This window comes from Poromitra crassiceps, assembly GCF_964638095.1.
Source record: "Poromitra crassiceps genome assembly, chromosome: 18".
NCBI lineage: Eukaryota > Metazoa > Chordata > Actinopteri > Beryciformes > Melamphaidae > Poromitra > Poromitra crassiceps.
In genome coordinates, this window is record NC_139636.1 from 1,175,089 (window position 1) to 1,247,177 (window position 72,089).

General features: G+C 43.7%; 2 protein-coding genes across 2 annotated transcripts; one reads left to right on the forward strand and one right to left on the reverse strand.

Annotated features, from left to right (window-relative positions):
* The first annotated feature begins 7,031 nt into the window (after positions 1-7,031).
* Positions 7,032-21,885, forward strand: hapln3 (hyaluronan and proteoglycan link protein 3). The gene is made up of 4 exons (XM_083655091.1): positions 7,032-7,176; positions 13,232-13,630; positions 15,098-15,400; positions 21,318-21,885. The coding sequence occupies exons 1-4, from the start codon at positions 7,047-7,049 to the stop codon at positions 21,605-21,607; spliced, it is 1,122 nt and encodes a 373-aa protein (XP_083511217.1). The 5' UTR covers positions 7,032-7,046; the 3' UTR covers positions 21,608-21,885.
* A 3,192-nt stretch (positions 21,886-25,077) lies between these two features.
* On the reverse strand, positions 25,078-44,747 carry acanb (aggrecan b; the record flags this gene model as incomplete). The annotated part of the gene is made up of 18 exons (XM_083654132.1): positions 25,078-27,133; positions 28,756-28,938; positions 29,044-29,188; positions 29,834-29,916; positions 30,871-31,029; positions 33,015-33,128; positions 33,776-34,948; positions 35,156-35,266; positions 35,424-35,534; positions 35,916-36,209; positions 37,208-37,335; positions 39,281-39,455; positions 39,780-39,974; positions 42,026-42,319; positions 43,126-43,253; positions 43,514-43,688; positions 44,028-44,411; positions 44,663-44,747. 18 exons carry the CDS (start codon positions 44,745-44,747, stop codon positions 27,042-27,044), a joined length of 4,029 nt encoding a protein of 1,342 aa, XP_083510258.1. The 3' UTR covers positions 25,078-27,041.
* Between the last annotated feature and the right edge of the window lie 27,342 nt (positions 44,748-72,089).

Here is a 72,089-nt window from a genome sequence, read left to right on the forward strand (position 1 = left end):
CAGAAGCAGAGCTGAAGCTGCGCTGAACAGAAGCTGAGTGTCAGGCTAAACCAGTCACACAAGAAGCACTCTCTTTTCCTCAGCGCCTTGCTTGCCACTGCCTTGCCCCGCCCACAACTTGTATTGACTTCATGCCTGGTAGCTTCACGCTTCACTCTTGGAAAATAATGTAGGACAGAATTTTGAACGATCGCTACAGCGCAGCTTCAGCGGGGCTTGAGTGTGGCGCGCGTGCGGCTGGTGTGAACGGTCTCGCCTGTTAACAAGGACGCCGAAATGAAACTGCGTAGCTTCTGCGTGGCTTGAGCGTTGCTTCGTTGTATGTGTGTGTGTGTGTGTGTGTGTGTGTGTGTGTGTGTGTGTGTGTGTGTGTGTGAATTGTGTGTGCGTGCAACTATGATCTTATAGAGAGCTCCAGGGATGACGTATTTTTGTAGGCTGAATGCGGAAGTCCCGAACTTCCTGGTTCTTCACTGTTTCTGTCTATGGGATTTTTGAATGGGTTTTCGGCGCGATGCTTCAAATAAGGTCTGTGGGCAACGCAAGTTTAATCAAACGCGAACCAAGGTTCAGCGGGATAATCTTCACACATGAGGACCACTTTCATGAGTTTTGTAGCGTAAATGCGAGCCCTAGAAGTAAAAAGCTCGTGCTAAACTAATCCAGAACTACACACAGTGTCGCATAAGCGTCCACGCGAAGGCGCGAGAGAAAAAATTTCCGCGTTCACTCGTGATGACGTATAATATCCGCGTCGACATTGTAGTCTCATTTAGCCGTTTGCTAGCTAGCCACCCTTTTAACGGCACATAAAAGCTTCAAAACTCATAAAAGTGGTCTTCATGTGTGAAGATGATGTTACTAAACACTGGTTCGCGTTTGATTAAGCCAGCGTTGCCCAGAGAGATTATTAGAAGCATCGCGCCAAAAACCCATTCAAAACTCCCATAGGCGAAAATTGTGAAGAACCAGGGCTGTTAGCATCGATGATTTCCGGACTCGTTCCTGGACCTCTCTATTATCTTCTCTTAGTTAAAATTGGCATGTCAAGGGGGCATGGTGGTGCAGTGGTAAGCGCTGTCGCCTCACAGCTAGAAGGTCCTGGGTTCGATTCCCACCTGGGACGCTGTGAGCGCTGAAGGAGTGCGTGCCCGTCCGCATGTCCTCGAGTGCCCCCCGCCCGGGTGGGGTCGTCAAAAGGGTCTTTCTGTGGAGTTTGCATGTTCTCCCCGTGACCCCTGGGGGTTTCCTTCATATAGGAATGTGGTGCCTCCTCTGGTCGTTAGGGGCGCCTGTTCAGAGGGAGGGGAACTCGTTGGAATAGCGTGATCCTCCCACGTGCTATGTCCTACCGGTGAAGCTTCCCGTGTCAGGTGAAAAGAAGCGGCTGGCTACTGCCCATGTCTCGGAGGAAGCATGGAGCCAGTTTCAGCTCTCCCCAGATTGGCAGAGGGTGGAGCAGCAACCAGGATAAATAAATAAAACATTAGCACTAACGGGGGATAAAAATGGATTAAAAAAATCTGGCATAAAATATATATATATATTTAAAACATATATATATATATATATATATATATATATATATATATTTAAATAATAGTAGTTGTTTTTTAATGGTTTGGCAAGAAAATGGGGGGGAAATTGGCATGTCAGTCATGATTTGTGATGGAAGTGATGTCACTTGTGCAATTGTGATGTCATCAGTGGTCATCAGTGATGTCACTTGAGCAATTGTGATGTCATTAGTGATGTCATCCCAGCAGTTGTGATGTCATCAGTGATGTAATAAATATTTCCTGGCTGAAGCTAGTGGCTCTGCCTGAAGCTATTCACCTTATGTAGCCCCGCCCACTTGACCCAGTTGCGTTACGGCTTCCTGTTCAAAACGCTGTCTATTTTACCTGGTCAAACCAAGAGCTCTTAATGTAGGGGTCTACTCTCCACACCTTAATTCCCCTCAGCAGTGTTGGCCACAGTTAACACAATGAACACAACATAAGTACTCTACTGTCACAGTAAGTGTAAACACAATAGGAAGTAATTGGCTGACCCCTGCGTTGGAACATAAGGTGAAGTGGTGAGTGGATGTATAAGGAAAGGGTAGTCTCTCCAGTCTCCTCAACCCTAGAAATCGAGCGAGCGTAGTGCATGAGATTTCTAGTTAAAAAAAAGTTAACAAATATAATTCAACTTAAACTGTAGCAGCATATTGTTTTTAGTCATGCTCAATCTTCTGATAACACAAAAATGTGCTTAGTAGTATGTGGTAAGGGCAGCTGATCCAAGTTTGATCAAGATCTATTTTGGCTTTCCTGTCAAATCTACAACAACGAAAACGTTCCAAGCCCTCAATATTGACTGTTCATTGTGTTGATCACTTTCCCACATTGACCGTAACAGCCTGCTGGAATGAAAGCGCTGACATTGTCTTCCGGGGGCTTGGGGCAGCTTTTTCCTCAGCCCCCTCCACCCCCCCCCCTCCACCACCCCACCCCCCATATCCCCACTCCCTCCACCCCAAAGTGGTGGTGGTCTAGAGTTTCTATTATGTCTGCTGGATGTCAGTCAGTCACAGTGGGAAAACACAGGGCCAGCCACAGAGGAAACCATAGCGTGCAGGGCTCAGAGAGCGGCTCCTGCATTCTGGGACCGTTTGACTGTTGTGGCTCTTCAGAGGGATGGGAGAGGTGTGCGTGTGTGTTGTGTTGTGTGTGTGTGTGTGTGTGTGTGTGTGTGTGTGTGTGTGTGTGTGTGTGTGTGTGTGCGCGCGCGTGTGTGTGTGTGTGTGTGTGTGTGTGTGTGTGTGTGTGTGTGTGCGTGCGTGTGTGTGTGTGTCCTCTCTTTGGTCAGGAGGGCTCTCTGCAGGCAGTGTGATAGCAGCCCTCACTCAGCTTACTGAGCGGCACATTCTCCGGGCCCCAATGGAGAACTGGAATTGCTTTTGTTTTCCACCAGGCTGCTGTTCTTCTTCCAGCTTAGACTGACAAAGACCAGCTCATGTGGCGATATCGTGCAGTGTTATTTGAGGCCGCAATATGTCCAGTGTTATTTGAGGCTGTGGCAAAACACGGGCATGGATCTGCTTAATCAGCCTCAACATAGCAGAAATACAGGAGTTGGCAGATTTAAGGCGGAGTTTGACACTGCTGTTGTTTCCAAAGCCATGATCTGAATATATCAGTTGGTATCAAATGTTTTCACCTTTAAAGGATGGCTTTACCGGTAATCAGCCCACTTTGTATCATTAATAATCTCGGTAATATAAGCACATGCGCAGTGTTGACCTCTCTCTGTGTTTTCCTCACGGAGATCTCCTATTTCCTCCTCTGCCAAAGCGCTCTGTTCTGACGCGTTTTACGTCACAACGTGTTAGAACGGAGCTGCGGAAGTTCTGTAGGAGAGGCAGAATCTGCGGCTGTTATTGTTTATTTTGTATTTTTTAAGTATGCGCACATCCATTGAGAATCATGGAGAGCCTTAATGAGCCTTAATGACTTGCAGCTGGTGGGGGCGGAGTTTCTGCAGACAGCAGCAGTGAGCATTTTCTCCCTGAGGTAAACAGAGAGAGAAGGCAAAACACATGCCCATGTGCATATTACCGAGATTTTAAGGACACCTAAATTGACACAAATTAGACCATGGACCCCCATTTAATACGATTTTTTAACAGGATCCCCCATCTTATAAGATTTTTTTTGCTTTTAGATGTTTCATTAGGCTACAGATGAAACCCATGACCAAAATAGACACACATGCTGTCATTGTGGATGGAATTAGAGTGAAAATAAACCCTTACCCTTTTTGCTGGGGCCCCCCCTGGAACCCCCCTCAAGCACCCCACTTTGAGAACCACTGGAATGAGTAACTTTGAATATTTGTCAGTGTTTCTATTGGATTAAACACAATGTGCAGAATAATTACTGGGTTTTCTTGTTTACAAGATTTCTCTGACATACCACATTCCAAATTTTACATTTTTTCCATATTTCAGTGACATTTCCAGGGCAACTTACAACCACAGATTGTAGATTAGATATTCAAGCCCTGATTCATATTCTGAAATGTCTTCCCATCTGAGCTTAGAGCCGGAGCACACTGGGTTGCATCATGCAGAAAAAAGGCTGTAAACATACACCTGCGTCTTAAACTGTTGATTTTTTTGTGTGTCTCTGCCTTTGAACAGAACAAACTAATAAAAATGTCACTGCATTACTGCTGCCTTGAAAGAATGTTGACATGAAACTGTTTAACTGCTGTACAGTTATGGGTGTTATCAAGTATTACACGGCCAACTTGTCCCATTCGAGTTGAAAAAAGAGAGAGAAATGGGCCTTGGCTGAGGGGCCAAACTCCACCAACATGACCCCTGTTAACTTGAGCCCACACAGTCAGGATACATCTGGGTGCAAGATGTTATCAGTACGAGTATTGCTAGTTGTACTGTGTTGGTATTGCCAGGGGCGGACTGCATAATCAGACACATCGGGCAAATGCCCGGTGGCCTGGCCTGGCCTGGCCTGGCCTGCAATTATTATTATTATTATTATTTTTTTGCAGGCCAGGCCAGGCCACTCACTGAACAGCAGGCCAGGCGCCGCCTACTGGTTTACTAGTGGTTGTATTACTTTATTCAGGGTTAAAGTGGGTGCATCTCATTGTAAAATTGGACTTGGCCCAAATCGGGCTTCAAACGGCCCAAATCTGGCTTTAAACGACCCAAATTGGGCTTCAAACGGCCCAAATCTGGCTTCAAACGGCCCAAATTGAGCTTCAAACGGCCCAAATTTTTCACAGGCGCCCTTCGGACGCCGGCACGCACGTCGGCCCGTATCGGCCTGGCCTGCTTGGTATCTAATGCCCGGCCTGAATTGTGATCCTAGTCCGCCCCTGGGTATTGCTATTATCTTTATACACCGGGTTCTATGGGTGCTGTGCTGGAAATCCTTGAAAACACTTGAATTTTAATATGATGTTTTCAATGTTTGAAAAGTGCTTGGATTTTGAATAAGATGCTTGAAACATTTTGAAATTGTAATTGCATTACTTTCATAATGAATCGCTATGACTGAATAGTTAGATTTTTAGACTAAGAAATAAAATACCGGTAAGTCAGAGAGAGAAAGAGGCAATTTCTTTTTTCAAAGGCGTCCCTGGACCTCTCACCTCAAGATATCTGAATGAGACTGGGTTCTATGGGTATGCTGATACCTATTTGAATCTGCATATACTAGGGCCCTAAACAGTCTTTGAATGGCATACAGTGGATATGACTGGAAAGCCAAGACTCTTGTGGATTCAAGGAGCCCAGTTGTTTTAATGTGGGGTGATGTTAGTCACTCATTGCAGTGAGACAATTTTTTTGAAAGTTGACCTCACTGTATAAAATGACCTATTGTGACCTCTAGGATACTCACAACAGCTTCATGAAACTTTACAATCACAAACGAGAGACCTAGGGCATTCAGTGGATGTAAGGCTTCCTTAAGGTTATTATATATATATTATAAATAATAAATACATAATATTATTCTATACATTATAGAATGCATGGGGACATGTCAAAATGATGTGAGAGAAAAAAGAAAACATGGTCATGTTTAGTTCTACCTCGGGTAGGGGTATCTAACTGAAGCCCTTTTTAGGATTTGGTCCTGTCCTTCTAATTGTGCCCCCCCCCCCCCCCCCCCCCCCCCCCCCACACACACACACACACACACACACCTTTGAAATCAAAATTCCATCCCTGATATAGCCTATAGCTGTTTATTTTGTTATTAACTACTAGTATAATAGTAATAGTATTTGCACCTATCACAATTAGTGTTTCTTTTTCATTAGCCTATAATAATGTTATTAGTAATTATTATGACTATGACTGTTATGTCCTATCATAGCATATTGGATGAAAGGATTACATCACTTTTACAAGCTGCCTCTATTGATTTCAGAGTGGTGTGTAAAGCTGTTAGTTGGTATTAGTAGTAGTAGCCTACTGCTAATAGTTACATACATAGGCTGTAATTAGATGAGGATGACGTCACTTTTACGAGCGCCACTCACTTCAAAGGGGATGCCTCGTCGCGTGACGTCATCCCGCGCTCTGTTGAATGGCAGGACTGTCCGCTCAGAGCAGACTTCAGAGAATACTACACTGAGAAGATGAACTGAAGCCACGCTGGGCGGAGAGCAGCTTATCTGTGAGTCAGGTCGTTTTTTACGACGATTTTAACTGATCCCCCCCCCCCCCCCCCCATAGGCGTTAACTTATTTAGGGGAATGCATGAAATAGTTAATTTAGCATGTTTCAACTTTCAACCAGGCTCTGGGCTTGAATTTTAGTCGATGCAACTGAGATGGTAAAGGGAGGCTACACGACTTTATAAGGCATCATAACCGCATCATAGCACAGTGAGTGCATGGTTGTTAATATATCAGATTTAAGTCTATAAAGATGTAAGGGTTGAATAGCCTATGGGGAAACCATAGACTGTAAATGGGGGAAACAGTAAATGTAAAGTGTAGCCCACAAGGGGATTTCTATAGACATGGAGGACCTAAAAAGAAAACGTGTATAAATCAAGGCAGCAGCAGCTCGTTTTTCCCCCTCCCGATTTGCATTATTGAAGATCAAAGAAAACGATCGAGTTCAATGTGTAATTTGATTGATTTAAAAAGCAAACTGTCAATCATCAGACATGGCCATAGCCATTTGACCTAGCCTAATTATTAAACATAGTGTAGCCTAGGCTATTCAATTGCATTAGGCCTATTAGATAGCTTAACTTTGGAAAGCTAGGCTATTTGTTCCTTTTGTTTATTGATTTGAACTCATGTGAATGAAAGTGCATAAAGGCTATATCTGTCATGCAGAAACGTTTTATTGGACCGTTTGATGTCTAAATAAGGAGTCTGTAGGCTATAGTAGGCTATTATTTTGTTACTTCCCCAACAGAAGGAGAAAAAAAAAAAAAAAAAAATTAAGGTTATTTTATTTATCTATTCTCTCCAGTGTCAGTCAGCCCCAGCCCAGACAGCCAGCCACCATGCTCAGTGCCCTGCGCCCCCTGCTGGCCGCCTGGCTGTACCTGCTGGTCCCCGGCGGCCAGGCGACCCGCCGCTACAACAACGGCTTCTACTACCAGGACATCACTAACGGCAACGGCAACGGAGAGAGTAGGTCCCCCCCCCCCCCCCCCCCCCCCCCGCGCGCGCGTGTGTGTGTGTGTGTGTGTGTGTGTGTGTGTGTGTGTGTGTGTGTGTGTGTGTGTGTGTGTGTGTGTGTGTGTGTGTGTGTGTGTGTGTGAGTGTGTGACCCTGCTTTACCCTGTGGTGCAGCTACCCTGTCAAGTACTCCCCCAGTTACATGTAGCTGTAGCATACAACTATTTCAGGTATAGGCTGTTACCCTAGATACAGTTGGGATGTACAGAAGTATCTCAGGGTGATTGGCGGTACAGGGTGTTGGTAATCCAGACATTGTGTGTGTGTGTGTGTGTGTGCAGAGATGGGCAGTATTTTAAATACATGTATTTAAAATACGTATTTCAAATACATTTGTGTATTTTGTCATTTGTATTTGGCTGGACCGAGAAAAATAAGATGTAATTTGTATCAAGATACTTTCAGACCTTGTATTTTGTGTATTTTAAATACATAAAATACTTTTTTCTTTAATTCTATGTTATTTGATTCTCAAATTGACACATTCTTACCATTGACACAGGTTTAAACTGTGGAGGAAAGAAATGTGACATGTCACTTCTACTCTACCTCTGATTGGCTTACCCTCAGAACAAACTCAACCACAAATCAGAGGCAGAGTAGGGTGGGTCTTGAGTCAGACTTCACATCACTTCTTCGTCTAGTATGAAGCCTTGTGTTGGTGGAAATTCCCCCAGAGATAGATATTGCATGCACTGGCCTATCTGCAAATGAAACGGTTTATGCATATTCAAACCAGTGTATTGTATGTATCAAGACACAACTAATTCTCTTCTTAATTAAAATTGGCAAAGTGGGTGGCAGTGTGTGTGGCGGCAGTGTGGGTCATGATTGTGATGTCATCAGTGATGTCATCAGTGATGTCACTCGATCAATTGTGATGTCATCAGTGATGTCACTCGAGCCACTGATTGCCCAACTGTGATGTTACTCAGGCAGTTGCGATGTCATCAGTGATTTCACCCGAGCAACTCTGATGTACATAGTATGAGCCGATGGCGCACGATGGCACCAAGGTGGGTGGGCGGTGTCTGTCTGTCTGTCAGTCATGATTTTGGGAGCCCATGGAGCCGGTGATTTCCATAACTGCAGCCATGGCGCATCATCTCCAGGGATACTGTTATGATGTCAGATATCTAGGGCTAACATGGTCAAAGTTCCAAAGCTTGAGGTTAACATGTAGAAATGCTGCCTGTAAGTCAAAAGCCCTCACAGAAGGTGATTAACAGCTGAAGTGAGGGAGAAATTAGCTGTGCTGAAAAACAGCTAAAACTGAAATGAAAGAACTGTACGCTGGCTTTACACGGTGAAACTTGCACGCAACTTTAGTTGCATGAAACTTAGGTGAAACCAAGTTGCAAATGAATTGCATGGTATAAATCCTTCTGCAACTTACTTGAAACTTCTGTGAAACTCAGCCGCAACAGTTGCAAAGCGCTCAACTTTGTGGAACTAGTTTCATGCAACAGCCAATCAAAATGCTGAGAACCAGTCAGCTGATCACATAGGCTCTGGCTGTCTGAATCAGTGCGCAGTCTCAGAAGACATCTATATGTCAATATCCATTTATAGTCATAGCGCCCCCTACTGGCAACACAGAAAGTGGTTTGTAACTCGGCCGGACATGGTCCCACGCGCACCAAAATCCACATGTTTGATGAGCATCCCAGCCTGAAGACATCTAGTTGACCATTTGGAGTTATCGGCAGAGCGCCCCCTACTGGCCACACAGGAAGTTGGAGTAACTCCATTGTAGATTGTCCAATCTGCTCCAAACTTGTCATGCATGATAAGTGTCCATGCCTCAAGCCATCTATGTGTCAATATCCATTTATAGTCATAGCGCCCCCTACTGGCAACACAGAAAGTGGTTTGTAACTTGGCCCTACATGCTCACACGTGCACCAAACTTCACATGTTTGATGAGCATCCCAGCCTGAAGACATCTAGATGACCATTTAGAGTTATAGGCAGAGCGCCCCCTACTGGCAACACAGAAAGTGGTTTGTAACTTGGCCTTACATGCTCACACGTGCACCAAACTTCACATGTTTGATGAGCATCCCAGCCTGAAGACATCTAGATTACCATTTGGAGTTATAGGCAGAGCGCCCCCTACTGGCCACACAGGAAGTTGGAGTAACTTTATTGTAGATTGTCCAATCTGCTCCAAACGTGTCATGCATAACTGTCCATGCCTGTAGACATCTATATGTCAATATCCATTTATAGTCATAGCGCCCCCTACTGGCAACACAGAAAGTGGTTTGTAACTCGCCCCTACATGCTCACACGCGCACCAAACTTCACATGTTTGATGACCATCCCAGCCGGAACACATCTACATGACAATTTGGAGTGATAGGCAGATCGCCCCCTATTGGCCAGACAGAAAGCGGTTTGTAACTCGGCCGTACATGGTCACACCCGCAACGAACTTCAGATGTTTGATGAGCATCCCAGAGCATTGAATGTATTCTGATCCATGCGGAGCCAGGATCTACATGGGTTAAAAATAATAATATTAACATGTTGTGAAGTATAGTGATCACATAACTGTTCAATGCTATGCTATATATGTTTTAATGATAATCAGTTATCTATATATGAAGCTACAATTTCATACTGTTGTCACAAGGTGGCAACAACGAGCTATTTATTTATTTATTTTCCTTGAATCAATCAATACATTTGAGAAAAATAATAACAATGCACTCACCGGAGGCTCATTGGATCAAGCTCCTTGAAAAGAGTGTGAAATGATCCACTGGTATGTCTTTTAAGTAGCCAGTCCTTCACCCACATACGTTTAACTTTTTTTTCATGTTGTGTTTTTTCCTCCTCCTCCTCCAACATATCCATGAGTATTAATGCACTAATAGCTCTCTTCCTATTCTCGGGGCCCGGGACAGCCATATTTTATCTAACAAAGTAGCTAGCTAGCTAGCCAACCAGCCAGCCAGTGCCAGAAGAGAAACCGATACAACACCTCCGAGTCCGAATTGATATTTTCCAGCGAGAAAACGATATGAAATACGATACAAAGATGCAGAATGACAATTCTCACTTGAAAAAAGAAGAAAACCATACAATAGATGAAAAATGACCAATCTAGCTAGCTAGTTTTGCTGGAAGAAACTGCCAAGTTGCATGAGACTTGATTATTTTTTAATTGCTTTGTGTAACTGTGAAGTTGCATGGAAATTGGGTTGCATGCAACTTGCAACCTGCAACTAGTTGCGTGCAAGTTTCACCGTGTAAAGCCAGCCTAATGTGTTAGAGGGTACACAATAGGCTTGTGCGATGTCACCTAAATAACCATTGCAATGGTTCCACAGTGAAACATTGCGATGGACGATGGCATCGTCGTTGACGGGGGGTGGGGTTAATTAATGATTTATGAAGTCCATGCAGTGCCGTTTGGCTGCACCACTGCAATGTACGTTCACGTTTACAACAGGACAGCTGAGCTCTACATGTCATGAGAGACCAGCGGGCTTGGATAGGTTACTACTACAGCACAGAGCCAGGCGATTCAAACAGTAGGCTATCACTACCAGCAATATTGAAAGGCGCAAAACAATCAAACGTTAACGTTACAGATCGTGACCAACAACGTGTGTGTGTTTAATTTAACTAGCTGGCAGAAAAGGGGCAGAATTACTGGCGGCTAACGTTAGATTTGTGTGGGCTCAGTTTAGGTTACGTTAAGGAGAGAGAGAAACACAGCAGCAGGCAGCCTACACAGTATGTAATGGAGAGAGTTCCTGGAAACAGACGAGTTGAATTCACAGTTGAAGACAACATTACTCACATTGGGTTGCAAACAGGAAAGAACGTGAAGTTTCTTCTTAACATTTTCACAACACAACCGACTTCTGCTTATCTTCTCTTCCTCTCCGCTTTACCACTTCTCTCTTCTCTGAACTGGGGATAAGGTACGCTTTGCCACTTGTTTAATGTCGCCCGTGCGTCCCCCGTGTGTCGTGGTTGAGTGGAGTTGAGCCTTTTTTATTATTAAATCTGCCAAATTTTTAATTCGAACAGATAATCACGATGGTCCGATGTAGAAGTGTCAGAGGTCGATGGGGGTCGGCCCATCGATGATAGTCGATGCCATTGTCCATGGTGCCAACCCTAGTACACAAAGGAGAATACTGTCACAGAGGACTAAGAGATGATTTACCATCTAAGGAAACCAGAAAATTTCACATTTGATAAGCTGGAACCAGAGAATTAGGACATTTTCCTTACAGAAATGGCTCAAAATGATGAACAGATGATCAAAATAGGCAATTAATGTAATATTTGGCAATGAATTGATGGATTGACTAATTGTTGCAGCTCTTTATCAGTTTTTATAAAATGTATTTTTATGTATTTTCAAAATACAAAATACGTATTTGTATCTCAAATACATTTTTCAGATGAGTATTTTGTATTTGTATTGTGATACATTTTTTGAGCAAGTATTTGTAATTTGTATCAAAATACTTTATGATGTATTTTCGCCCATCTCTGTGTGTGTGTGTGTGTGTGTGTGTGTGTGTGTGTGTGTGTGTGTGTGTGTGTGTGTGTGTCTGTCTGTCTGTCTGTCTGTCCGTCTGTCTGTCTGTGTGTGTGTGTGTGTGTGTGTGTGTGTGTGTGTGTCTGTGTGTGTGTGTGTGTGTGTGTGTGTGTGTGTGTGTGTGTGTGTGTGTGTGTGTGTGTGTGTGTGTGTGTGTGTGTGTACTGCATGACCTGTATACATCATAACACAGCTGACTGGCAAGGTGCCCTAACCTACATGGGGAGAAGACAGCATGTAATTTATGGAGCCTGGTCATCAAAACAAACTCTGCTGTGATAGATGTGGGTTTCTGTTCCACTAGGTCTAGTCCTGTGTGTGTGTGTGTGTGTGTGTGTGTGTGTGTGTGTGTGTGTGTGTGTGTGTGTGTGTGTGTGTGTGTGTGTGTGTGTGTGTGTGTGTGTGTGTGTGTGTGTGTGTGTGTGTGTGTGTGTGTGTGTGTGTGTGTGTGTGCGTGCGCGTGCGCGTGTGCCTTGTGCGTGTGCGTGTGCGCGTGTGCATGCGCATGTGCGTGTATGTGTTGGCTATTGGATACGGGGTTAACCAAATAAGTCTTAAAGGAATAGTTCACCCCAAAATGAAAATTCACTCATCTACCTTTCATCTTTTTACAACTACAAAAAAAGCATAAAATGCAGCACACAATTCAAAGGTTTTGTAACCAAACGTTAATCATCGTTATACAGTTGGGAATTTTGAGTTATTAGGCAATGTATCTAACCAAAAGGTAATCGAGATGAAACATGGTGAAAAATTAACTGATAGTACCCGACGGAGAACACAATCACTAATTGTGCTCAGATTTGGCATGCAGGCTCTCCTCTCTGTTATTTCGGTATGCTGACGATTCCGCCTTGTTAGTAACCGGAGAGTGCTTAGAATCAGTCACATTATCACTTAGTAAATGTCAGCACATGGTTATGCAACAATAAGCTATCCTTGCACTAGGAACATCTGAATGTATTGTTTTTGGAACAAAGCATTAAGGGATTAAATTAAGGGACCAAACAACCCAGTTGTTTAATTGAATGTAATAGTATTAAGTTACAGGAAAAGTGTTGTGTAACGTATCGGGGATCTCAATTGGATCAGTGTATGACGAGTGAAGCTATGGCCCTCTCTGTCATTGGGAAAATTCACTCAAGGACAAAGTATTTGATAAGAAGTTCCTTGACAAGAAGAACACGAGGACATTAGCTACATGTTTAATTCAATGTCACTATGACCACACCTGTATATCCTGGTACAGTGGTTTAATTAAAAGATCAAAGGGGCTTGGGGCCCCTGCCAGTACCCGTGCCAAATATGAATGCTGTCAGGCCGATGGTGTCCGAGGAAATGGAAACAGAGTTACAGAGACGCATACGTAGGTTTGCTCATTTTGTGTAAGATATTTTTATTCCCTAACACATTTTGTATTCATCTCTGGTCCCCCTCTAGTCTACTTTAACGGGGTGCGTCTCCATGTGGAGTCCCCGCAGCCTTCGGTGTCGGCCTCCAGGGGGAGCAGCGTTACGCTTCCTTGTCACTACCGCTATGAGCCTGAACTCCACGCGCCCCGCAGGACCCGCGTCAAGTGGTCCTGGCTGCCCGCCAACGCCGTCGACGCTCCCGCCTCCCCCGCGGCCGTCGTCAGGGAAACCGAGGTGATGGTCGCCATGGGCAACCGCCACCGCAGCTACGGCAGCTTCCGGGGTCGTGTGCGGCTGCGGCGCGCGGCGCCGGGGGACATGTCTCTGGTCATCAACGAGCTGCACCTCAACGACACGGGACGGTACCGCTGTGAGGTCATCGATGGCCTGGAGGACGAGAGCATCACGGTGGATCTGGAGCTGCGGGGTGAGGCATGGGGGGGTGTCCTAACCTAACCTTAACCTTAACCACTGATCCCAAAATCTGCTTTTTACCAACTGGGGACACAGCTTTTTTCTCATCCAATCACCTGGTCGACACTCACCCGACTTAAGACCAGGTGATTGACAGCCGTCTCCATCCAATCACCTGGTCTTAAGTCGACACACCCCCAGACTTAAGACCAGGTGATTGGGGATAACTTGTGCATTTGGGGGCACATGTCGTGTTCCTAGTTGGTAAAAAGCAAGTGGAAGCAACAAGGAAGAATTGAGGTGTGTTGTGGTGTGCTCGATTCAGTGTACAATGTCATTAGAAAGAGGTTTCTCTTCATACTCATCTGAAATGTGCATACATGCTGTTTCTACATTTCACCAGAGGGGTCAGAGGTCAAAGGCAGGCAGAAGCGTATCCTGAACTGACTCATGATGTCACTGCAACTTATTTACAAATCACTTGTGGCAGGAAGCAGCTGGTGGAAGACGGCATGTGAGAGTATAGTTAGTATATAAAACAGATGTATGTGGAAAAACAGGCACTCACAGATGGCCTATGTGAAAAGACATGGAAAATTCCATGTCCCAAGTCGAACATTCACCTTCCTCCACAAGCACCGCTCTCCGCATCCATGGCGCACGTGCCAGCACTGCCTGCAGCACTGAATATTAACGTTACACACGTAATAGAGACAGTCCGCATGTCTGGGAACGCCCACAAAATGTTAAACGGCTGGCGCGCGAGTGGGGTAAAACCGCCCATATATCTCATGGGCTGACTCACCAAAGGACGGTGCTGCGGCTCTAAACTACAGGTTTGGGGGTTCTAGAGCAGAACACAAGAAGTCTGCTCAGATGTGCGTTTCCTGCGGTGGTTAAATCCCCGATCGTGTCTGCCTGGGCTGGGCTATCAGCTAAATTCTAACTTTGCTGAATGGATATAACGGGGTTTTTTACCCCACCCTGACCGTGCCCCCAGCCAGGCTGAGCCAGCTAAACCAGCGTCTATGACGAGACGTGGCCTCAACCTATAGAGTCTAATGACTGTATAGTGTTCCCATCTTGCAAGTGAGAGAGCGCATGTTCGACTCCAAAGTGAGGCATGCTGTGTTTGTACTTTTGGGTTATGGTTTAAACCCAACCCAAACCAGAACCCTAACCTTAACCAATTTGCTTTAGTTGCTTAAACCTAAGTGCTTTTACTTGCCTGAACATAACCAAAGTTATTTTATTTGTGTTTAATGTTGAAGAGGCAGCGAGGTTTTCAAATAAACAGCATTTTGTTTCAAATTGACATTGAGATTGTATCCCTGCTGTTCAGACATGTCAAATGCCAACGTTTTATTGTGGCGATTGGGTCTGTAATCATGGTGACCCTGCCTCCATCTGTGAATGTGTTTGAGAGTGTGTTGCTGTGTATGGACATACGTGTCATTACGAACCCTCTTCCCCCATACAGGAGTGGTGTTCCCCTACTTCTCACAGGAAGGACGTTACCGTTTCAACTTCCTTGCGGCCCAGCAGGCGTGTGAGGAGCAGGACGCCACTCTGGCCACGTTTGAGCAGCTGTTCACAGCTTGGGACGAGGGGCTGGACTGGTGTAACGCCGGCTGGTTGGCTGATGGCACAGTGCAGTATCCAATCACCGTGCCGCGGGAGGGCTGCGGGGGCGTGGCCTTAGCTCCTGGACTGCGCAGCTACGGACAACGCCATCGACTCCTCCACCACTTTGATGCTTTCTGCTTCTCCGCCTCTGTCAAGGGTCAGTGTGTGTGTGTGTGTGTGTGTGTGTGTGTGTGTGTGTGTGTGTGTGTGTGTGTCTGCCCAAATCCAGTTTGCGCTGTCATTTTGTGGGAGCAGATGACTTCGTTTCCGCATCCCTGCCGAGAATTGCATCCCAGCCATATTTCGGGGCTGTTTTAACTTAGAAAACAGGGAGGTCACGTCTACCCAGACAATTATATCATTTTTAAATAGTTACGTTTCTGTATAAATCATTACAATATGCTCCCGTGAGGTGGGGATGCGTTTAGCGGTGGCCAGGCCAGGGTGCAAAACTCGGCATAACACCTGGACACTTGTGGCAGACTGCTATCGTTAAAGGAACACTCCGCCCATTTTCAACCAGCTTTGTATCATTAGAACATCAGTAGTATATCAGAAAACTGTAAACGGTTTTGAAGTCTGTCATTTAATTTGACAGTTATTGAGTGTTAAAGTGTGGACCAGTGACATCACTGGTCCACACTAACTCAAAATAATAACTCATTAACTCAAATCAACTCTCAATAACTGTCAAACTAGATGAATGATGAATAGTTTGACAGTTATTGAGAGTTGATTTGAGTTAATGAGTTATTAATTTGAGTTAGTGTGGACCAGTGATGTCACTGGTCCACACTTTAACACTCAATAACTGTCAAATTAAATGACAGACTTCAAAACCGTTTACAGTTTTCTGATATACTACTGATGTTCTAATAATACAAAGCTGGTTGAAAATGGGCGGAGTGTTCCTTTAAGGCACGCAAACAGGTGCGCAAGCACAAATAGGGGATATCGCCTGTACCAAGATAGGGCCCCAATTGGTCTGATAATAGATGCCTGCCCCATGTATTAGGCATGGTGCAGGTGTACATTAAGAAGTGGAATTGCTTGGTTTAAACTGACTTTAGCTGGATGGAGCACATTTTCAAAACCCATAGGCCCACATACGTCCAGGTGCTTTGTGGGGGTTGAATCCGAGAGAGGCAGGTGCCAACCTCCTCCACAGACAGCTGGATTGTGAGGGTCCTGGGTATGTTGGTACAGATAGATTGTGAGGGTCCTGGGTATGTTGGTACAGATATATTGTGAGGGTCCTGGGTATGTTGGTACAGATGGATTGTGAGGGTCCTGGGTATGTTGGTACAGATATATTGTGAGGGTCCTGGGTATGTTGGTACAGATGGATTGTGAGGGTCCTGGGTATGTTGGTACATATGGATTGTGAGGGTCCTGGGTATGTTGGTACATATGGATTGTGAGGGTCCTGGATTGTGAGGGTCCTGGGTATGTTGGTACAGATGGATTGTGAGGGTCCTGGATTGTGAGGGTCCTGGGTATGTTGGTACAGATAGATTGTGAGGGTCCTGGGTATGTTGGTACAGATATATTGTGAGGGTCCTGGGTATGTTGGTACAGATGGATTGTGAGGGTCCTGGGTATGTTGGTACATATGGATTGTGAGGGTCCTGGGTATGTTGGTACATATGGATTGTGAGGGTCCTGGATTGTGAGGGTCCTGGGTATGTTGGTACAGATGGATTGTGAGGGTCCTGGATTGTGAGGGTCCTGGGTATGTTGGTACAGATAGATTGTGAGGGTCCTGGGTATGTTGGTACAGATATATTGTGAGGGTCCTGGGTATGTTGGTACAGATGGATTGTGAGGGTCCTGGGTATGTTGGTACATATGGATTGTGAGGGTCCTGGGTATGTTGGTACATATGGATTGTGAGGGTCCTGGGTATGTTGGTACAGATGGATTGTGAGGGTCCTGGGTATATTGGTACGGTCCTGGGTATGTTGGTACAGATAGATTATGAGGGTCCTGGGTATGTTGGTACAGATGGATTGTGAGGGTCCTGGGTATGTTGGTACAGATGGATTGTGAGGGTCCTGGGTATGTTGGTACATATAGATTGTGAGGGTCCTGGGTATGTTGGGACAGATGGATTGTGAGGGTCCTGGGTATGTTGGGACAGATGGATTGTGAGGGTCCTGGGTATGTTGGTACAGATAGATTGTGAGGGTCCTGGGTATGTTGGTACAGATAGATTATGAGGGTCCTGGGTATGTTGGTACAGATAGATTGTGAGGGTCCTGGGTATGTTGGTACAGATAGATTGTGAGGGTCCTGGGTATGTTGGTATACAGATGGATTGTGAGGGTCCTGGGTATGTTGGGACAGATGGATTGTGAGGGTCCTGGGTATGTTGGTACAGATAGATTATGAGGGTCCTGGGTATGTTGGTACAGATAGATTGTGAGGGTCCTGGGTATGTTGGTACAGATAGATTATGAGGGTCCTGGGTATGTTGGTACAGATAGATTGTGAGGGTCCTGGGTATGTTGGTACAGATAGATTGTGAGGGTCCTGGGTATGCTGGTACAGATAGATTGTGAGGGTCCTGGGTATGTTGGTACAGATGGATTGTGAGGGTCCTGGGTATGTTGGTACAGATAGATTGTGAGGATCCTGGGTATGTTGGTACAGATAGATTATGAGGGTCCTGGGTATGTTGGTACAGATAGATTGTGAGGGTCCTGGGTATGTTGGTACATATAGATTGTGAGGGTCCTGGGTATGTTGGTACATATGGATTGTGAGGGTCCTGGGTATGTTGGTACAGATAGATTGTGAGGGTCCTGGGTATGTTGGTACAGATAGATTGTGAGGGTCCTGGGTATGTTGGGACAGATGGATTGTGAGGGTCCTGGGTATGTTGGTACAGATAGATTGTGAGGGTCCTGGGTATGTTGGTACATATGGATTGTGAGGGTCCTGGGTATGTTGGTACAGATAGATTGTGAGGGTCCTGGGTATGTTGGTACAGATAGATTGTGAGGGTCCTGGGTATGTTGGTACAGATAGATTGTGAGGGTCCTGGGTATGCTGGTACAGATAGATTGTGAGGGTCCTGGGTATGTTGGTACAGATGGATTGTGAGGGTCCTGGGTATGTTGGTACAGATAGATTGTGAGGATCCTGGGTATGTTGGTACAGATAGATTATGAGGGTCCTGGGTATGTTGGTACAGATAGATTGTGAGGGTCCTGGGTATGTTGGTACATATAGATTGTGAGGGTCCTGGGTATGTTGGTACATATGGATTGTGAGGGTCCTGGGTATGTTGGTACAGATAGATTGTGAGGGTCCTGGGTATGTTGGTACAGATAGATTGTGAGGGTCCTGGGTATGTTGGTACAGATAGATTGTGAGGGTCCTGGGTATGTTGGTACAGATAGATTGTGAGGGTCCTGGGTATGTTGGTACATATGGATTGTGAGGGTCCTGGGTATGTTGGTACAGATAGATTGTGAGGGTCCTGGGTATGTTGGTACAGATAGATTGTGAGGGTCCTGGGTATGTTGGTACAGATAGATTGTGAGGGTCCTGGGTATGTTGGTACAGATAGATTGTGAGGGTCCTGGGTATGTTGGTATACAGATGGATTGTGAGGGTCCTGGGTATGTTGGGACAGATGAATTGTGAGGGTCCTGGCTATGTTGGTATACAGATGGATTGTGAGGGTCCTGGGTATGTTGGGACAGATGGATTGTGAGGGTCCTGGGTATGTTGGGACAGATGGATTGTGAGGGTCCTGGGTATGTTGGTACAGATAGATTGTGAGGGTCCTGGGTATGTTGGTACAGATAGATTGTGAGGGTCCTGGGTATGTTGGTACAGATAGATTGTGAGGGTCCTGGGTATGTTGGTACAGATAGATTGTGAGGGTCCTGGCTATGTTGGTATACAGATGGATTGTGAGGGTCCTGGGTATGTTGGTACAGATATATTGTGAGGGTCCTGGGTATGTTGGTATACAGATGGATTGTGAGGGTCCTGGGTATGTTGGTACAGATGGTGTTGCTCCTGTCTTTATAGCCTGGGGTGTCAAATCTTCCATAAAAACGGTTAAGTTAATTCACAAAGGAGAAGCATTGTGTTTATGCTTGTATCACAAAGCAGCAGTTGGCCATGGCAAGGTGTGGCACTTACCTCACTTACAATACCTTTGTGTGGCTGAAATTTGATCTTGTAGTTTTTATCATCGTAAAGGAGAGCAAAGATCAGATGGAAACTGCCAGGAATTTATTTGGATGGAAAAACAAAAACAAACACACACAAAACAAACATCAAATGAGCATTTTAAGACCGATGTTCCCTTTGAGTTTGGTAACCCACATTTATGAATAATTTCTACTGCATATTTCTCATTTCTAAATCATTACATTGATCCAGTCATCAGTCAGAAATGTAGTCAATATACCGGTAATAAGCAGGTTTGGATGTTTTACGGTGAAATTCTTTTTCGATGCAGAGACCTCTCCAAACTTGAGTTGTATTCATAATTGGATGGCTTGATCTTGATAAGGCTTGATAAGGCTTGATAAGGCTTGATCTTGATAAGGCTCCACATAGATTAGGTGATGTTCCGTAAAAAAACAATACTCAAACAAATGTTTCACTCTTTTCAATAAGCAAAATTGGCCTAAAAAAATATATATAAAAAAGTACCACTGAAACCAAATGAAATAGCACAACATGGTTTTGTCCACTTGGAGTGTGATGCATGATGTGCATTTATTCTTATGAGCTTCTTAAAGGAAAGGAAACACAGCGTTTACATCATGGTTTACATGGACTAGACTGTATCCTGGTTATGAGGCTTATCCTAGTTTTGATCATATTCGGGATATGGCGTTTACATGGAACACAGAGAAAGCAGGTTATTCATATTGTTGTGTACATGATAAGTACTAGTATCCCGGTTACTGATTACTGCATGCTATTTGGGCAGGCGCCTGTGATCTTTACAACACAAACCGGCCTCATTATTATTTATTTATTATATTATTATTATTCTCTCTTGTATTGTATTGTATTGTGTGTGTGTGTGTGTGTGTGTGTGTGTGTGTGTGTGTGTGTGTGTGTGTGTGTGTGCGTGTGCGTGTGCGTGTGCGTGTGCGTGTGCGTGTGCGTGTGCGTGTGTGTGTGTGAGACTTGGCTGAAGCTGAAGTTAGTCTGCTGCAATCAGAAACCAGGATAAGGTGTATACATGCAACAGTATCCCAGGTTCTTTCGGAGTACTCCAGATAGCATAACAGGGTTTCTCAAACCCAGGATAAGGGCTTATCCAGGGTTTCTGAAATCGGGATAGGATGTTTACATGCACAAACACAAAAACGAGATACTCTAAAACCTCGACATAACCAGGATACTCATGTCCATGTGAACGCAGTCTATGTTTCAGGTTGGACTGACATCTGCTAGTTAAAAGCATGCTACTGCAAGTGCAGTCTTGGTTGCTATTAGCTTATCCACGACAAAATAACCTACATCACAGGTAACCAAGATCCGCCTATAGCAGATTGCAACTGCAATACCATCCTTTTAGCCACTGGATGGCAATCCAACCTGAAAAGTCATCTCTGTTTGGTTTCCCTTTCATAGAGACACTGCGTAACGCGTCATCATTCAGAAACCACACCCAAGACAGGGGAAAACACAAACTCCTGTCCAATCCTGGCGTTCTCCTATGTCACGTGCATGGTTGCGTGTTGCACAAAAAGATTGTATATACGGAAGATGAACACTCCAACTTACTTCTTGACAGCTAGATCCACATTTTTCTTCTCGCCAATTCTCAATGGCTTCCTTGTTTTGCTCAGGAGTACAAAAAAAACTTTAACTGGTGATTTTTTACATTTGTTTTCTGCACAGCCCCACCACACAACAGCTTTTAGCTATGTTTAATTCAAGGATAATGACGCTGGTGTGTGGAAATGAATGGAGCTCTTCCCCCGTGATGGGCGTGGCCTATTACATGCAGTGTCTCTATGGTTTAATAAGACACCCTGTCACAAAGTATTGGTTGCTAACATGTTGTGATGCATCCGTCTCTCTTTCTATAGGCACTGTGTACTTCTTAAAACACGGAGTGCGGCTGAACTTCACAGAGGCGGTCGAGGCTTGTGACAGTGACGGCGGGGAAATTGCCAGAGTGGGTCATCTCTACGCCGCCTGGAGGCTGACGGGATTGGACCGCTGTGACGCCGGCTGGTTGGCTGACGGCAGCGTCCGCTACCCCATCGCTAAGGCCCGGGCTAACTGCGGGCCGGCAGAACCGGGGGTGCGCAGTTTCGGTTTCCCCCCTCTGCACCAGAAGTTTAACGTCTACTGCTATCGGAAGAGCTTGGTTTGATTCGGCGGAAACAAGATATGAAAACAAACCGAGCCAACCATTGTCACAACGCACTGATGTAAAGCTCTACATGGGAGGCTAGCATTAGCTTTAGCCTGGATGCAAGTTAGTAGCTTTAGCCAGTTCGGTCGTCTCCGAGCCAACTAACTTTGAAATCAGTTCATTTGGATTAATCACTTTCCACCTTCATGAGGCTGCATCTTATCTCTTATCTTTGTGTTGAACTTTATTACCAGTCACCATGTTTTGAATAATGTATCTGTTACGATGTTGCCAGATTGGGCGGTTCTCTGACAATTGGGATGTTTTTTGGGGTCCATTGTGCGGGTGGTGTGTGTGTGTGTGGGAGGGGGGGGGGGCTTCCAGGTTTAGCTGCTTGTTTCCATGGACCTGAATTTGTTTGGGTGGTTTTCTGTGCATTTTGGCTGTTTTTGAACCGTCTTTGGGCTGGAAACCATTAGCTGTATCTGGCAACACTGCCCAAACACACAAAATGTAAGTCATTTCTGCAGAAAAGTAGAATGTCTTTCCAACGTTGGTTAGATTTGATCTTGTTGACAGCAAACCTTCCTCCTCAAGCAAGTTTCCCCTTAAGGTGGCAGTGGCAGATTCTGATTTTTTTTTTTTTTTTTTTTTCCCCCCCCGATTTTTTTATCCCATTTTAGTGCTAATTCTATATTTATCCTGGTTGCTACTTCATCCTATGCCGATCAGGGAGAGCCGAGACTGATTCCATGCTTCCTCCGAGACATGGGCAGTCGGTCAGCCACTTCTTTTCACCTGACAGGGGAAGCTTCACCGGTAGGACATAGCACGTGGAAGGATCACGCTATTTCAACCAGTTCCCCTCCCCCTGAACAGGCGCCCTTCAACGTTGAGAGGAGGAACCACACTAGCAACCAGCACTAGCAACCAGGACAATGCATGTTTTTAGTGAAGGGGGTTCCTATATGAAGGAAACCCCCGGGAGGCACGGGGAGAACATGCAAACTCCACACAGAAAGGCCGTGGGGCCTAGTCGACCCCCACCCGGGCGATAGGGGTGGCACTCGGGGATATACGGACGGGCACGCATTCCTTCAGCGCTCACCTCGTCCCCAGATGGGAATCGAACCCACGACCTTCTAGCTGTGAGACGATAGTGCTTACCACTACACCACCGTACCTCCTGATTCTGAATTTGAGTAGACAACTCATTGACTACTTATTGATGCACCAGCACTGAGACACACACCACCTGTTCAGTAACACACACCGTCCGCTTTAGTTCACAGGCGATTCATGTCAAGCTCAGGGAAGATGTCCAGACAGCAAAGTCTTCATATTCCAAATAATCCATCCCATAATCCTTCATCTACAGCAGGGATACTCAACTTGCTTTGCCCGGGGGCCACTTTCATGAAATGATAGAAGGCCAGGGGCCAGTTAATAAACAAACAATATACATTTCTCTGTAGCGGATTGTAGGTTTTTGCGGTGTCAGCCGGAGTTTAGTCTGACAATATTGTGCACACCGGATAGTTAGTTAGGTTAAGTACATACATAAGTGCCTGGGTAGCGAGCATTCAATAATCATAGATTATTGAAAGATATTCCATATTCTAGACTGAAATGCTATAACAGAAGTGGAGTATTGGCCAGAATGACATGAACATTTGGACACTTATTCAGCGAGTATCTTGCATGTTGCGTTCAGGTGCACTGGGTTTTTTTTTTTTGCAATTCCATCGCGGGCCGGCCCACGGGCCGCAAGTTGAGTATCACTGATCTACAGTATACCTATATTTATTCAGGGGAGGTTTCCTCTCTACTGGAGCTGTTGTGTGAGTTAGATGCCTTGCTCAAGGGCACGTCGTCGACGGTAGTTGTTGAAAGATGGGAGAGTGCTTCTCAGTGTTTCCCTGCCAGGTTTTCCCAGCTGGTCCAAGGATTTGAGCCTCCCGATCGTAAACCCACTGCTCTTACCTTGGGGCTGCTGCTGCTGCTGCCGCCACAGATATGTCTTCCTAACAGGAGTGCCACTGTTAAACATACTAGAGTCTTTGTCCATCTCCTGAAACGTCTGTGTATCCCGCTGTGTCAAGTATAACGTTTCTCTTTTTCATATTTCCCAAGGGGGATTTGGGAGTCGTCTGTGATGGAGAATGCAGAAGTTGTGAGTGCAGTCTCTAATTCGCTGTGTTGTCATGTTGTTTTATTAAACTACCTTGTAAAACCCCTTGTGGAAGAAGAGACAGTGCTTAGTTACGTACCCTTTCCCTTTTTTATCATTATATATGGCTGCATATTTTGTACTATTTTCGACAAATTAATAAAAAACGACTTTAAACATGCTATTTTTTTCTTAATGAGAGGTACATTTGTTGACAGAATGTAGGGGATTTGGAAAATATTGAATTCAAAATTCCATATAATTTCAACTTTTTTCTCTTTTCTTTTCTGTTGCAGCAGCTGTAATTTAACATCTTAAGGCGTGAGTGTCATACAGTACACATTCACTCTCAACTGCTTTTTAGCTGTGAAAGTACACAACTCTCACATAGCCTTTGGATACGGACATGGAAACATACACCATCTACAAAAATTAAGCTTAATTTGTACACCCACTACTACCCAGTGAATTTCTTCTATTTGCTGTAGTTGTTGCAAATCCTAGCAGCACCACTGGTCGGCGTGCTCATGAATTGGCAATAGTTCTTCACTAGCTCTCCAAATGGGAATGCCAGGGTAGAGAGGTGAGAGGGGTTCCTGACACGTACAAAACAGCCACTGTATGTAAAAGGTAGTACAGTAGATCCTCAACACGCGCCACTCAGTCTGCGCACGATGCTGCGCTGTTCGGGCGAGCCCAGCACGTCTGCATACAGTACATACAGTACTCACAAACTTCACCACACAGATGCACGCTTACGTACATGCTTGCACACGTATTCACTTGTGCACACATGGGTACTTACTCTGTGTGTGTGTGTGTGTGTGTGTGTGTGTGTGTGTGTGTGTGTGTCAGTGTCTCACACACACACACAGGCGCGTGCACACACACACTGGCACACATGCAAACAGAGCAGACCTGTTTGTGGTGCCTGTAGTGATGAAGGTAGCCGCTGTCCAGGCTGAAGAGAGAACTATTTACTGTGTGTTTTTTCACCCTTGGGTTGCAGAGGAAAGCATAAACAAACTAAACGCTGAGTTTGATCCTCTGGCTTAGAGGTTTGACTTGATTTAACCGCTCCAGGGAAAGACATTTCTGGGAAAAAGTCACAGAAATCACAGAAAATGAAACAGTGTTTTCTGTGTCTTCCGGCCGTTTGGAGTGAGAAACAGTGTTTTCTGCATTTTCAGAATGTTTGGAGGTGCTGGGGATGCCGAAACGCAATTCGGGCAGCAACTGATAATTGCCTGATTGACTGATGATGCACTCACTATCTGTCTGTTATTTTGACGATAGTAAAGTCACAGAGGCAGAGGATTCCACATTTTATTGAAGTTCACATCAGGGATTTGGGGTCAGAACAAAGTCACATCCATGTGTATGTACAACATTACACATCTTTTGGTTTATTTGTTAAAAGATCATTCAGCACTACAGTTTGCTGTAGAATCACAAACACCCCCCCCCCCCACACACACACACACACACACACACATATCTGCGAACATATGATGCATATTGTCTAGTGTGTTTGTTGAAATGTGTGTGTATGTGTCAATATGATCATATCTGTGTGTGTGTGTGTGTGTGTGTGTGTGTGTGTGTGTGTGTGTGTGTGTGTGTGTGTGTGTGTGTGTGTGTGTGTGTGTGTGTGTGTGTGTGTGTTGTGTCAGTGTTTGCGTTGTTCAGATGTGGACACAGGAGTATCCGCTCTCACACTTAAAGCACATCTTGACCTAAAAAGGTCATGGTCAATATTTGATAACCTCCTCCTCCTCCTCTGCCTCCTCCTCCTCCTATCTGGTCATCTTGACTGCTTTCACAGCTTTTTCCTAAAATGGCGTCATTTCTCAAGTTTTACAAAGTAGGCTACATTTCCGTTGTCAGGACCCTGTCAGGCTGTCACATGAACCCCCAGACACAAACCTTTGCAAGATGCCCGAGGGTCGTCTGGGAAAAAACACCCTTTTCTGTGTTCTCGCATGCAGCTCACTCTCAATAATAGTTATTTGATATGTAGCTAACAATTTAGCAATTAATTAAATTAACCAATCAGCAAACAAACTGGTCAATTGATCAATCAATCAATCAATCAATCAATCAATCAATCAATCAATCAATCAATCAGTCAAATAGTTGTGCTGCTCCATGTAAATTAGTCACAGATCCTGCTGTTCTGAGTGTGTTGATCATATTTACAGTGAGAAACTCATCATACAGCAAACATTGAATCATGATTCTCACGTCTGACTGTACCAAAAGTCACAAACATGAGGTCACAAAAAGAGCCCAGCCTGCACAAATGGGTGTGCATCTTTTGCAACATCGGATGACCCAGAGGGGTGGAGTTATCCACTGTCCCAAGGCCGGGCAAGGCTCGGCTTGCCTGCATAGCCAATTTATTGTCATGCTATAGACCTGTGAAGGCCTCACTGTTAAGGTCACCTGGCCGCATGCTGGCTGCAGACGTGGGTTGACGTAGTGTTTGTTTGTTTTTATACTTAAGGTGCGCTGAATTTAAATGCTTAGCACAGAAGAAGTGTCTGAAGACTCCCAAAAGTGCATGAGTGCTAACTATTTCAACCCAGGTCTGTTGCAATGACTTTAATCACGCCTTGAAGTTGGACTTCTATTCATCATCAGATGGAACAGCACCATCTAACACTGTGTTGGTGTCTTTGCATACAAAGTAAGAGACAGTCAGTTTCACCAGTCAGAAACACAGAGATGTAGTCATTAGAGTCTAAAAAAAAAAAGATAAAAAAAAACACACTAAGAAAACACACAGATCTAGAAAAATAGCCTAAAAATATAGTAAAAATCTACAGTATGTAACAATGTGCTTGACTTCAGAGAATCCAGCAATCCAAAACACTATCTTTTGGGCTGTTTCGGACTTTCAGTGTCACTAAGGCCTTCCCACTCCCCATGGGTACATTGTTGTTCAATAATGAATCTTCTCTTTCAAGGAACCTGCAGTGCTGGCAGCTGATTGGCTGGAAAAATATGGCTTGCGCATTGAGACAAAACTTCCAAATACCGGATCTATAAATTAAAAGCTATAAATTAAAAATGCATACAAACTGGCCCCTCAGAAGGCACAGGGTGACACTCAAAGATCCAAAATGTCAGTCAGTCAGACTATCGCTGTCTAAATGTGCTTTAGTGTTTGTATATACACGGAAGGGAACGCTATCGTTTTGGTCGGGCATTGGCATTGGTGTCCATGTTTCTTTACAAGAGGGGTCCTTTGTGGCTCTCTGTATGTCCTTTCAGTCCCACTCAGAGCAGCTTCCTCTGTGACTGTCGACTGCTTACCCCTTTAGTTCGGCTCCTGATGGACCTTTTGTGTAGCCTGTTACTGGTGGCGCCGGCTGATGGGAGAAGAGACACAAATTGATGACATCATCTCTCCATGAATGGCCGAAAGACATATGAATTACACTAGCAGTGAGTGGAGGGGGGAGGGGTCAAAAGCTGCAATGGGTTCTTATTGAAGTGTCCGCTCTAGTATACTGTGTGTGTGTGTGTGTGTGTGTGTGTGTGTGTGTGTGTGTGTGTGTGTGTGTGTGTGTGTGTGTGTGTGTGTGTGTGTGTGTGTGTGTGTACCAATTAGGACTGACTCACTAGTACTAATACTCATACACTATACAACATTAATACTAACACTAATACACTAATACTAATTGTTTTGCTTTCTTTTCTTCCTCCCTTTCATAGTTAGAGTGCATTAAAAATGCAATAATGGATCAAAGTGTAATCTAGATTCACCTGATTGATTTCATGGAGAGAGTAGATGTTCCCAATATTTAGTTATTTATTAGTTATTTATATTCTTTGTATGTGACACGTTGAAAAGAAGACAGTAATATACCAATACGTTTTAAAAACAGTAAGAATTCATATCCTGTTATCAGGGGTAAAACTGCTAAAAGGTGTTCAATTCATTTGTTGTTTATTTCATCATTTATTTGTTAAAAGTTGAGCTAAAAAGAGTAGCCTACTATCAGTGATCTGCAATGTACCCTTAATCAGCTTGAGATCGATTGCTTTTGTCTCCGCCCACATATCTAGAATGAATTATGGTCACCTACCTTCCTTAGCATAGTAATAATAATAATAAGCATAATAATTGTAATCTACACAATGTACACAATCTACAAAAACATGCAATAATATAAACGGTGTTGTGTTCACGTTCATAGCTCATATATTATAATGTATCATATCGTTAATTTCAAGCTCAATTCTTACCCAGAGAAAAGGTACAGCACTGAAAATGTAACAATAGTTTTTTAAACATCTTTATTTTAAAAGATGAAAACCCCCAGGTGCTTTAGTCCCAAGCTTCAATGCTCCTGGCCAATCCCGGGGCCACAGGGCGTGGTTATTGCTTATCCTATGTGGGGTTAGAAATCACGCTTCAGGCCCTGGTTTACAGAGTTCAACCCGTGGCTGCGCCCAGTACTGCCGCCCTGTGGCGGATTTGCGCATGTTACGAGAGTGAATGGGCTATTTTGCGCAGTTGTTGTATTTGTTTATTTAGTGAATTTTATGCAGCTGTGTGGATGCATTTTCCACGGTGGATTGTTTATTGTTGTTTTGTGACTTTTGTATGTTTTCTGAGAGTTTGTTTGACACATTTGTGCACATCTGGTGTACCAGTAACAGTGGGGGAAAATGAGAATTATGTCTGATAAATACATGCTGTAACTGGAACATGATACTGATATGGCAACTAATTTGTTGGATGTATATTTGTAAAAATGTGTATATGTTTTATGATTTTCATTCAGTAAAACGCTGTCACAGAGGAGAAACACTCAAATCACTTGCGTGATTATTCTCCTCTTTACAGGGGTACAACATGTACACTTGGCCAAATGTGTTGATTGTTCTACTAGAATGAGCTTTCTTACATGTTTTTTTCTTCTTACAATATAAACATTTAAAAAAATATGAATATACAAACATCAAACTAAACTCTTCAACGCACCTTCTATACACTCTACTTGCGGCTCCTCCCACTGGCCATTTGGCATGCAGCGTATGACAGGTAGATGGCGCTGCGTGTAGCCCGCGTCACACTGGTAGCGGACGATCGAGTTGGCAGGGTAGAGCTCTCTGCTGCCGCCCATCGGCCTAGCGTGTTCCACATCAGGAGGCATTTTGCACATGACTGACGGAGAGGACAGGGAACAGATAGAAACGGAACTAATAAATAAACAATCCAACCATTTCGGTGATCCACGTTCACTCTATGAAGCCTGACGCTTGACCCTACCGGGTCCACTCTTGCAGGTGAAGGGCAGGTGGTAGTTGCAAGGCACGTCGTTCCACTGTCCGCCCTCATGCCAGATCATCACCACGCAGTCCTCCCCGGAGTTGAAGTAGTTGTCTGGCTGGTTGGGCCTCCAGTTCTCAAAGGCCTGAGCAGATCACAATTGATGTTAGAGGAAGAATGAAGACTATCAATGATATCAATGATGAGCGCGATCGATTTGAGGTGATGTAAAGGCTGTAAAGGTTTGTCATACAGTCAGTAGCCGGTAGCCATTGTAGAGGCACCACTTAATGCATTCATCTAGCAACTACCATAAATCCTCTAATATTGACCGAGGCCTTTGTTGAAGGCAGGCTTATATTATTTCTTAAAATTAAACTCTCATGGACATAATCCCTTCATTTCCTGACTTTTATTGCAAAACATTGCACAAACCAAACATTTCCATTTAAAGTTTCAAGCAAATAAATTAACTTCACAGTTAAGTTATTGTAAAAACAATTAGATTAACCTGGAAGGGCAGGGAGCTCCCAGAAGCTGCTGCTGCTCTGCCTGCCTCAGGCTTTCCATGTAACACATGGAAGAGCAGGAAGCTCCCAGAACAGAGCCATACCGCCAAATGTAAATATTGCATGATAGCTATTAAAGTTGATTTTTGACTATAGTGGTCCTCACAGAAGTAGATAGTTGTTAAGCAAGTATGTACATTAAAAAGGGGCAATTCTACAGTGACGGCATCTGCAGAGCCAGAAAAATCCAAAAACAGTAGGTTTAGTTTAGTTGACTTTACCAGTGGGCTGCCATCTGTCCAGCGGAACTGATTCTGCATTTCTCTGTCGCTGAGTCCGATCCACTGGTAGTCCTGAGCATTTGCTGCAAAGAGAAGGAGACTGGATCAAACGTCATCCCCTGTTGACCCCATAGGCAAGTCAGCAACAAGATGTCAAATCCTTTCATCTTTATCTTGGAGCATCTCCATCAGGCCAATCAGTATAGATTAGTTTAGTTTAGTTTATTTTATTGATAAAGGACATTGTGCACAGACATTAATCATTTGCAATAAACAATAAGATGGGTGCACCAGATTTAGTAAAAAGCTAATTTCCATCTGTAGTCCTGTGTACATAAAACATTGACACAATATGAAAAACAAAATAGAAACATTTGCCATTTTGCACAGGACATGGACAGTGCAAAAAGCATGTTATAGTATGGAGAAAGAAGCAAAATAAAATACAGTACCCGTATGATTCGATCTGCATGTTTCACTAGTGCATATGATTTCTTATCTAGTAAAAGTGGAAACAGTGCGCAAATTTTGGGTCACTCAGGTTTATGGTGTTAAGAGTTAGAGCCTTTCAAAATTGGAATTAGATTTATTTAATTATCATCCTCAATAAGCCAATTAGTGTCAAGTGCCAATTAGTGGTGTCTTTAAACACCAGTCAGAACACAGTGACAAAATGCATTGTCCCTCTAAGTCTCGTCAAAATCAGACCGGTGATGTAGCAGTTATGGCCTTTCAAAGTTAGAAAAATTGCCCTTTTATAGCACCCCCACCAGGGGGGCACCAATCAGTGTATTTCTTTTAACAACAACAGTACCCCGTGCACGCATGCACACACACTCAAACACCTTTGCCTTCGATCACACACACACACACACACACACACACACACACACACACACACACACACACACACACACACACACACACACACACACACACACACACACACACACACACACACACACACACACACACACACACACACACACACACACACACACACACACACACACACACACACAGAGCAGGCTACTCACAGTTGACAAACTGCTGTTCATCCTGTGAGGTGATGCTGACCAGGTGGGCGTTGAGCTGGCGGCAGCGATCCTCGGCCTCAGCCCAGGTGTCCCGCTCGGCAAAGTGGAAGTAACAGCTGCCCATGAACTCCAACCAGCCCTCTGCACAGCCCTCCACAGCTGAACACACACACACACACACACACACACACACACACACACACACACACACACACACACACACACACACACACACACACACACACACACACACACACACACACACAGTCAAGTCAGCACAGCCCTCCACTGCTGAACACATAGTCAAATGGACAATGGTGAGAGACCAAAACACAACTTCTGGTGACACATTATATATAGGTAACCTGACGCTGCCAGATGGACGGTATAGCTCCACATAGGTTTCACTAAACCAGTCGATCTGGGAATGAAGTAACCAGACCCGCTGACGGAGGCGGGCACTTTTTCCAAGCTACTTGGCAGGTGATTGGATGACCCATCTGTCTATCACCGCTGGTGGGTGTTAACTTCAACCAATCAGATCGCCGAAGGTGCCTGTGGATGATCTCCGTGGTATTCATTGATTGAGTCCTCACGGTCGTAAAGTCACCTTCGAAGCATTTAGTTAGATTATAACGAACTAGTTGTGTGGCTTAGCCTTCCCAAATGTTGAGGGTCGTTTTTTAGAATTTAATACATAGAATTGGGAACGTTACATTCAATTTCATTCAGACTGCCTGTCACTTCCGCGGCGGCAGCCATGTTGACGAGTGAAAATAACTACAAAGACCATGCGTCACACAGAAAGCCCGCCTAAGGCTGCCGCTGATTCGTCGAGCCGGCATGGCTCGACCAATCATCTTAACTGCCTGTGCGGGTCCAGACCGTCACGGAGAACCAAATGAAATGTGAGTTCACGTGACGGGCTGTTTACCAGGCTAATATATAGGCTGCACACTACAAAATGAAATGGATGAAAGGTGGATTCCCCCCCAAACTCAAATACTGTAATTACATGTAGTGTTGAATTGATTTATATTCTACCTTCCTAGCCAGATTGGCAAATTTTCCGCCCAATTGGGCTGGTTTGGGTTGCATTGTGCGGGGAAAAATGGGCTTGGGCAGGTTTACAGAGCCTCTTGTTTCCATAGACCTCCATTTGTTTGGGTAGTTTTGTGTGTGTTTTGTCACTTTTTGAACAGTCTTTGGGCTGGAAACCATTAGCTGTATCTGGCAACACGGCCTATGTACTTTGGTAGAAAAAAGTGAGGTTACAGTCATTTCCAAAAGCTATCCAAACATTACCTCAAGCTCATCATTACATTTCTCTAGAAATATCCAGTCTGTTAAGGTGACATCATTTTACCTACCATCCTTCAGCTATTATTTCTAAGGCCCATAGACTGTATATAAATATGGACATCATTACAGCTCCTCAAAAGTGAAGCCAAAACATCTTGATCATCCCCCTTGTGGCTGGCTGCAGTATATGTCTTAAATCCCGCCCCCTCCATGTTAGCAGACGGAGCTGCTAACATGAGCCAAACTTTTTAAAAAATCATAGTACCACTCATATATTTTTTCACAAAGATGGTTTCTGTCATTTCTGGTAGTTATGTGTTCAAGTGCTCATTTTCCCCATACATTTTCTTTTCACATATGTTTTTTAATCGTTATTTGGCGATATAAAAAATGGCTTATTGACAGCTCTGACAGCCAATATCTCAAACCAGGGCTGAGGAGGCTCAGCCCGACTCTACTGCACAGACTCCGGTTGCAAATGATGTCACACAAGCAAGATGGCAGCTCGCTGAAACTAGATATTTTGGCTTCACAGCTCAACGGGCCGCCATTGTTGTTGTTGTTGTTCTTCTGAACTTTTCAGGGCCCCAATGTGTCATGTGAATGAAATGCCAAAACGCAACAAAAGTTTGCCGCTTTATGCCGGGGCCGTTGTTGTGTAAACGGTCCCTGATCTTTTTTTGTTTTAATTTCATGATGTCTGCAAGATTAGGTCTCACTTTTCAAAAGCTTGTGGATATTCCATTTTGGAACAAAACCTGATCAACAAGTTGAGTCTGCAACAGCACAATGCTTGATGGAAGCCACATGCTGTGCGTGGTTGTGGTGGGACGGTGACTCACGGGTGGTGCAGTCTTGGCCGGTGAAGCCGTGAGGACACTGACAGACAGCCAGCTCGTCCTGCACAGAGCAGGAGCCTGCGCCACACGGGTTTGGGTCACACGGGTCTGAGGAGGCTGTGCAGACAGAGAGAAAGTGGTGGTGGTGGTGGGGGGTTAGTCAGTGCAGTGGGGCATCGTCATGACAACAGTGAAGATTCTACTAAGTGATGCATACTGATGTGATAAGTACCATGTCACCTTCTTCCTACCCCTGCTACTACCTGTCTAAAAGTTATATTTATGTTCTCCCTACTTTGCTCTTACATTATCGTTCTGTCACAGGAATATTGTAAAGGCGCTAAGGACATTTTTGGTTTTGTAATTTTTTATGATATAGGAATCTAAGGTCATTGTAGGTGCCTCTGGATAATGTCATGTAAATTATGTTTAGCCTGCAGCTGCTTCATTGATGGTGAATGAGAGAATGACTTTTGGATTTATTTTGTATGTTTGACTCTTCTACTCTTACTCACATTTTCCATGCTTCCATGCTTAATTTTCAATGGAAGTGTAGATTAGTTTGAAACTAAGGAGTGGAATATATCACTCTTTTGATCTTAAACAGCTTTATTATATCGTAGGGTCTGGCTATGATACATTATGATCTTGAAATTCAACTGCATTATCCCTTTAAATGCCCTGTAAATAATGGTGGTGAGTTGTGTTGCCATAGGATAGAATAATATCTTGAGTTGTTAACATATAAAATCTAAATCACATACTTTCCACTACTGCAGGGGCCTCCACAACAGCAGGGGTCGCTAGAGAGACAGCAGGTGCTGTGGTTGGACTTGTGTAAGCCTCTGCTGCAGCTGTCACATAGATCTCCTCTGTAGGCCCTGCACGTCCTTCCTGTTCTGGCTCCACCTCCAGCTCCTCTTCGAGACCTGAGTGGCCGAGGCTGGCAATGTATTCTGAGTAAGTCATTCCAGGGGGCAGGGCTATAGAAAGACCCTCAGCCTTCGGTTCTCCGTGAGGGGCTCCACTGCCTGAAATCTGGAATTGGTCGAAAATGCTGCTGGATTCACTGTGGATCCCTGAACCACTTCCCTCCCCGCTCACCTCCACCACCCCCCGGCCCTGCTCAGGGTGACGGACCAACGGCCGCACGGTCACCTCCATCATCTCCTCGTTGCTTAGGTAGATAACGTCGCCACGAGGCTGGAACATGTCCCCAGAGGCAGAGCCGCTGCCTGAGACACCAGACGGAAAACCGCTGGGAAAGCCACTGGGGAATCCTGATCCGAAGGGACGATAGCCGGACACCTCCTGCTCGCCGGAGGGTTTGCCTGTTAGGTCAACGAGACCGTGGTCCACGAAGGAGATGCCGGGGAATCCTGAACCAGAGGCGCTGCTACTACCGTCCCAACTGATGAAACCACTGGTCCCTGACCCAGACATACCTGATCCCGAGAAAGCCCCACTGCTATCAATGCCTCCCCGGCTAATCTCCTGCTCAGTGGGTCTCTGGTGGGTTTTAGACAGATCCACCATCTCCCCATCCACCATAATGATAAATGAGTCCCCACCACTACCACTCCCACTCCCACTGGCAGAGCCTAATCCTGAGGTCAAGAAGCCACTGTGTTGTCCATCCACCCCCTCCCCAGACCCAGATCCAGAAGCGCTAGCCCCAGACCCAAGTCCTCCATGAGGGTAGGTGATGGCACTTCCCTCCCCTGCCTCCTGGGGACCTCCAGAGGCAGATCCCTGTCCAGACAGAACGTCCCCACCACTGCTGAAGGTGACCTGGAAGCCTGATCCAGAGGAATCCCCCGACACACCAGAGACCCCTGATCCGTCCCCACTGGGACCTTCTGTGATGCCACTACCGCTGGCTGAGTGCTCATCTGGTCCAGAGCCATCCACAGGGACTGGAGGTAAAATGGGGCTTACTGGTGGAGCACAGTCAGAAAATTGACACAAATACATCAGAATGAGCAGGATTTTGGTCACTTTACCACAGAAGAATGCATGCGAAATGCATTTAGATGATTGAAAGCCATGCACTAGTGAATTGCAACAAGACCTCTGTAATAGCAAAACCACACAGTTAAATTCACACAGTTCTAAGATTTAGAAACAATTTGCATTTGTCTTACCAGTGGGGGCGACTTGGTCAGTTGAGACAGTTGTCTTGTTGACGACTTCCTCCACCACCACAGTTATGTTCACACTGGTTTCATTTTCAGTGTAAACTACAGGAGTTTCAACTGACGAAACACAAAACAAGACACAAGCATTTTCAAGCTTCCAACAAGGACATGTGTATTTAGAATTAATGTGTACAGTATTTACAACAATAGATTACCCAAGTGAACGGTCGTCTAGAAACCAAATGTAGAAACCATTTCCATGCTGCTGTCTTACCAGTAGGAGCAACTTGGTCAGGTTTGATGATTGTCTTGTTGAGAAATTCCTCCAGCAGTGTCGTCAAATCCACACTGGTTTCATTTTCAACATGAACAACAGGAGTTTCAGCTGGAGAAACACAACACAAGATCATATAATTGTCAAGACAAACAAAGTCTTCAGAATTATGTAGTGTAATTCAGATGGAAATGTATTGTCAGCTATTTTAGCAATCTGGGAACCCAGATTTCAACAAATAAAGGTTAAAAGAAAAAAAGAAAACAGTTTGTAATTTAGCAAGTTTCAATTTGTTACTTCTTTTGGGCAGAGAAGTGTCCATACCCAAAACCAAACTTTCCTTTGTGAAAATCGGCACAATCTACAGTATTTTGATTGGGAGACACTTTTCTATTGCAACCTCACTTTATGGTTTTGGCTGAGATGGGTGTATTTTCTTTTGCCTTGTGGAGATTTGAATGACAAATCTAATCACACCTATCCCCTCCCCACCTTTGAAACAGTAGGCATCGTAGCGTGAGTGCTCGTCGGGGAAGCCCGTCTGGTTGGGGTAGGCGTAGATGATGTGCACCCCGCTCCGGCCCCCTCCGCAGTGGGACCTGGGGCTGGTGATGGGGTAGCGGACACTGCGGTCCTGCAGCCAGCCCGGACGGCACTTGTCCAGGCCTTGGTTCCAGGCGGCATACAGCTGGCCGGTGGTGGCCAGGGTGGTGTTGAGTTTCTGACAGTGCTGCACGGCCTCCTCGAAGGAGAAGCTGTCATAGTCGCTGGTGAAAAAGACCTCACCTGGGAGAAGGACAGAGGGGTTTAGAAGAGGAGCACTCCACAGATGTGTTGAATCCGGGTCTCTATGGTGGTAGGTGAGTGTTACCTCTACAGTACCCAGATGCCCCGTGTTGTGCACAGATTCATGCCAAAAACAGTTCAAATGTGTGAGAATTTAAATAGAAACGATTGGATAGATGGTATGAGGTTCACAGTGCAACCACGATACGATGTAATAAATAAAAGTTAAATGGCAAATCAACTCATGAATGAAATATGACTTGATTTCTCTTTCTGAGCCAGTACTTAATAACTTTTCCCCTACTTTGTTGATAACCCACCATTTCTTGTGAACTCTTGTAACTTGACAGTAAATGTAATTTCCAATCATTTGAATACCTCAGGCTGTGAGTGTGTTCATACTCCTCAGGCTGTGAGTGTGTTCATGCTCCTCACTTCCGAGGCTGAGTGTGTTCATGCTCCTCAGGCTGTGAGTGTGTTCATGCTCCTCAGGCTGTGAGTGTGTTCATGCTCCTCACCTCCTCAGACTGTGAGTGTGTTCATGCTCCTCAGGCTGTGAGTGTGTTCATGCTCCTCACCTCCTCAGACTGTGAGTGTGTTCATGCTCCTCAGGCTGTGAGTGTGTTCATGCTCCTCACCTCCTCAGGCTGTGAGTGTGTTCATGCTCCTCAGGCTGTGAGTGTGTTCATGCTCCTCAGGCTGTGAGTGTGTACATGCTCCTCACCTCCTCAGGCTGTGAGTGTGTTCATGCTCCTCAGGCTGTGAGTGTGTTCATGCTCCTCAGGCTGTGAGTGTGTTCATGCTCCTCACCTCCTCAGGCTGTGAGTGTGTTCATGCTCCTCACCTCCTCAGGCTGTGAGTGTGTTCATGCTCCTCAGGCTGTGAGTGTGTTCATGCTCCTCAGGCTGTGAGTGTGTACGTGCTCCTCACCTCCTCAGGCTGTGAGTGTGTTCATGCTCCTCACCTCCTCAGGCTGTGAGTGTGTTCATGCTCCTCACCTCCGAGGCGCTCCACGTAACAGAAGACATCGTAGCGTTCACTGGCCGGTCTCAGGCCGTAGGATCTGACCCCTGGGAGAAGTTCCAGGTTTCCTGCACAGTTGTCTCTGGGCGAGACGATGGGGTACCTGGGCATAGAACAGGACTAATGTTCCTCCAATAATATAATATTTTATTGTAGGAGCAGCACACACAGGCACACACGCACACACGCGTGCATGGATGCACGCACATGTCCGGTGTGATTTTTCATTGCAGCATCAAAACCCATCAGAATCCAGCTCAACACATAAAGATAATAGAGCAAACCTTGATTATACCCCTTTCTAGAAGTGAAGACGCTATCCGATGCATAACATCCTCTTCTTCTATGGAGAGATATGTGTCTTTATTATGTGACTGAAAGTTTACATCCTGTAACCCAAGACTGTATCTGTGAGAAAATAAATCCACTTTGTAATCAAAAAATAGATCTGTAAGCAAAAACATGGATTTGAAAACAAAACTATCAACAATCCAATCAAAGAAAAATTTAAAAAATAAAATAAATGTTTTTAGATTTTTCATTAATGTGAATTAAAAAAAGTTGCATGCAAACACAAACATTTTGTTCTCAACTCCAAAACATTTGTTTGCAAAACCATTACGTTTGCTTACAAAGCTCAACTTTTCTTTTGCGAAACGAAAAGTTTTGTTTTCAAAACCTGAGTTTTGCTAAACTTTTTCTGTTACAATAAGGGCGGGACCTACAGCAAAAAGAAGTAACGCACGTCCCTATTGGCCAGTGTCGATCGGAGTGATAGCTTGGCAACATCCAATCCAGTACGAGACAAGGCGGAGGGCGGGCACTTGAACGGAAGTATTTCCTGAAGGAATCTCCATGCCATTTTAGCGCCAGTTATAACCACAGATTGAAGAGAGAAGCCGTGAGTATGTTCACACCAATGTTTTTATGTTTGGACCGGTGCATGTAACCTGACCAAACATAAAAACATTGGTGTGAACATACTCACAGCTTCTCTCTTCAATCTGTGGTTATAACTGGGGCTGAAATGGCATGGAGATTCCTTCAGGAAATACTTCCTTCAAGTGCCCGCCCTCCGCCTTGTCTCTTACTGGATTGGATGTTGCCAAGCTATCACTCCGATCGACACTGGCCAATAGGGACGTGCGTTACTTCTTTCTGCTGTAGGTCCCGCCCTTATTGTAACAGAAAAAGTTTTGCAAAACTCAGGTTTTGCAAACAAAAATTTTCATTTCGCAAAAGAAAAGTTGAGCTTTGTAAGCAAAGGTAATGGTTTCGCAAACAAATGGTCTGGAGTTGAGAACAAAATGTTTGTGTTTGCATGCAACTTTTTTTAATTCACATTAATGAAAAATCTAAAAACATTTTTTTAATTTCATTTTTTAATTTTTCTTTGATTGGATTGTTCATAGTTTTGTTTTATAATCTATGTTTTTGCTTACCGATCAATTTTTTGATTACAAAGTGGATTTATTTTCTCACAGATACACTCTTTGGTTACAGGATGTAAACTTTCAGTCACAGAATAAAATCCACTTTTATATCGTTGATATAAAAAAATCCTTGATGCAATACCATTCAGGAAGTGTGGGGGGCAGTAGTGTAAACACAGTGCGTCGCTGTCCGTAATGCCCCCCACACTTCCTGAATGGTATTGCATCAAGGATTTTTTGATATCAACGATATAAAAGTGGATTTTATGCAACAATTTGGAAGCGGCAACATCAGTTATTTACATTCTAAATAACTGATGTTGCCACATTCCAAATGCGATGCCTAACATCCTCTTCTTCTAAATTTTAGAAGAAGAGGATGTTAGATAGCGTCTTCACTTCAAGTTTCTGGCTCAGGTAAGGACTCGTTTTAAGACCTAGACGCGAGAGCGGCGCGGCAGTCTGATGGGAGATGCTAATTGGGTCCCCAGACCGGCTAGCAGGGCAAGTCGTTGGTATGAAGTGGTATTAGTGTTGGACCTGGAGCCATTCAATTACCGGCGGGATCCAGAATCCCTTATTTGGGCGGTAAAATGATGTGACGCTTGGTCTCACCTGACGGTCTGGTCACGGAGCCAGCCTGCGTCACAGTGGTGCAGGCCTTTCTCATAGGCGGCCTGCAGCTGCTGGGTGCTGGCGATGACCGCTCCGATACTCTTACAGGCCAGCTGGGCCTCCAGGAAGGTCAGGGAGTACCGGCCAGTGATGGCCCGGTAGTGGAACACCACACCTGCGGAGAGAAGAGGAGGAGGAGTTTGGGGGTGGGGTGGGGTGGGGTGGGGGGGAGGGTCACACGGGGAGAGGGAGGAGGAAGGTGAAGTATAGAAGGAAGGAAAATAAATGGAGGGAATGGGAAAGGGAAGAGAATGATATAGAGAAAGAACAAATATTAAATAAAGAGAGGCATATTGTACTGTAAAAGATGGAACAATGGCTTGATTTATTACCTATCCCTGCTGGATTGATAACGAACGACATCAATGATCAATGAATCAATGAACGAATGAACGAATGACATCAATGAACAAATGACATCAATAAATAATCAACCTACCTGTAGCAGCCATGGCAGTATCCATGTCCGTCACACTGGGTGGGCGGGGCAGGGGGGCGAGGGTGACCACCTCTCCAAGGGCCTCCTCGCCCTTGGATGTGGTGGTGAGGTGGGGGCCTGGCGCGGGGGTTATGCGTATGATGTCTGGGAAGGGTGTGGTCAGCGAAGGCACGACGGCACCTGTATCCTCTCCAGCTGTTGGGGAGACAATATGACATGGTTGCTTTATGTAAAATCCCTGTAGTTGCTTGATATCATTGCCATTTTAGAGACTTAACATTGTGGTAATACTTCCAATCAGGGGTGCTACAGTATCTTGGTGATGACAGATGTAACAAATATTTCCATGTTAGTAGAATTATGATGTACGACAAAAAAGTGCAAAATAAAGAAATAAGGGCGATTATAATGGCGGGGGGAATCTACCCTAATCCGCCCTATAACCCTTGATAGCAGAATATGTTTCAGATATCTAAAATATCAACAGTAAACATTGGGTGTTGATTCAAAGAGTGAGGGCTTCTTAGAGTGACCATTTCGAACCCACATAGAAGAGGCAGTGAGACCAATTTTTCCATGGACAGTAGCCAATAGACCAGAATGCAATGCAGACATGTTGTGCTTTGAGTAAGTGCTGCAACTTGCTTTTCTTTTCTTTCTTGCTCTTATATAGCTATTGCTATCACTATCCCTCTCTTCCCTGACTCAGGGCTGGCTCCAGGATGAAGTGACTGAGGGGGCAGTTACAAATTGTGAGGGGGCAATTTGAAAATGGCCATGCCAAAAATAATTCCCTCGACAAAAATTCTCCTAACTTCTGAGCATTATTGCACCCCCTTCCCGACAAGCTAGCATGATATAGCCGGAACCATTGGATTCCGTAGGTTTTCTAGTTTCATATGAGCCTAGGATCTTCATTCTACCTTTAACACGTTCACTGCCATTGACGAGTTGATACGTCAAAAAAAATCCAACGGTTGACTGCCAATGACGAGTTGATACGTCAAAAAAAAAAAAAAAAATTGACGGTGGGACGTTGATCTAACCCTTTTACATCTCTTATATAAATATTGGAGCCTCCAAACGTGTACAACCCATTCCACCGACCCACTAAGTGGCGACAGTGCTGAGCACTAGAGACTCCAGACTAGAAAAAGCCGAGCCAAAACTGCAGGGGAACACGCGATGAAACCATTCTCTTACTGTAAAATGGATTGGCGAAAACGCTTTCGCTTTTGCGCTGATTGCTGGCGGTGGGGGATTGCAAATTTGCATAATAGATTATGGGTGCAACACACTTTGAAACATGCAGCATAAATAAGACCAGAATCGCAAAAGAAACCCCGTTTCTTGGGGTTTCTCAACCGAAACCCCAAGAAACGAGAGAGCCCATCCTTGCCCAGCGGCCGCCAGCAGACAGGAGCAGCAGCAGGAGCAGCAGCAGAAACGAGCTTGTGACACGCCCGCTGCAGCCAAGAAGAACACACACGGAGGGAGGAGTTTGAAGTAGAGGGGGGTTTCCTGCTGTTATGGAGGAAATTACTGTTCAAAACTATTGTTTAGATGTCTGACGTCTTACTGATGCCAAAAATGAATGGTTAAAGTGACTGTTCTATCGAATTTCACAAAAAGCTATTTATCTCAGCTTAAATTTTCAGACGCTGAAACCATGCTGTATTCAAGTGCTAATGCCTACATAACTACTAACTCTACAAACTAACTCTTTTAGACAGAGAAAGCACACATTCTATTAGTTCTTTTGAGATATTTTGTGTTCACAGAATCTTAGCAGAAAAGAATCCTCGGGTCTTGAAAGATGAGCCAGAATCCTCAAAAAAAACCTCTGGCAGAAGCTACCTACAGTAAAAAAAAAACGGCTGGCAGTGAATGTGTTAAAAAGCCCACTGCAGCCTTTGAAACACAGCAATGTCACGCCGCGAGAAGTAGAAGAGGAATTCAACTGGAGGGGCAGAAAATACAACTGAGGGGGCAAAGCCCCCACAAGTCCCCCCGTGGTGCCGGGCCTGACCTGACTGACATGTAGAACCTACAGCTGAATGGCAGAACTTCATGTAACTGTAAATCAGTAGCTGAAGTATAAGTAGACGGGGCAGGTTGAGGGGAAGGGTACAACAAAAATGTCAACTACAACATGAACTGGAATGAACTACACATCCCAGATTGAAGATATGCAACAAAGTATCAGTGCTTGGATTCCCCCCCTTAAGTCCCCCTGATGGATCCACCTTGGAAGCAGACAGCGTCATAGCGAGAGTCTGGGTAGGGGTATCCGGTCTGGTTGGAGAACAGGTAGACGGTTCTCACGCCCAGAAGCCCCCCTCCACACTGAGGCCTGGCGATGTTGATGGGGTAGCGCACGCTCCTGTCTGCCAGCCAGCCAGCGTTGCACATGTCCATGCCGCCCTTCCAGGCCAGGTAGAGCTCCCCGGTGGTGGCGAGTCGGGCACCCAGCTTGGTACACTGGTCTCCTGCTTCATAGAAGCTGAACTTCTCCACGGACATGGAGTAGAAGACTCTGCCTGGGAGGAGAGAGCAGGGAGGGAGGGAGACACGACAGACACAGAATAAATACTGTTTCTATCCAGCGGACACATAGCAGGGTTTAGCTGATGTATCTCTTATATCATGTTGATATTGGCCTTTTCTTAAATATTGAATGGCATCCACCTAATGGAGGTTCCTCCACACTACAGCTGTATAAAAACTTGCAATTAAAGTGTCTTTGTATAGTCTACATTGCTCAGTTATGTTAAGTTTCAGTGGCGTGTTTGTGTCACCTTGTACCTAAATGCTAAAAATATTGGTGCAAACGAATCCTTTTATTTTTTGGCATCAATACAAATATAATGTTACTCATTTAGTTTTGCAGTACTGCTGCAGTGGTAAAGTGGGGGCTTAACAAACACCCCCTGATTAACCAAAGCCCTCGTGGCAGCAGTACTGTGAAAACTAAATGAGTAACATATATTGGTATTGGTATCGGCCTTCAAATATACCCATATTAGTCAAACTCTAAAACACTGTGTAGCCCAAAGTGTATGAGCCCTTTCACTATTTCACCAGTAAACAATACTTTGCTAACAAAGCTTTTAGAATAGCATAGTTCCTGACAACATGGCTGCAAATCTAAATGTTCCTGCTTTTAGCTGATGAATGGTCATTTCCAAACCCGAATAACAGGCAAAATTCATCCTCATAACCAAGTTTGTTTACCTGAGTTTGATCAAATATAGTATTTGTAAGTAGTTTTCATGGTTGTTTTTTTAGCCCACTCTACAGTAGCTGGGTTTGCCAATAATATACAGTAACGGTGTGTAGTGAGTACCTGTCATCTTCTCAGCGAAGCAGTACACGTCGTAGGTCTCGTTGGCTTCTCTCACTCCATAGGTTCTCACACCCGGGAACTCCTCCTTGTCTCCAAAGCAACCATCCCGTGGCTCATGGATGGGATACCTTGAGAGGAAAAAAGAGATGTCAATCAACACATGACCGTACATGATAGGTCAGTAAAAAATAGCTAAACCTTCTGCAAGGTTCTGTGATTAATCATTACGATAAAGCAAAACCTTAGAGAAATGTCGTTGGAAATGCAAAGTCTCCACTTCTGGTCCTGAATTGGGAAATGTTCAGTCTTACTATCCCCTTATTTGCCAGCTTACAATTCTAAAATGTTTGCATGCAGTTTGACAATCATCATCGAGATGGACTCCTACCTAACGGTCTGATCAGAGAGCCATCCGGCGTCACACTGGTGGTATCCGTCATCGTAAGCGGCCTGGAGCTGAGCTGGAGTGGCGATGGTAGCGCTGTTCTGGACACAGGCGGCCTTGGCCTTCTCAAACGTCAGGGTGTAGCGGGTGGAGATGGCTCTGTAGTGAAACACAATACCTGGGAGAAAGAGAGATCACTGTAATGTTTGCATGGAATATCTTTTTAGTCTGAGTTAAATATTGGAATATTGGATGGAAATATTGGAGATATTTGATATTGGAATATTTCTGCGTTTTCTTTTGCAGCCCCATTCATTTCAATGGTGTGAAAGAAGGCTGAGATGGAACTTCAAACACTAGCTTGCTGTGTGTTTGGTGGTCCTACAAACTTCAGTGACGTTTGGACTGACATGGTGAGTAGATTTTTGGTGTGAACAGTTCCTTTATGGCTATTTTAATCTTGAAGGGATTATTTGCAGTATCCATGAACTTAAATAAATAAATAAATGCGGCGTACCCTGAACCTGGATGTCCACAGAGTCGTAGTTGTCCTCGATGCCGTGCGTCACCTCGCAGCGGTAGGTGCCTGAATCCTTGGCCCTCAGCTCTGTCATCTCCATGGTGGCGTCGGTGGGCACCAGCGGGTAGTTGACCATGGTCACCCGGTCCAGATACTCCATCTCCACGTGAACCTTGCCCTCTGATGCCACCAGGATCAGGGAGACCTTCTGTTTGGTGACGTAGGTCCATTTGATGCGATGCGAGAGCGGGGCGGCGGTCGGGGCTCCGGGGTCGTTGACGGTGTTGTCCTGGAAGTAGCACGGCACCACAACCTTGCTGCCCAGCAGCGGGCGGAGGGGCGTCTCCAGTGGAATGCTGACGCTCAACGTGCCATCTAAGTCTGGAGTGAGGACAAGTATAGGTGAGTTTGTTTGTGGACTTATTTGTTATATAGTAGAATATATCAGCAGGCCAAATCAATCAAGTTACCATCAAACCTCCTTAACATATGACTACACCTCACTACTAAAATTAACAGCAATAATGAGATGGAATAACGCTTCTTGTCTCATTGACACACGTGTATTTTTGAAATGATATAATAGGGCTTTCAAGTGCGGATGCAATTTTCCACAGTCAGTGCGGACTTACGATCATGGTCAACTGATGATGGTTCCAATGATATCGTTGCGGTGATGAAGGGCAGGAACACACACAGTAGAAGATGGGGTGTCATCGTTACCTGGAGACCAGACATCCAAAACAGTCAACACTGGAATCTACTTTGTGGAATTACACTCAATATACTATGATGGGCCGCACACAAAATGACATCAAGGACAAATGCAGCTTGAACCCATTGGGAGTCCTTTTGATGTTTTCCAGACATACTGTGCCAATATATTAGAGTGATATTTGGACTTTTCAAGTCTGACGTTGCCAACTGATCACAAATTTGCCAAAATCAACACAGCCAATTTAGAGTACCGCAGGGATGATGTATTTTTGTAGTTGGAAGGCGGAAGTCCCGGACTTCCTGGATCTTACGGGGAAAAGCCAATGGGGTTTTAGAATGGGGATTTCACTTAAATGGATAAAATAAGGTCTGTGGTTAACAAAGGTTTATGGGAGCGGTAATGTGGGTTCAGGGGGATAATCTTAACGAACGTGAATCACTTTTATGACTTTTGAAACGTTTTCTAAAAATCGTGTAAAAAAAACGCATTGACGTTTCAAAAGTCATAAAAGTGATTCACGTTTGGGAAGATTGTTCTGCTGAAACCAAATTACCGCTCTCATAAACTTTTGTTAACCACAGACCTTATTTAAGTGAAATCCCCATTCTAAAACCCCATTGACTTTTCCCCGTAAGATCCAGGAAGTCCGGGCCTTCCGCCTTCCGCCTACAAAAATACGCCATCCCTGCAGCACTCAATAGAGTAAGAGTGTATTAAACTATAGAAGCTATAAGTATACAGTGTAATTTCTCTTTACCAGAAATGTACATTTCTGTGAGTGAACAGTGAAATAAATGTCAGAAAGCGGTCTGAATGAGGGGTTTGATTATTTCTTTTGAGTTCTCTGACTGTATGCCACTTTGTTTCTTCCTAACTCCTGTAAGCCTACATTCATATTCTATGTTATTCAGGATACACAGTGCATTTGGTGTCCAGAGTTATTACGTCACCGCCGTTGGCTTCGATGGAAATAGGAGTCAAGAGTGTCTAATGTCGTTTGGAAATAGCATACATGCCCACTGAGCAGTGAAAGCCCCTCTGTCTGTCGGCCCAGAAATGTCTTTAGTGCTCAAATAGGTTCACAGGCAGAGGGAGAAGTATGATTCATTCATCTTCAACGCTTTTCCATTTGTTACAAACTAATGAAGACGGGAAATATGAAATGATTACTTTTTTCCAGCTTACTATGATAACGGTCCTTTCAGTCGGCTGGACTGAGTGTGTGGGTCTGGCTGTTTGACTGCAGTAGCATGCGTGGAAATACAATCCGTCACACTGTTTTCACTCTCACCATAACACACATGTTGCCACCAATGTTTACTGCTGCTAGGATAAGACAGACTTGCTCACATATTGGGCCAATATTGGCCTTTCAAATAGGATATTAGCCAATTACGGCTGTGCGATATTTCAATATGACCGTTTATAGTCTTTCGGTGGAATCATATCTTGATGATATGGTAATTTTGGGATATCGTCATATACAATTCTGTTGTCTAAATTGATAACAAGTACATTTTACACATTTTTTAAGGAAGATTATTTGAATATTTCTATTTTGTTGAGCATCACACCTAACATTACGAGTCAGTTCAACTGGATTTCGCAAACGTGAGCCATATCGTGATATATATCAATACAGAAAAAAATCTTTCTGATTATCGTAATACAGTATATTGATTTCAACCATATCGCCTAGCCCTATAGCCAATCAATGTGATCCACCTGTAAAGCGATGGAGGTTCCTCTCTGACTACATACACAAAAACAGTCAGTAAAATGTTTTTCTTTGCACATTTAATTGATTCATTTTTGCTGTATTTCAATGTTTTACAATTTTTACAATTTCATGGTGTGGGTCCACTTGATGAAAGAGCTGCTAACCCTAAAACCATTTCAATTACATGGATTTCAATAACATTTTGGAGTCCCATGGTTTTAATGCAGTTTCAGAGGCCTGCTAAGAGTAACATTCTGGGGGAATAATATACATTTTTCAGATTATTTTTTGTCTGATAAGGGTTCAAATTAAACATTTTGAATATCAGCACAAACTATCCGCAATCAGCATCTTAAATCCAGAAATATCAGTATTGGTATCCCCCTTCAAAAACCTACATCGGTCGAACCCTAGTTACCACAGTGCTTATTTTGTCTCAACTTTCCACAGCTGTGACGTACAGCACAGTCGACAAACGGTAGCGCTGCGAGCGCCAACTGTGCCCTCATTGTGCTGCGTTCACAAGCCCTGCCCCCCCGGGCAGGCTGCGTTCACAAGCCCCCGGACAGGCTGCAAAACCCACCCGGCCCCTTCAAACCTGGCCCAATAAACTGAAGCGCACAGTGGAAGTGTGAGCGCAGAGCTTGGGATGAGGTCGGCAAGGCGGGCGAGAGGCCAAAGCAGAAAGGCAACGGCCTTTTCGAGTTGAAAGGTCAAAGGTGACTGTGACTCAGCAGCTGTCGGCTGCACAGCGGCTGCTCACATGCGCTGCACACACCAACAGTACACACTCTGAGAGGAACGCATGACAGTTTGAGACAAAATCATATGTGTATGTGTGCGTATATGTCCAGTATATGAATGTTTGAGTGTGTGTGTGTGTGTGTGTGTGTGTGTGTGTGTGTGTGTGCGCGCGCATGCGCGTGCGTACGTGCCTGTGTGTACATACGTACAGTAAGTCTCTGTGCATGTATCAGTGTGTGTGTGTGTGTGAGAGAGAGAGAGAGCATTCTCTGAGTTCCACAAACCCAGGACATAGTAGGACTAATATTTGCGCTGCTGTCTAAGATTTGTCTGGGAGAGAATCTTCGCCCAGTTTGGGGGGAAGCACAAAATTCAATGCAAATATAGGTTGAATAAAGAAAGAAAAAAAACCTATTGGATACACTCCCACTGTTATCATCTATCTGTGATCAGTGCATTCCTGGAGTTAATTTGTACTACTCTACTCTACTTTCCCTTAACCGGCCTCGTCTACTTCTGCTTCAGTAGGTGATTTCCTACATTTCCCAGAATGCCTTTCGACAACTAGTGAACTTGTTGCATTTAGCTGTGGAGTTTAGGTAGAACGCAACAGTTTGCAGTCAAGAAAAGTGTCCTCTTTATCAGAATGCAACATGTCTTGTCTAGCTACTATCAGTGGAGAAATTGGTCTCTCTTCTGCTTCTATGAAGGATATGCATCTCTTCCTATATGATTGAAGGATATGCATCTCTCTATATATATATGATTGAAGGATATGCATCTCTCCCTATATGATTGAAGGATATGCATCTCTCCCTATATGATTGAAGGATATGCATATCTCCCTATATGATTGAAGGATATGCATCTCTATATATGATTGAAGGATATGCATCTCTCTCTATATGATTGAAGGATATGCATCTCTCTATATATGATTGAAGGATATGCATCTCTCTATATATGATTGAAGGATATGCATCTCTCTATATATGATTGAAGGATATGCATCTCTATATGATTGAAGGATATGCATCTCTCTATATATATGATTGAAGGATATGCATCTCTCTATATGATTGAAGGATATGCATCTCTCTATATGATTGAAGGATATGCATCTCCCTATATGATTGAAGGATATGCATCTCTCTATATATATGAGTGAAGGATATGCATCTCTCTATATGATTGAAGGATATGCATCTCCCTATATGATTGAAGGATATGCATCTCTCTATATATATGATTGAAGGATATGCATCTCTATATATATGATTGAAGGATATGCATCTCTCTCTATATGATTGAAGGATATGCATCTCTATATGATTGAAGGATATGCATCTCTATATATATGATTGAAGGATATGCATCTCTATATGATTGAAGGATATGCATCTCTCTATATGATTGAAGGATATGCATCTCTCTATATGATTGAAGGATATGCATCTCTCTATATGATTGAAGGATATGCATCTCTCTATATGATTGAAGGATATGCATCTCTCTATATGATTGAAGGATATGCATCTCTATATATGATTGAAGGATATGCATCTCTATATATATTATTGAAGGATATGCATCTCTCTATATGATTGAAGGATATGCATCTCTATATATATGATTGAAGGATATGCATCTCTCTATATGATTGAAGGATATGCATCTCTCTATATGATTGAAGGATATGCATCTCTCTATATGATTGAAGGATATGCATCTCTCTATATGATTGAAGGATATGCATCTCTCTATATGATTGAAGGATATGCATCTCTATATATGAATGAAGGATATGCATTTCTCTCTATGATTGTTGAACGTTGGTGTTAAACAGCGGCTCTTGAACCTCGGTGTTAAACGGCGGCTCTAGAAAGAAGGCTACACTGGAAAGTAACAGTTTCATGTCATGTTGTCTACATTTGGCCAGATATCTATGGGAATAAGAAAAATATCAAATGGGGACAGAAATGCAAGGGACATTGCCAAAAGCTGTTTTTAAACAGCGTTAACATGTCTAGGGTGGATTCTTTTTTTAGGTTCTATACCTAAAGCTGGACAGGGGGGTGGCAGGGGAAGGGGGATTCATTGGTACTAGAGTTTCAACCAGGATGTGTTTTTTACCCATATATAAATAACTTCTTCACTCTTCTGTTACAGTTAATTAAAGTGGTCATACAGGGCCAAATCTCACAGTCAAGGTGGGCCTCCGGAGAATGGAGAAAGACAGATAGAGCCAGCCAGCAATCAAAGTGCACCGACAACCTCACAATGCATCAACACAGAGAGAATGCCAGGCGAGAAGCCTTTGGCCATTTCTCCAAGCGGCCAAGCAAAACCTCCTCCTCCGTATCGCTCACTATCCCATCATTCAGCACATCCACGGGTTCTCTTGAAATGCATCATTTAAAAACCGTGGCCACTTCATAATGTGCACTCGCATTGTGAGCAAGCCAAGCCGGGGCTGGGTCAAGCCAATCAGCCCCCCTCTCCACAGAGTGCCCATTCAGTCGGTGGGGTAGCTGCCGCTCCCCGGTCCAGGCGCTGTGGTATGTTCCGCTCCCAGTTGAGGCGAAGGGCCATAAGGCCTGAGTCTGTTCCAGCGATGGGTGGGGGCAGGGCCTCGGGAGGGCCACCTAGCCAAGGTAAACACAGAGCGGGCATCCAGGGGAGGCTCCCCACCCCCCACCAGCCCCCAGGCCCACCACCCACCCACTCTCCTCCAACCCTCCGGAGACCCTCGCACACCAGAACAGACTCGACATTGATACGCGCACACACTCGCACACACAGACGCGCACTGACATGGCCACGGGAATGTGTGGAAGCGCACGTCCGACGGCCCTGCTAAAGAAAACGTATGGGGAACGTGTGTACATATGTTGGTAGTAACACATACTGTAAGGCTTGTGTTTGAGAACACACACACACACACACACACAGACACACACACACACACACACACACACACACACACACACAGACTGTTGTACAGTAAGATGGGTGGAGGAGTTATACCCTCGTATCGCATCCACAGGTGCTCAGAGGTGCAGCGTACGACTAAAGACATGCTTGTCTGCATATTATTTGATTAAATGAATGAAACATATGCACACGCGCACACGCACGCACGCACGCACACACACACACACACACACACACGTTCTGTCCAGTTAAACTGTATGGATTAAGACAGTATCCAAACCCTCACAAATGAGTTCTTAAATCAACTAAATTAAGAATGAAGACAACCCCGCCTTTCTCTCTCTCTCTCATTTCTGGACCTGAAAACTACAATTCCCACATATGCTCAGCCTGCATGGCTTCACTATAGTGTCACATGGTCATACTCTCAACACTAAGTTTGTATATTGCAGGAAATAACATGTCAATTCTAAGTCAAGTCTTCTCACGGAGGAGATGTAGCCATAGCTTAACATTGACTGCTACAGTCGCTAAGATGACTGAGAATTGAATGAAAATTCAAATGTTCTCATCTTTGCCAATAAGATTGACACAGACATTCAGACAGTTGTGGGAACTGATCGTCATGTGTTAGTCTACATTGTGATGTACATAATGATTCAATATGATAGATGATGAAATATACTGTCCGGCAATGGATACTGACATTACATGTAACTTTGGATTGGAGATCTTGTACTGAGACTTGGTGAGTTTAGACATTGAATAAAGACTTGCTATGCAGTTTCATACAAACGACCCACCACATAGAGAAGAGTACAAATAATATTGATCATTCATATTGCCTACACAGTTCTAATTATTAGCTGCCCTAAAAATTCCAATTCAGAAACAACATCATTTCACTGTGGACATAATAATAACAATAACAACAACAATAATAACTACATTTGTATAATTTCGTTACAAAGCTGTGAATTGCTGTAAACATAAAAGAACAAAACAAACACCAGCGAACATTAATATGACTCCATGAACACCAATAGCTGACTAAAGCCAACTCAGCAAAACTCAGAAACCCTACTGGACTATGAGCAAATACATTCACAATACTCCTACAATATAAAAAATAAATAAAATCCAAGTGTAAAATCCAATTGTAGTCTCATCTCTTATGTCCTTTCCTATATGTGAGCCACAATTACAGTAAACTTCCCAGGGTGCAGCACTGACCGATACCGAAAAACAAACCTTCAAACGGTTACCTTAGGTTTGACATCTGAGTAAACCAATACCTGTCTCCTCAAGCTGAGGCCGAGGTGTCAAAGCATCCCTAAAAGCCCTGTAACAGTATTCCTCATCAGAGCAGAACACGGACTCCGGTGGTGAGTTGTGAACGTACCGTTGATGCTGCAAAAGCTCCCAGTGCCAGAGACTCCAACCTGCAGCCAAATCGCTGTCTGGGCTCTGAGCAGGGGCCTCCGCTCCTGTGTGTGTAGGAGAGCAGAAAGAAGCTCTATTCAGACTCTAGCACAAGTTTAGACGCTGGAAAGAGAAGGAGAAAGAGAGAGGGAGGGAGAAGGAGAGAGGGAGGAGAGAGAGGGGCAATGTGGATTCTGCCTGCCAGTTGGTGAGGTCATACAAAACGTCAAGCACAGAATGAATCAGACAAAACCCAAATTAGTTACCATGGGCAACACATAGGCCTACTGGTCTGGACTCATGTGAAATTCTCACGGTGTTTCTGAACGGTATCAATTCAAATGAAAGCTTGAAAAGCTACACACAAGTCACGAAATGGACCATTAAAGCAATAGATACAAACAAAACCTACATAGGTTTATATAATTATTTACAGTATATAGCACCATTTCATACACAACGCCAATTCAAAGTACTTTACATAAATAAAGACATATGGCGAAAAAGACAAGAAGATTCAAAAGATAAAGATTGAAAGTGCATTAAAATCACATTTAAAAGAAAATGTAGGTTTGTAATTCATTGTCTGTTTTGGCCTGTTTTAGCAGAACTGTTAAAAAGGTGTGGGTTAACGTCATAAAATTATCTACGGTTTTCTAAATGGACTGTTATTCTCTTAATGTCTTAATGTACGGTACAATAAAGGTGAACCAAATGTCTCAGATAGCCTTGAAACAGCATGGTGGATGTGTCTGAGGTGAAAAACACACAGAGGTGCTTGTGCCACTTACTACTGGAGACTGTTAATGGAACAAGTTACTGTGTCTTTATTGTACTTGTTGAATAAAATTATTATGCTCTGTTTCTGAGCTCGCTTGGCCACATCCATTGTTTTGAATTTACAATTGTAACAGGCATGACATTAGCAAGCTATCTGTCAGCTGTGAAATACATTATAAGTTGCAAACAGAATTTTCATATGGAGGTGGCAGACACTGTATAGTTCTATTCTATAGAGAGCCAAAGTGGAATGTCACTTCCTGCTTCAGCACTGTACCAGAGATTTTCTTCCGCCATTTATTTTCCCATAGACATTTCGTAAAAGCTTATAAAAAATAGTTTTACTTGTTCAAACCAAACGGTTCAGATATATTTAGAAACCGGAGAGATCGCATAACATTTCACTCGGACCAAAACATAAAAAAAATGCGGGTTTAAAGAAAATATTTTTTCATTTGTTTTTTTTTGTTTTGCTCCAAGTGAAATGTCCTGTGGTCTCTCGGTAACGCTTTAGAATACAGCCCGCAAATAAGCATGTAGTTATAGTATAACAACGGGGTTTAGGGCTGTAGTTATAGTCTAACTACGGGGTTTAAGGAGTGAATTATAAGATCTGTACTTATAGTCTAACTACGGGGTTTAAGGAGTGTAGTTATAGTATAACAACGGGGTTTAAGGAGTGTAGTTATAGTCTAACAACGGGGTTTAAGGAGTGTAGTTAGAGTATAACAACGTGGTTTAAGGAGTGTAGTTAGAGTATAACAACGGGGTTTAAGGAGTGAAAAATTACTTTAACTAGAGGGTAACAAGATCTGTACTTATAGTCTAACTACGGGGTCGCGGGCTGTATTATGAAGCAGGGGACAAATGTTTGTACTTATAGGCTAATTACGGGGTACCACACTGTACTTACAGGGTAACTACGGGGTTTAAGGAGTGTAGTTAGAGTATAACAACGGGGTTTAAGGAGTGTAGTTAGAGTATAACAACGGGGTTTAAGGAGTGTAGTTAGAGTATAACAACGGGGTTTAAGGAGTGTAGTTAGAGTATAACAACAGGGTTTAAGGAGTGTAGTTAGAGTATAACAACGGGGTTTAAGGAGTGTAGTTAGAGTATAACAACGGGGTTTAAGGAGTGTAGTTAGAGTATAACAACAGGGTTTAAGGAGTGTAGTTAGAGTATAACAACGGGGTTTAAGGAGTGTAGTTAGAGTATAACAACAGGGTTTAAGGAGTGTAGTTAGAGTATAACAACAGGGTTTAAGGAGTGTAGTTAGAGTATAACAACGGGGTTTAAGGAGTCTAGTTAGAGTATAACAACGGGGTTTAAGGAGTGTAGTTATAGTCTAACTACACTCGGTTTGACCAAGTACAACTATTTTTTATAAGCATTTTATGAAATGTCTATGGAAAATAAATTGCGGAAGAAAATCTCTGGTACAGTGCTGAAGCAGGAAGTGATGTTCACTTTGCCTCTCTATAGAGTGCCAAAGTCTCGCCATCACGAGATTCCCCATGGGGCCTAAGGAAGTGAATTCCCAATTCATTTTTCCAAAGTCCCCCCACCACCCCGAGTGACATGTTCTCTGGTTTATCTGAATAGAGCTGAATCGCTTGGTTTGACCAGGTACATCTCTTTTTATAAGCATTTGCTAAACATCTATGGGGAAATGAATGGGGAATGAAATCCCTTAGGCGCCATGCCAAACCCGGAAGAGGGTGTGACTTTGGCAGTCTATATTCTGTTCCTCCTGATATACTGTATACAGTAAAGTGAGGGAGAGACAGAGAGAGAAAGAGAGAAAGCTTTACTGTAGCTGATTCTGGATTTTGAACTCTGTCTCTAGCACATCGTGACGTGTACAGGAGCCAACTGAGCTACCACAGCCGTGCACAAGGAACTATTTGTATGCCTTCATGGTGAAATCTGGGAGTTAGATGATAAATGATGCTGTGTTGAAGGAAAGGTGAAAGTAGTTTAGACAGCACACGTAGCATAAAGGCATGCCAATCTGTCTTCATAAGGTCAGAGAATGTGAAATATTGACTATTTCTGGTCACAGATCTCAGGAAGTGTTTATATCCATGTGTGGATGTAAAGGGTGTGTGAGTGTGTGTGTGCGTGCCTGTGTGTGTGTGTGTACATACAGTATGTCTGCCACTGTGTCTATGTGTGTTCAGTTCAAAGTTAAACAAGCGAACGTGGGTCTGAAGTTACAGTAAGCAAAGGCGTGTCCCACTCAGTAAGCAGGCCCGTGCGTCTCTCTCCATCCTCCATTCAGAGGTGTAAATACTGGCTGTGTTCTCCTCCGTGACGCACACTCACCATCTGCATTCTCAAAGGAAATATCTTTTGAAAGCCAATTGGCTCTAATTGATTTTGTTCTTATTTGCAGATCCAGGATCTCCATGGAGTTTGCTCGCCAGCTGCTCACGAGAGAAATAGCAACAGGGTTTAGCCGCCGTCACTCTTGTCAGTCAGATGCTGACTGGTGCGACATCATAGGACAGGGATGGACAACTTATATAGCATCTTTCTAGATACTCATGTGCTTCACATATCAGGGGAGGGAACTCAACTAATCCACCACCAATGTGTAGCACCCACCTGGGTGATGCACGGCAGCCAGTTTGCAGCAGAACGCTCACCACACATCAGCTATCATGGTGGACAGTTGAGGACTGAATGTGCCAATTAAGTAATGAGGGATGATTAGGTGGCCATGATTGAAGGAAGGCCTGTTTGGGAATTTAGCCAGGGCACCGGGGTTACACCCCTTCTCTTGCGAAGAGTGCCGATGAGATCTTTATTGACCACAGAGAGTCAGGACCTCGGTTTAACGTCTCATCCGAAGGATGGTGCTCACTCACAGGACAGAGTCCCTGTCTCTGCCCTGCGGCATTGGGGAGATTATTCATGAGACCAGAGGGAAGAGCACCTCCTACTGGTCCTCCAACACCACTTATAGCACCAGTCTCCCATCCAAGGAATATCCACAGCCAGATCTGCTTATGCTTCCCCAGGAAAACCAGTCACCTAATCCAGGCAGGAGCAACCATCGACATATGGGAGCAACTGGTGCCATTTTGATCTAAAGGCTTCTACTTCAATGCTTGAAATGTTTCTTAGACAAATCAAAATAGTGACGTTGATGTGTTGCTTAGACAAGGCATCAAGAGGTGATGCCATGAATTTCTTTGCAAAGCCTTTGCCTTTCCATCAAGGCAGAGTGACTACTTTAAAGATTCTCAAATATGAGATAGTTTGTTTGACACTTTTTGGTGCACTGCATAATTCCATTTATGGTACTCACAATGTTCGCCCGCCCTACAGCTCGACTGTGCGGGCTCACCTGCTCTTAGACATCAATGATGATGTCACAACTTCGCATCACTGATGACATCACAGAAAAATCACTGATGACATCTCAATTGCTCTTATGACATCACTGATGATGTCACAATGCCTATGACATCATCAGTGGGACAAAAATTTAAACAGACAACACACAGAGAACAGACAGAGATTGCCCACTTGCCCCTTTTATATACCGTAAATTCCGGACTATAAGCCGCGGCTTTTTTCCCGTTTTTTGGCCTTTTTTGGCCCCTGCGGCTTATATAACGGTGCGGCTTATCTATGGATTTAAAAAAAAAAAAAAAAAAAAAAAATCTCTTTTTTAGCACTCTTTCTAACTATAAATCCACTTCTGTTTTAATTTCCTCTCTTGCCCTCTTTTCACCACACCGCGGACACTGTGTGCACTGTAAAAAACAACACAGGTGGTGTTGTGTTATGTTGTTTTGTTGAAATGTTAATAAATGGGAGCTTCCTCAAACAGCCATCTCTTTCCCGACAATCCCCTCTGTGCATGAACCCTTACATATGGTAATTAAACATTAAAACACAAAAAAAAAAAAAAAAATACCATTAAAACACCCGCAGCTTATAGTCCGGTGCGGCTTATATATGTAAAAAAACAGTCAACTTTGCAGGTGCGGCTTATACACCGGTGCGCCTTATAGTCCGGAATTTACGGTATATAGATTTAATAGCTTTGATGACTTTACTTATTCTACAATGTGGAATAAAGAGTTAAAATAAAGGAAATGTGGTGTGTGGATACTTTTGAGTGGTAGTGTTACGACATCCTGTCAACTAAAACTAACCTTTTCCATATTTATTCATTAGCAAAAAAAATTTTTTTACTTCTATTTATGGGAAAATTTGCCTGCCAACACTTCCACACACACACTCTCATGTTTCATGTTTACTGTCACATGTTGGCAAATGATCAGCTCCACTGGGAGATCGCCGGGGTTAAGTATCTTCAATCAAAGGCACTTCAACAGTATAGGTTAATTGTTGAGGAAGGGGAGTGCCAATATTGATTGTCCCATCAAGTCTGGGGACTCCAAATGGCCAACTTGTAGTATCAAGCACAATTGGCCTGTCTGACCTTCAGGCTTCCAACATCAAGTGCAGCTGCTTACCTCCAAAACTGGATGAGTCATAAATCCAAGAGCTGGCGAGCAAATAGACCAACCTGCGTAAAGAGAAATGTCTTGACCTCATTCATCATGGTGGCATTCATAGTCTCGTTACAAGGAAAATCCCCCTATTAAGCACAAAATAACTCACATACAGTATGCCATTGCTATGATCTTGAGGAGAGTTAAGTGATTTGTGAGCATGTACATGTCTCTCCCAAGGTGAGTCTGGACTCAAGACAGCCACGTCTGTCTTGATGAGGCAAACCCTATGCTCCCTGGACTATAAAAGGAAAAAGAAAGTTCAGACTTCAGACAAAGGAACAGTATTTTACGAGGCCACCATGTTTTCCAGTCTTTCAAGGACATCACCGATTAGGGTTCTCTGGATTAAAGCTGTGGGAGAGTTGTTTATCCTCACAAATACTGATTCAGTTGTCAAGATCAAAGGAATAACTATTTTTGCTTTATTTGCAGGCGGCCATATTGAACACTCCGAGTGGGGAACCCTACCATAGACCGCAAAGCAGATGGAAATATATGCAAATTCAACTCTTTTGTTGGACGGAAACATTCAAATATTCACCAAAATTACGCTTTCATATCTAGAGATGAACAGAGTTGGAGAACTTCCAAAACAGTCGCATATGAAAACCCACACATGAATTCAAAGCACATGTGCTTTTTGGACATTATGTTGATTTTTCATATGTGGACATTGTATTTTGACATCATTGTGACAGCTTTGACTTCCAATGTCAACATTTCAATTTGTAGGTGGAAAGTGTTTTGTGTGATGGGGGGCCAAAAAATATTGTCATGCCGTGACAGCAGTAAAATAATGTGGTTTGTCTTTGACCTCCTGGGCCAGGCTGGCAGAACCATCATGAGTGCCGGTTCTGGCCCCTGCAGGTCATGGGATGACAATATATTTTTTGGCGCCATCAGCAACAATCTGGGTTTCTCATGTGCCCCCCCCCTCAGGAAAAATAATTGCCCACCCTTGTGTTAGACCATCAGGCACAAAGTAGTTAAAAATAGGCTAAAGGGTTCCCAATGAGGCAGAGACGTCCTGGAATAGAGGGAGGGAGGGATGCAGACTGGAGTATAGCAGCCTTGGAGACAGAAGGCTTTTATATCAAGTCCACTGATGCAACCTGTGTCCACTAAAGCCTTCTTCCTCAGTCAGAAAATGACCACTCAGCTAAAAATAATGCTGCCCTGTATGGACCTGGAAGAACTCAAACACTCTTGTCTTTGTCTGTGGCAGGCAGCGGTGTTGCTGAGGCTGTTAAAAGTGTTGAGTGTATACAAGGCTTTAGGCTTATGTTTCTCCACAGGCTGGCTTGTAAAGGGATTATGTGTGTGAGGCTATTGTGTACAAAAATCAATAATATTGCAGAGTAAATAAATATCCTCTCGCTCCTGAGTTTATTATGTTACAGCATGTTCGTTTAACCATGAAGGTCCTTTTTGTTTCCTCAAAAACTAAGAAACGTGTTAAATTTGAGTTGAATTTCATCAAATTCACTTTAGGGTGTGTGTGTGTGTGTGTGTGTGTGTGTGTGTGTGTGTGTGTGTGTGTGTGTGTGTGTGTGTGTGTGTGTGTGTGTGTGTGTGTGTGTGTGTGTGTGTGTGTGTGTGTGTGTGTGTGTGTGTGTGTGTGTGTGTGTGTGTGTGTGTGTGTGTGTGTGTGTGTGTATATATATATAGGTGTAGGTGTGTGTGTGTCTATGTCTTTGTACCTAAACCTTCACCTACAGAATATAGCAATAATAATGATAGTAGTAATAACAACAACTGCACCAATAAAATACTAATACACTTATTTATAGCATGTTTCCAAACTGAGCTTTGGCATATGACAAGAAACAATAGTTTAAAAATGAAATGAGCTTCCACGTGCTGGAAACAAGGAATGGGATCAACAGGAACCCGACTGAGGCTTTTTCTTGAGGGTGACAAATTTCAAGCTGGGGAAAAATGCTGAGGCGACTGTTTCAGTTGCAGCTGTATTGGCACACACACACACACACCACGCACGCATGCACACACACACACACACACACACACACACACACACACACACACACTTCCTTTAAATCAATATGCCTATAAGAATAAATAAACCTATGCTATGGTAATAACCATCTGTTTTATTACCCAATTATCACATTTACAACACAACATAGAAATGATATAAGCAGAATATTAAAAGATTAATAATATACATTTCAGAAATAGGTCTCTTCTAGTACAGTACATGCACATGTTATGGATGTCAAGAAATAGACCAAATAAATCTATACAGAGAATATTGCACTGGGTTCTGAGTGTTTGAACACTGCAGGCATGGAATGTCAGAGTATAAATATGCCTAAGATATAACTATTCAGCTACTGGCAAGTTGAGTAGCCTATAGATTAATTGACAAAAATGACCAAACAAACTCACATAATAGACAAACACTCACACATAAAGGAGTTGTGGCAGACTATGCAAATGACCCCAGCCAGCTGATGGGCAAATATATTAAATATATGAGTTCATAAATGTCAATGGTCCATACATCAGAGTTCCTGAGAAAATAAAATATCTCTCACAGATTACAGAGTAAATCTTATATTCCTGGCTTCCGCACACATGGTCAACTGCACTGTAAATCAGCCTCACTTTACTGTATGCACACATACAGAGAAACAGTCAGACATTCAGACAGACAGGTAGACAGAGGCAGACAGAGAGACAGGCAGACAGAGAGGCAGGCAGGCAGGCAGAGAGACAGCAACTTAGGTTGTGATAAAAGCAGGCAGTCAGACAGGCAGACTACCAGATAGATTGTCAGACACGTCAAGTTAACACACACAGAGAGAGAGAGAGAGAGACACACATGACAGTCAAGCAGAAAGGTAAGAAGATAGACAGGCAGTCAGAGAGACAGACAGACAGACAGGGCTGTCTTTTTGCTCCCAAAAACCAGCAAGTGATGTAATACAAATGATCTTCAGGGACTGCTTACATTGAAATCAATAGCAAAGAATAGATCATATATGTTTGCCTCTAACCACCTCAGCAACATCCTGGGGACACTATCAGAGTCTCCAGAAATTTATGATGCCTCCATAAAAACCTCCTGCGTTTAAAATGTGTGTCTATACCCAAAATAGACATTCTCAATTTAGCATCTGGTGGTTGTGTATAGTGATTTTGCATTTGAGTTATATCTTAAATGCACTGTCCTCTTTGCTCTATCCCCGACTAGAGTAGACTATACTGTATGTACTGTATTTAGTTATCTCTTAAACAAACACACAGTTGTCACATCAACTCAGTCAACGATCAACTCCATCAACTCACCTTTGCTGCTAATTCTCCAACTTGCTGTTGGACTGATGTCTTTGATGTCTTTGGGTGTAACAGCAAGCTGATCACTTACATTTGAAGTTAAGTTGATTTCTTGACCCTGCAGTTTAGTTTAGTTGTAGCCTACATGAAAAACATTTGTCTATATAATCCCATGATCCCCAGATCATCGCCACCATTGGCCCAAGGCCTATCTGTTCACCAAATCTCATGATTTTGAGATATCCTGCTGACCGATAGCAAACCGTGGTGAATAGCCTCTTCTGTATGCAGATCAAGCAATCAAACCTAAGGCAGTTTTCTTTACTGTGATTATTGGTATGATGGTTTCAGGTCTCTTGATTACTGCAAAACTCTAGATAACAAAAATAATTATTTATATATTAGCAGGTTCATGATATGCATCTTCAGGACCAGCCAGATTGTTTGGCTCAAATGCAGAGAATACACGTTTTATTTTTTTGTTTTTTGCAATAGATCCTGCAACTTCTATCCTTGACCAGCAGAGAGTGCTGTCTCCAACCAGCCACTTACAGTCCACCATTGAATAAATTCAAACAGGTTATGTGTTAATGTCACTCTATTAAGTTGTAATAATCATAGACTCAGAGTAATGTTCCTGCAATATAATTAGCATATATGGCAACATGGCTTTCCCAATTAGTCCATGGGCCAGACCAGATATCGGTATCACTCAAGGTGGCAAAATCTAGTCACATTTTTTGAAAAGGTACATGTCCATAGATGATATTTTGGTATGATAACCTTTGCTAAGTGGTAGCTTTGTCACAGTTATCAGCACATGAAGTTAACCACCCCCTACAATAAATTGGTATCTTAGGCGCTGGTGCATATCCTACTTTACGCTCATTTTCAGGACCTTTACTCATGTTTTATGAAGGCATGGTTGGTCTAATTTTAAAGGGTAGACTCATAGGTTCATTTAAGCACAGTTGTGAGTTTGTCTAATAAACATAGAGGTCACATGGGCTCTTCAAAGTGTCAACAACATTCGTTTTTGCACCATTTCCGCCTAAACTATAGTCTTTATTTGAGCATTATGACATGTAGGAACATCACTGACACAAATAACAAAACCTGAAATACTCACAGGACTGTAACAATTGAGGAAATGTATAATCATCCCATATTATCCCACCATGAAGGCTGATTGTGGGCCTTAAAGTAGAATATGAACCCGGGCCAGAATTTTCACTAATTGGTACCATCCAAGTTGACAAATTCTAGTTTTGTATTTTGAAAAGAGCTGCTTGTCCTGAAGCTTGCCCAGTTCTGTGGTAGCTTTCACTGGTCCACGATGAATGTTATGCTGTCTGGATTACTTAAAAGCTTTCTCCACTGCACGACATTGTGTCCTGGGGCAATGTACTTCCATTGAGTGCTACTACTTGCTGAACCACAACTGCATCTCTCGGCATTCTTGATTGATGTTTTCCAGTACACATCAAACACCACATCTATTCAGTTACTGAGTAACTGAAAGAGAGAGAAAGAGTAACTGTTACTCTTTCTCCTTCATGCAACGCTAGGTTCAACACAGAACCAGCAATCTCTCCAAAAGTCTTGCCATCATCTTTCAGCATGAGTGTCTCCAATATCCTCAACTGCTAATGTTGATTTCTCTAACTCGCTAGCGAGTGCAGCGGCTTTGTTGGTTTTCCGCAATGAGACATCTGGATTGAAAGTGACCAAGGCAGTGGACCATGAGCCAGGCCATCTTCAATGTGCAGATCTTTACTTTGCGAAGCAATGATCATATGCCCAAAAATATTTCTATCTGCTTTCAAGACCAGCTCCTTGTTTTGTGTTTGGTTTCCTCTATCTCTTTTTGTGATGCCTGAGAATGTCTTCAGATTCTTTTTTTCCCACTTTGTCATGGAACTTGGTTGCTGGTTACTCTTTCTCTATCATATGATTGTTCAATGTGTTATTATTACTACTGTAATTGCTACTGTTGTGGTAGCTAGAATTAGCTAGACATATTTTATGTGAAGTCCTGAGACATGCTTGTGAATTAGGGCTATACAAATACACTTGACTTGACTGACTTGACTTGGTGACACAGCAATTCCTGTGGAAAGGCTGATGATATTAGACTGATCTGGACCTAGAGGATTTACCCAGCTTTTCTCCATAAGCTCTACAAAGGCATTCACATCTGCCCTATCCTTCTCTATTCTGGGCTTCTGTAGATCGTGATGACTGAAACAATCTGTGGACTTGTTGCCTCTCATGGTCCTGAGCTGCCTCAGATACTGACTTCTGTCTGAAGTGACTGCACCAGCTTTCAGGCTGAAACCCTTGGTTCCTCCAGCAGTCTGATTGTCCTTGTTTATGGTCTCCTCAATTGTCTGGTCTACCATAATCTTTCCAATATGGAATAATTTGTCTGCAGGACGTATGCACCGTCATCCAGTGTATGTGATGCCAACAATCTTTGCTACCTGCTGCTCTGCACCAAATGTCCTCGAGTGGCCACCGCCCGGGTGGGGTCGTCAAAAGGGCCTTTCTGTGTGGAGTTTGCATGTTCTCCCCATGCCCCCTGGGGGTTTCCTTCATATAGGAACCCCTCACCAAAACATGCAATATCCTGGTCACTGAAGTGGTGCCTCCTCTGGTCGTTCAGGGCGCCTGTTCGGAGGGAGGGGAACTCATTGGAATAGCGTGATCATCCCACGTGCTATGTCCTACCGGTGAAGCTTCCCCTGTCAGGTGAAAAGAAGCGGCTGGCTAACTGCCCATGTCTCGGAGGAAGCATGGAGCCAGTTTCAGCTCTCCCCAGATCGGCAGAGGGTGGAGCAGCAACCAGGATAAATAAATAAAAAATTAGCACTAATGGGGGATAAAAAACTTTGGGAAAAAAGTAAGATTTTTTTTTACTGTTTAATATTATATTTGTGATAGTGGTGTTCTGTTCAAATAAAGTGACAAGATTGTCTCTTTCTTTGGATCAATGTTTGGTGTCATTGAGGGTTAACTGTGACTAAGATACCACTTGGGAAGGTTTATCAAGTTGAAATATCATCTAAAAGGTACAGACCTTTTCAAAATACAAAACTAGAATTTGTCAACTTGGATGGTACCAATTAGTGAAAATTCTGGCCCGGGTTCATATTCTACTTTAAGGCCCACAATCAGCCTTCATGGTGGGATAATATGGGAAGATTATACATTTCCTCAATTGTTACAGTCCTGTGAGTATTTCAGGTTTTGTTATTTGTGTCAGTGATGTTCCTACATGTCATAATGCTCAAATAAAGACTATAGTTTAGGCGGAAATGGTGCAAAAACGAATGTTGTTGACACTTTGAAGAGCCCATGTGACCTCTATGTTTATTAGACAAACTCACAACTGTGCTTAAATGAACCTATGAGTCTACCCTTTAAAATTAGACCAACCATGCCTTCATAAAACATGAGTAAAGGTCCTGAAAATGAGCCTAAAGTAGGATATGCACCAGCGCCTAAGATACCAATTTATTGTAGGGGGTGGTTAACTTCATGTGCTGATAACTGTGACAAAGCTACCACTTAGCAAAGGTTATCATACCAAAATATCATCTATGGACATGTACCTTTTCAAAAAATGTGACTAGATTTTGCCACCTTGAGTGATACCAATGAGTGAAATTTGGGGCTTTGGCCCATGGACTAAATGTGCTTTTATGGAAATGATGCAGAGAGCGTGAAACTCATGTGTAAGAAATGACTGTTCTACATTGAATTAAAAATGTAAATAATTAACTCGTTGGTTTTGGATTTATTTAGCTTCAAGAGTGCATTTTTTGTTCTTGTGTGACCCTCAACACAGGCTTTGAGAATCCCGGACCATTTACTGATACTTATGCTTAAATTAACCCACTCATATTCTGGTTTATTTCAAGAAAAACATTTTGGCTAGTGGAAATTCTAATTGGCTGGTAACTGGTGAAACTGAAAGTTAGTACAGTGTGTTACATATACTCATCTTTCATAATACAAAGTGTGTGTGTGTGTGTGTGTGTGTGGGTGCGAGAGAGCGTGTGTGCGTGTCCAGTCATAAGGCCGTCTTTCACCCAGGCCTGGCTGGTCATCTCCTCCTCCTATCCGTTAAGGAAGGTGGGCTAGGGTGGTGTGTGTGTGTGTGTGGGGTGTGTGTGTGTGTGTGTGTGTGTGGGGGGGGGGGGGGGGGGGGGGGTCTGTTGACACAGCCTCTTGCAAGAGGGAGGATTTCTTTTACAGCCTCTCTCCATATAAATGAATGGCTGCCTTATGACTGGCTAACTAAATATAAATGTGTATGGATGGATGGATGTGTGAGGCATGCATTGGGAGGCTTGTGTGGACAAGCTGTATGTATGGCTGCAGGCTACAGGAAATCATCTTCATTTTATACTAGTCTTTAAAGTCACAACAAAATGAAACAACAAATGTTTTCACCTCGTTTGACACGTTGCCATGTCATAAAATTTCCTGAATTATAATTTTTTCTCTTATATTTTTACATCTAAATCGCATTACTTTTACACCCTCTTTACCGGGCAGGCGGGCACCTCTTTGTGTAGTAGCCTATAAGCGTAATATTTCAAATAAAACTGCCCGTCTATATATGCCATTGGTTTACAGTTTTGAATAATATCACCCCACATTACAGTATGTCCCACCCCAACATCCTGTTTCCTGTATGTCCCACCCCAACATCCTGTTTCCTGTATGTCCCACCCCAACATCCTGTTTCCTGGGTCCCACCGGCGGGAACCCTGAAAGAAAACAAATAAGTTTACAAACTACACATTTCATTTTCTCTAGCTCACCTGCCCCTGGTCAGCTTCTTGTCCCAGAGTCTGCAGACCTTGGTCCCCTGCGTAGGGTAGTCATGACGGGACCCAGTGCAAGCAATTTTGACGGGGCCCTACACGCTTACGAAGTACGAAGTACATATATATATATATATATGCTTCATGTTCTTCAGGGCTGCGGTAATGGAATATGAAATAGACTACATTGAACCAAACATTCTCGGGAATCCAATTAAATAAAGACAGCATAATTCATATGCAAAAGTAACTTAAATCAATTAATAATATGGTCAATTGAGCAGCCTACCATAATAAGTTATCATGGAAAACAAAGTGATTCTACTGGTCTGTAAACACGTCGCCCTGTGAAAAGCACTTCTTACTGTCTGTTATTCAAAAAATAGCCGTTAATTATTTTCAGTTTTTCATTGTAATTTTCAGTCCATATTGGGATCCTCTAGGAATGGTGACTCACTGTTTCCAGAGAGTTGATTGGTTAAAAGAGAACCACCTCCATGAGACCGAAAACCCAGGGTTAAACCTGAAATTGCCTCACTAACCTCAAATCCTGCTTGGTAGTACAGGCCCCAGTTAATCATGTAGGCTATCTGATGTTATGGAAATTAAGTTAATGTCTTGTGACCTGCTTTTTCATTTTATCAGCACAAATCGCGGTCGAGGCAAAATAGTAAACATTGTAGATACAACACAACTGTCTCACCCTGGTTTTTTAGACCATTGAACCAGAAAGGATGCAGAACTAATGATAGCTCTCCAGCAGAGTCCCTGATTCAGATGTAACCATAAATGGTTACAACCTATTTCGAATAGACAGGAGAGCTAAAGGAGGAGGTGTTGTAATCTATGTAAAAAACCACCTTGTTGCTCACGTCTTAACAACATCCTCCATTCCCAAATGCTTTGAATGTATTGTTTTGGACATCTGTGTAGGAGGCGATATTCACATTGCAGTATCAGGTGTCTATCGCCCCCCCTCTGCGCCAGGCTCGGCCCTTGAAGATCTGGGGAGGATTCTATCACATTTTGTTTCTTCTGAACTGGTTCTTCTAGGTGATTTGAACCAGGACTGGATCTCTGAGACCTCCTCCTCTCTGAAGCAGCTTTGCCTACAATTAGATTTATCACAGCTTATCCAACACCCGACAAGACCAAACAAGAAAACCCCCTCAAAGTCCACTTTAATTGATATTATTTTAACTAATAGACCACTGAAATATCCCCAGAGTGGGGTTTTTGCACAAGGTGTCAGTGACCATTGCCCAATAGCATGTGTCAGACTGACTAAAGCCTCTAAATCTAAAGGTAATTTTATAAGACGACGCCATTTTAAACACTTTATAGAGCAGGGCTTTTGGTAACGCTTTAGAATACAGCCCGCAAATAAGCATGTAGTTATAGTATAACTACGGGGTACAAGGAGTGTAGTTATAGTATAACTACGGGGTACAAGGAGTGAATTTAGACTGTAACTAGAGGGTAACAAGATCTGTACTATATAACTACGGGGTACCACACTGTACTTACAGGGTAACTACGGGGTCGCGGCTGTATTCTAAAGCAGGGGACCAATTCTGTACTTATAGGCTAATTACGGGGTACAACACTGTACTTATAGTGTAACTACGGGGTACAAGGAGTGAATATAGACTGTAACTACAGGGGAACAAGATCTGTACTTATAGTATTACTACGGGGTACCACACTGTATAGTATAACTACGGGGTACAAGGACTGTAGTTATAGTATAACTACAGGGTACAAGGACTGTAGTTATAGTATGTTTCCTCTTTAACACTAATAAACTTGGTTATGTTTATGCAAGTAAAACATCTTGGTTAGGTTGAAATCTCGACTTTGGAAACACTGTGATCATGACCGGGACTTGAACCCAGCTCTCTGGTGTGAAAGACAGGTGGTTACACCCTCCATCCACCCCGACAGCATAAAAAGCAGATAGATTACCAAGGAAATGAAATGCCCAAGGGGGTAATGTTATTGTAACGTACCCCTGAGGGCACAGCCACAGACAGACCCACTGGCACGACTCTGTCTGCGCCAGTTTTTTTAATTTTTTAATTTTTATAGAACACAAACAAGACAAAACAGACAAACAGGCTCAGACACAAGGGAAAGAAAGCAAAAACAAACAAAAAACAAAACAAAAAATATAATCAACATTACAAAGTGGTGCCGCCAGCCACCTAAGGTGCTTATGTTCTTGTAAACGATATACCTGGGATCTCACTCAAGGGGTCTATGGGAAGCCAGCCGGGTGAGTCACCCATCACCCCTAGCCTCGTTGAGGTAGACTAAAAACGGGTCCCAGATAGTTATACATGTTCTAAGTGCATTGGTTCTCAGGAACCTAAGTTTCTCCATGCGTATAACAGAGGTCATGTCCGTCAACCACAATTGGAAAGAGGGTGGAGAGGGAGATTTCCATTCCTTCAGAATTAGTTTTTTTAGCAACAGTTGTACTGTCGTAGCATTTTAAGAATATCATGAATAATCAAAGATATCGTGCTCAACTCCTTACTTTAAGGCAGGCTGTATAAACTTGGTGCTGGATCCCTAAATCAAGTCTAATTAAAAAATAAAAATAAAAAAAAACGAAAAGGACAGCACTCCAAGTTTAAAGATTTATTGCCACACAATGGACGTTTCGGGCAACAGCCCTTCTTAGCGTGTAATGGCAATTACTTGCTGAAGAAGGGCGAAACGTCATTATTATAACATTATGTATATGTGTGTGTGTGTGTGTGTGTGTGTGTGTGTGTGTGTGTGTGTGTGGTATATAGTTTTTGTTTTAGATGACAACTTATGTTATGACCATTTAAAATCCATATCAAATAGTAATTTTAATTAACTATTTTAATGAACTATCAAACATAAGCCGGACAAGCCAAGTCAGACAGTCGAGACAGACACACTATCTGCAGTGCTACTGCTGTGCTCTCACTAGTAACCAAAAAAGTATAATATCACCACCCATATCACTCCCATTTGCCTCCCGCAAGAGAAGCCTGCAGTGCGCCGTTTTAGCCGCTAGATGGCAGTAACGACACGCTTTTCAACCTTTTCAACAGTTAAAACTTTCTGCGAAGGGGAGGGGCCAAGAAAAGGAAGGAAGCCAGCTTATCAACAACATGACTGACGGGACCGACGTGAACTTTAGCGTGTACAACTGCTGCATTATCCCACTCCTACAGAGTGTGTCGTGACAAAACACAACCCAGGCAGGCAAGGTGCCGAGGGGAAGCTGGCAGCTGACTGACTTCCAGTTTTCACCGGTAAGAAGCTCCATTTAACTCTTATTTTGATTCTTCTGTGTGATAGAAAAGTTGCTTCAGTTGAGCCCATGGGTTGAGCCGAGGACAAGCTAGCTTTGATCTTGTTTTAATAGCTCAATATATCTCTGTGAGGAGGAGTGCTTTCGTCGACGCACTGATTTGTGTTTTCTTGCACTGTACTGTGTGTTGTTGTCTGGTTTTATTCTTCTCGCATGGGCGTGCCAGGCAGGGTGTAGTTGACTAAAAACCTCTGTCTGGCGGTTTAACTGGCTCATTGAATGGGCTTTTATAGTGGCGTTAGAGCCAAGCTGGTGCTTCATGTTGAGTCTCTTTAGCAGGCTGTGACCCCCGGCCGGGACACATGGATGTCTCGCGCCATGCAGCGCCATAGGGATCACAATGTGACTGAGGTTTATTACACAACGACAATGTGAAGATTGTGCATCTCTCTCTCTCTCTCTCTCTCTCTCTCTCTCTCTCTCTCTCTCTCTCTCTCTCTGTGTGTGAGAGAGAGAGAGAGAGAGAGAGAGAGAGAGAGAGAGAGAGAGAGAGAGAGAGAGAGAGAGAGAGAGAGAGAGAGAGAGAGAGAGAGAGAGAGAGAGAGGTGTTGATTCCTCCTTCAAATGACTTCCTCTTGAGTTTTGCCACTGGTAGTTTCCTTTTGAAACAACTTCCACAAATTCCTGTTTGCAGGGATACCTCTTGATGGGGATTTGGGGGGATAGGAAGAGAAAAAAAAATATTGTTGTTGTTATTATGCATTATCATTATTTTAATCAGAGAAATAGGGATACAAGGGCTAGTACTTACTTTGCAGAAGGCATAAACAATAAAAACTGTAATGCAGCAACAGGACTACACTAAAATAAAACAAGCAGCAAAAACATGATACAACAGTGATAGAGTGATGCTGAGAAACAACTGCATGTGTGCCATAGTATCCTGGGTTATTGTAAGTAATAGTAATGATAATAAGAGCAGCAATACTATTTATTTTTGCAGAACTAAAAAAAGACAAAAGTTAGCGTTAGCCTATATTGCTTTAGCAGTCGGCTGGTATAGAAGACAACTGGCGGTGGATAGATCAAGTGTCTGACCCGCCTCTGTACTGTAGCAGAGTGAAGCTGCAGCCTGCAGGTGCTTCAGCCAACTGTGTCAACATGAATGCTGTCATGTCAAATGCAATGAAGCCATGTTCATTCAGCATTCATCCCCTCAAATATCTTGTCCAATGAAATGCGATATCAATGGTGCATAGTTTTACTACACGCCTGGTTACGTTATGTATGACTGTAGACCTGTTAATGTGAACACGGCATACACAGTATTTTTACTGTAAATTAGATTTACCTGCTTTCTTCGGATTTTCATATCTTTCTCATTGTTACATTGTTCTGCTGTATCTTATTAGTATTTGTTGCTGGCCGCAGCAACAACCCAGGCAGTTTCCCCCACGTGGATCATTAAAGTTTCATTTTAAGCGTAAAAGTAGAGTCCTTCCCCCAGTCATTTATCATTCAGAAGCTTTAGAAACATGAGAATACAATCATAGATGAAAGTAATCCCACAGTCCCCCCAGAGAGGTAAATGTTTGTGTTGAAATATTGGCCTATTTTACATGGCATATACACTGGCAAAGCTATTACACTCTCTGCTCTCTATAATAGCAACAGTTTCAGTTTGTATTAAAAAAAAATGAACTTTTGAATGACAATTTCGAACATTGTCAAGGCAGCAATAACTGCTATTCCATTGGTAATTGCATCCGGAGTGCATCACTGTTGCAGGGCGATATTTTTAGCACCCCCTTCTTGTCTACTTCAGCCATAAGGTTTATTGAATATAATGATTAACAGTTTTGTTAATGATTTAGCCTTGGAGACTCGTCAGATAACCAGCAGCTCAATTGTCCTGTGTAATCTGGATTCTGATTATGAAGCTGGTGATATACTGGCTGGGCCAACCAACATTTATGACCTTTATATCTATTTTAAATTCCTTTTACAATAAAGGCCTCGGTCTCAAACACCTTGTATCCTTCCACAATAAAGGCCTCAGTCTCAAACACCTTGTATTGGCGTGCTCTTTCTCTCTCTCTCTCTCTCTCTCTCTCTCTCTCTCTCGTCCAATTCATTAAATTCACAAACTACACAATTGACAGGCAAATGATCTTGCCATTTGCACACTGCACAGTGCAGCGTGATGGCTTTCATTTCCCATCTTAACAGGGAAACGGCAATAGCCAATAGGAGCTAATGAGCCACTCCTCCCCAGTCATAAACAAGAGGCAGGCTTCCTAGACAGTCTCAAAGGTTAAAAGCCTATTGTAGGAGCTGTGCTGTTGATTTCCTGCCCTGCCACCATCCATAGAATCATCCACAGTCTAGTGCCTGAGTGTGACGGAGGTGACTCATCCACAGTCTAGTGCCTGAGTGTGACGGAGGTGACTCATCCACAGTCTAGTGCCTGAGTGTGACGGAGGTGACTCATCCACAGTCTAGTGCCTGAGTGTGACGGAGGTGACTCATCCACAGTCTAGTGCCTGAGTGTGACGGAGGTGACTCATCCACAGTCTGGTGCCTGAGTGTGACGGAGGTGACTCATCCACAGTCTAGTGCCTGAGTGTGACGGAGGTGACTCATCCACAGTCTAGTGCCTGAGTGTGACGGAGGTGACTTCTTGTTAGAGAGCTGCAAACCCGAGGGTACCCTCGCGGGCCCCTCGGGCCTGCCAATACGGGCCAAGGCCGGGCTCGTTTTTTCTTTTTTTTTAATTAATAGGTCCGGGCCGGGCCGGGGTCGGGCCGTTTTTCAATAATTAAATAAAATAACGTTGTATTACTCGCTTGATTTTACACAGCAGAGCAGTCAGACAAAGAGGAGGAGCGCACACTGCACAGACACTCGCCCAGCCACAGCCACACACACACAGACACACACACCCTCACCATGACGTTAGTCTGCCACTCCAGTCCACAATCCACCGTTCAGTCAGCATGCTGTCACTGTCAGCGTAAAAAACAACAACAAAACAAGCCGCGTGTGTCCGTGTCCGTGTCGTGAGAGAGAGAAATAAGATCGATGGACATAAAACAAAGTTTGCGAGGGGAGAGTTAAACAGTCCCCACTGCAGTAGGGAAAGCTCATTTCAACCTGTTCAAAACGAACCCATCTACCATACATTGTGAGGACACTAATGTGACGTTATTCAATGCAGCTATAAACGGTAAGTCTGCTGTTTTAATTTCGATATGCTTGAGTGACATAATGTTTCAGTTTGTGGGCATTGTTGCTGTTGGCAATTAAACGATCTAACGTTCTCTTTCTCGAGACAATATGTGTGGATTTTGATAGGCCACGGTAGCATGTGTGAGAGGGGGAGAGAGAGACAGAGAGAAAGCTGCAGTGTTTGTCTTTATAGGCAACACAGTCTAGCAACGTTTTGGACCAACGAGTTCAGCGGCGCGGCAGCATGCACAGAGAGGGAGAGAGAGATGTGTCGTCATATCGTGATATTGATGTCGGGCCTCGCAACGGGCTCGGGCCAATTAATTTCATGACTCATCCAGGCCGGGTCGGGCACGGGCCTGCATGTCACGGGCCGGGGAGGGCTCGGGCCGAGATTTCAGGCCCGCGCAGCTCTCTACTTCTTGTACAGTCTTTTCCTATGACGGGCTGGTTTCCCCGTAAAAGGGGCAGTGGCCTATGAGCCGACTAAAAAATGACGCGGCGCAGTGCTGGTCTATCTCACTTATTGCATTTGAATGACTACAGTAGAT

What these genes read in the sequence shown, in the direction of transcription:
- hapln3 (XM_083655091.1), top strand. Translation starts at nt 7,047, where the DNA reads ATGCTCAGTGCCCTGCGCCCCCTGCTGGCCGCCTGGCTGTACCTGCTG. An exon ending in CGGCAACGGCAACGGAGAGA is followed by an intron (nt 7,177 to 13,231) that starts GTAGGTCCCCCC and finishes GTCCCCCTCTAG; the next exon opens with TCTACTTTAACGGGGTGCGT. An exon ending in GGTGGATCTGGAGCTGCGGG is followed by an intron (nt 13,631 to 15,097) that starts GTGAGGCATGGG and finishes TCCCCCATACAG; the next exon opens with GAGTGGTGTTCCCCTACTTC.